Raw genomic sequence first — 72,089 nt, 5'->3', positions numbered from 1 at the left:
CAAATGCCTTAAATGCACCTATTAACAGCATGCGTACGCGCTCTTGCACGCACATAATATATATATTCTCCCTTTTGGCATCTCATTATATTAGCTCAAATTTTCAAGGGTGGAAGGAGAGGAAAATCGTACTTTTGAAAATGCTAGACCTTTTAAACAAGTTTTATTTTTTATTTTTTTGGCTAAAATGCCTAAATTTAACTAAAATTCATTTCAGTAATCTAACTTTATTTTTGTTCAATTTAGTCTTCTAAGTTTCAAATTTATTTAATTATATGTCCAATTTTGTTTAAAAAATTTCCCTTGAAAATATTATTTTCACATTAAAAAAATCTATAAAATTAATAAAAATATTTTATAGATATTTTATGTTAGATTTTTTTAAAACATAAATATTTTTTCATTAGTTAATTGCATACTTAACAATAATTATTTTAACAAAATTGAACAAAACTTCTAAAAATTGAATAACTTTGAATAAATTTTAGCCATTATTTTTTAATCATATAAGGACCTTTTAAAGAAGTTTAAAATACAAGTAGGACCTCCTATAATACCAATATGGGCATTGAAAAGTGTTTCCACCTACCCCGTTTAAGATAAAATTGTCTCCTCACTTAACCACAAACTGGTAAAGTGAGTCTTGCCCGGATCCCAACAATCTTTTGCATCTCCTTATCTCCCCATTGATGTGAAAAGTGAGTCATTAGGGTGCGTTTGGGAGGAGCTAAATTTTTCAACTTATTTTAATTTTAAGTTTATTTTTACTATTATTTATGAATTTATTGGTACTTTTTGATATTATTTATAAATCTTAATGTACTATTTAGCTTATTTTTTAAAAAAGTGCTACGTCCACAATATTTTCACAATAAATCATAGATGGTTAGTTGTTATTCACTCGAATTTAAACATAATACTAAGATTACTTTTTTGTCTCAATAATAACAACCAGTATCAATCTGTCACTTAAGATTTTTTGTAAAAAAATTGTGAAAATATCATTTCTTTATTTTTTAACATTTTTTTTACACTTAAAAAAAAAAAATAGTTTCAGCTAAATATTCTCTTCCAACACTTAATGGGATCGCAATTTGCTATAGTATTTGATTGACTGCCTCTATTTCCTATACTTTTAGTTGGCCTTTGTTTGATATGGCAAAGACAAAAGAGTATGTCAAAAGTGTGGCGGGCCAGGCCCATGTGAAACCATGAATGTGATGGATCCAGTACTATTGTCTTCATTGGAATAATGTAACTATCTTTATAGGCAATGGTATTGCTCCAGAACCTACAAAATTATTTTTCAAGCTACGACCCCAAAAAAATAAATATTTAATTAAAAGGAATAGTAACAAGATTACGAGTCCTTAAACGGGACAAGCGGACAGATTCATGGGGAAACTCCACAGGACAAAAAGGCTTGACAGATTACAAAAGAAACAAAGTCCATTTAGCGAAAGTATAGACATTCTCATTGCAGATTCTATTCACCCAATTAAACAAGAAGTCACCCCCACCCCCCCCCCCCCCCCAACAAAAAAAAAAAAAAAAACACTAGAACTTCAAAAGCTTAATAAAGTCTTCAACATTTTAGTTTTTTTTTTTTTTTAATGGAAATATTAACGTTGTCATGTTCACATAAATTTTTACTTATTTAATTATTTTCGTATGTTTTCTAAAAAATTAAAAATTAAAACTTTGACGAGGTGATTGGTGGTCGTCATGTTCTCCACATGAAAATTTTGATTATTCTTTTTTTTTAATAAAGATAATGGGTGAAGAGAATATGAGATTAAAACCACGAACACAATGCACTACCAAAAAAAAAAACTATTATTAAGATATGTTTGGTTGACTGTAATAGGAACTGTAATGTAATAGCTATTTTTTAGTTTGATTATGTTTTTTTTTTTTTTTGTGGTGTATAATCATTTCTTATGAATAGTTATTCCTTAAAATGAAGAATAATCATTCATTTCTAAAGAATTGTAATAGATATTTCTTAGTAGGTGTAATAATTTCTAAAATTAATATATTTCCAAATAAACATACTTTTTATATACACATAAAAATTATAAAAAAAAAATCTTAAAAAATAATTCATTTATCTCTCAAATTAAAAAATTATTTTTAAGGAAATATAAGGGCATGTTTGGTAATTGTTTTTTCCCCTTATTTTCTATTTCTAAAAACAATTTTCTATTTTTGAGACTAAAAAACTTGTTTGGCAACCCAAAATAGACAAAAAATAAAAACTATTCTCAAAACTCAATTTGTGAAGGAAACTGAAAACATGCAAAAGATTGTTTTCAATTTCTAATATTCAAAAGTCAATGAAAATATTGTAGGGACACGATTCTCAAACGGCCCAACAATGACGTTGGGCTCGCACGTGGAGGATCCCTCACAATAAGATTTGTAGAGAGTGGGCTTGAAAGGCTAGCGTTTGGTCACAGGGCATTGGTCCAAACCGGACTTTAGGGAACTCAGATAAGAAAAGGCTTCAGCCTGGATATCCAAGCCCCACAGCTTTTTAACTTGAGGGATTGGACTCCTCGGATCATGTCCGAGGAGAACTAATGTCTTTCTCCGGTTACCCGGTGGTGGGTTTTTCGTGGTGGTTTACATATATTATCCGGGCATTCTCATCCCTGGAGTATTTCCCCGGAAGTGAGATGGGGGATCCTATATGTAAACCACCACGAAAAACCCATCGCCGGGTAACCAGAGAAAGACATTAGTTCTCCTCGGACATGATCCGAGGAGTCCAATCCCTCAAGTTAAAAAGCTGTGGGGCTTGGATATCCAGGCTAAAACTTTTTCTTATCTGAGTTCCCTAAAGTCCGGTTTGGACCAATGCCCTGTGACCAAACGCTAGCCTTTCAAGCCCACTCTCTACAAATCTTATTGTGAGGGATCCTCCACGTGCGAGCCCAACGTCATTGTTGGGCCGTTTGAGAATCGTGTCCCTACAATTGGCGCCGTCTGTGGGAAGGCTTGCGCGTTGGCACGGGTGGCGCATGAGTCAACTCTCTAGCAAGCAGAGATTCGCGAGTTTTTCCCATCTCCGGTGACCTGCAGTTGTCGCTCCGATATAAACTGGTGCCAAGGCTTATATCCTGTAGTGCCAACGGCACGGGCAGCTCTAGGGGCTTCTGACCTCAAGTCAGCTCTCCCAATCATGGCCAAGGGGCTGACCTGCGAAAAAAGCAAATAAGTACCCAAAAAGTTTTGGACAGAACCAAGACCTTGCATGGTCCTCGGACTCAAGCCTATGGGGAAACCAAGTACACAAAAGAAAAACCATAAGTTTTGGACAGAATCAAGGCCTTGCATGGTCCTCGGACTCAAGCCTATGGGGAAACCAAGTACACAAAAGAAAAACCATAAGTTTTTGACAGAACCAAGGCCTTGCATGGTCCTCGGACTCAAGCCTATGGGGAAACCAAGTACACAAAAGAAAAAAAAAAAAAAAAACATAAGTTTTGGACAGAACCTAGGCCTTGCATGGTCCCCGGACTCAAACCTATGGGGGAAACCAAGTACACAAAAGCACAGTCGGAGTTCCCCTACGCCCCGTGACCAAACGCTAGCCTTTCAAGCCCACTCTCTACAAATCTTATTGTGAGGGATCCTTCACGTGCGAGCCCAACATCATTGTTGGGCCGTGTGAGAATCGTGTCCCTACATAAGTATTTAATTTAATAAATCTGTGTCATTTAATGAGTTAGCATTGGAGTTCAAATTCTAGTAATAACATATTTTAGTATTTTCTACTTTTTTTAAATTTCAACTGACCAAACATTTTTTTTGATTTCAAAAATACAAGAAAATTATTTTTATTTATATTCCCAAAAACAAGTTTTTGAAAATAGAAAACAATAACTGTTACCAAATATAACCTAATTGTATATGGGTAAGATTTTCTTAAAATAAATCTTAAATTTTATTCTAATGTTACGACTCACAACCAAATTTATGAATAATTTTAATTATTCCATTATAATACATCTATTACCAGTAATAAAAAATATCATTCATGTTATAATCCTCATTCAATATATCAAATGTGCTCTAAGAGCATTAGCATCCAAATATGTAAAACCCCCCAAAAATGTTATTTTAGAACTCCCAAATGCCAAAAACCATCAACATCCGAATGTTTATAGCTAAAGTTTTTACAACTTTACTAAAGTAAATTCTTACTTACTATTGCAAGCAGTTCTAGTGCTTTTTTTTTTTTTTTTTGGTTTTTATTCTCTCTCTCTCTCTCTCAATTTGTCAAATTTGTAGCCTCCGACGGATCTGTTGGGATTTGTCTCTCTCAATTTGTCAAATTTGTAGCCTCTGACGGATCTGTTGGGATTTGTGGGTTTTGTTTGCAATGATGGGTTTCGTCCATAGTGGTGGTGGGTTTTGATCGCATTGGTGCTGGGTTGCAATTTGTGATGGTTAGGGGTTGCGGTTTATGGAATTAGGTGATGTGGATTTATTGAGTAGTGATAGGTGTGAGTGATGTGGGTTTGTTGAGTAGTGGGTGTAGGTGGTGTAGATTTTTTAGATAGCATTAGGTGTGACTAATATGGGTTTGGTGGTGTTGCAATAGTGGGTTTGGTGGTGTTAGCGGTGGTGAAAGAGGTTGCTAGATTGCTTCAGAGAGAGAGAGAGAGAGAGATTTATGAATAAATAAATGAATAGTGTTTGACTAGATGTGATCAATAAGATATGGGATATAGGGTGAATTGTATAATAAGAAATGAGATATAGGATGAGTTGTAAAATTGTGTGTTAAAAATTAAAATAGATAAAATAGTTTTTTAGAGTGTAAAGTGATAAATTTGTTAGAAACCTGAACGCTAATGTTCTAAGGTATTATTTGAATCTCAAATTTGTTTATTGATAAGAAAATAACATGTGTGTGGGTTTCAATTAATTCAACTAGTAAAAACTCTTATTTCTCGAATAAGAGATACGAGATTCAAACTATGTCTATACCAAAATCCAATTGGTATATTGGTCTACTAATAAAGAGCAATTATCATAGAGTGAACATATTATATATATATATATATATATATATATATATGAACACCCTAAATGTCTCACATAACCCCCACTCCCCTCCCAAAAAAAGAAAAAAGAAAACCTCTACACTATAAAGTATAAAATATATGAAAAATGGTTTTCTAGCTTTTATATACGGACTTGTGTGCTGTAAATATGTATCCAATGCCTACTTATGTAAAACTTACAAGTGTCTATTTGACAAGAGTTTTTTCCTTTTTAATTTTGAATTATTTATTTAATTATAAAATTTTAAAAGTTCATATTTTTTAATGTACAATTATACTATAGTACAGTTGTTAGGAAAAATAAAAACCTACAAGTCTACAACAAGCACTCTAAATCATATCATATAAACTCATGAAACCTATAAATGTTTGAAAGCCAACGTGTGTACCTATAGGCAAAAGCATTGTGGTTTTACTTGGTTAGCACCTTTTGGTGTGTCTATCGCATTCATGGTTTAAATCCCTACTCCTCAATATAATTAACAATCAAATTATCAAAAAAAAAAAACTATGTGAAGCTCATTATATTAAAATTTTGGTCATTTTCTCTTTCTTTCATCATCTATAAAGGTTTGAAAGCCAACGTGTGTACCTATAGGCAAGAGCATTGTGGTTTTAATTGGTTAGCACCTTTTGGTGTGTCTATCGCATTCGTGGTTTAAATCCCTACTCCTCAATATAACAATCAAATTATCAAAAAAAAAAAAAAAAACTATGTGAAGCTTGTTATATTAAAATTTTGGTCATTTTCTCTTTCTTTCATCATCAATCATGACATAATGTTATATTCTTTCCTTAGAGTCATCATAATGTTATATTCAATTGAATGATTATAGAATTTTGGGATAACATTGTTAGTTGAAAGGTGAAACCCACCGTAAATTCTTCTCTCTCTCTCTCTCTCTTTCATCATCAATCATGACATAATGTAATATTCTTTTTTTTAGAGTCATCATAATGTTATATTCAATTGAATAGTTGTAGTTTCACAAAAAAATAAAAAAATAAATAAAAATTGAATAGTTGTAGAATTTTGGGATAACATTAGTAGTTGAAAGATGAAACCCACCGTAAATTCTAGCAGAATCATGATTTTTTTGCCATAATTTTTGTCATAACTCTTACTTTCACGTTTTAAATTGTGACTAACTACTTATCACTTTCACTTAAATTGATCATGCATTTTTTTCTCTATTACTCACAATCAACCACATGATTGTGACCAAAATCATGTCACAAAAGCTGTGTTTCTAGTTTTTAATCTACAATATTGTCCCCAAAAAAAAAAAAATACAATAATGAACAAAGTCCGAATTTTGTCATGATGGGATGTAAAACTCATGTTTTACAATATCCAATAAAAGATTGTCACATTAACCTTATACTTAAAAGTCAATACATCCTATCACACTTAATAACATCTCAATAAATTCTCAATTAGGTTGGATTTTCACATGGGTATTAGAATTTGAGATTAAATTCTATAAGGATGTGGTGAAAACTCAAGTCTTTCACCCTCCAATCCCAACATGTCACATCATCTTATCATATATTAAAGAATATGCATAACTACTCTCAATCAATTATAATACTCATTTGAAAATCTGACCCAATTGGGAGTTTATTGAGATGTTATTAGGTGTGGGAGAATGTATTGAGTTTTATTTAAAAAACTAATGTGATGATCTTTTATTGGATTGTGTAAAATATGAATTTTATACCTCATCCTTACCAAATTCGGACTCTCAAAATTAATTGTGTGTGGTTGTATCAATTTTTTTAATATAAATTAAATTTTATAAGGATGTGGTGTGAAACCTAAGTTTTACACAATGAATTTTAACATGCCACATCATCATATTACATATTAAAAAATAGGCACAACCACACTCAATGAATTTTAATACCCATCTAAAATTAAACTTAACTAGGGCTGAAATAAAGGTCATCAAATAGCCCATGGCCCACGGCCCGACCTAGAAACCCGGCAGCCCATCGAGCTAATAGGCGGCCTGGCCCGTTGTTATTAAGGCCCATGGGTAGCCCACTAGCCTAGTGGGTTAGGTTGTGGGCTAGTTTTTATGCCCATGGACACCCGGTGGGCTAGCCCAGTAGCCCAGCCCGTTGCCCAGTCCAATAACTTAGAATTTATAACAAAAATATGGAGGAGGTGTATGAAGGATTGATCTTGAGATATTGTAGAGGAATTTATTTAGAGAACTCTCCCAACCACTAAGATACTTAAAGTAATTGTACTAAACTTAGTTTATTAAATATATATTTTTCTAGTAGTCTAGCAAATTTGAATTAACCATTTGTCTATTCTCAAAAAAAAAAAAAAAAAAAAAAAATTAACCATTTGATTTTTTTTAATTAAAGATAAAAATAAAAAACTATTTGAAGCCTTAATAGAAAAAAAAATTAAATAAGTTTCCATCAATAAAACAAAAAATTAAATTGATTTGACTGTAAAAAAAAAATAAAAAATTGTAATTAAGTATCAAATTCTTTGGTTCTTTCCTTTAAAAAAAAATAGATTGATTATTACCTTATAAAAAATGATTATTTCTTTATAAAAATAATAAAATAATATGCTAACACAATCCCATTGGTAGCCTATTAGACCCAACCTAGTAGCCTAGCCCGTATTAGACAAAATGGGCATTGCCCATGGACAGGGTCGTGGGCTGGGGTTTTCTCTTTCGGCCTAGCCCGACCCAACCCGTTAACTAGTTAATAGTCCATTATGCCCAGTCCATTGTGCTCCTGGGCCAAGTAAAAATGGTATGGGCCAGCCCATTGATGACCCTTGGGCTGAAAGTTTATTAAGATGTTATTATGTGAGTTATAAAAAAAAAATTCAATTTGTGATAAAATGATATGGAACCATATCCTTCTAAAATTTAATCTCTAATAAAAAACCCTACCTACGAATGCAAATACAATACAAATTGCAAGCAGCACAAAACAAAAGATTTCATATCCCATGCCAAAAGAAATTCTACACACAAGGCATGCAAAAAATAATAGAAGGAGGTTGGTCTTGTGGGTAGGGTAAGGAAACCAAGGGTAGAAAATCATTTGAATTAAATATTAGTTTTGATACACCATGTTGCGGAAGTGAAAGCATAAATTATAAAACACAATAACGTACATGAAGATTACGTGGTTCAGCCTAACGGCCTACATCGACAAAGGAAACCCTAAAAGACTACGTCAATAATATATTAGAGTGTAATATAAATCTTGTGTTACAATGAACCATAACTATGTATATATAGTAGACTAAACCCTAGACTAATAAACTTCTAGTACAAGTAGGAGACTTGGCTTGCACACAAAGTAGAATTAGGCTTTGACCTATGTTAATGGGGTAATATATCTCTAACAAATTATTGGAGAAGAAAACCAAGGGTGGCCTCCCTACTTTGAGCCATTTAAAATAAAATTAAAAAAGCTAGATGAAGATAAACCTTTTGTGAGAGAGAAACCCAACCACAAAATGAAAGAGAAATGGGTTTGATGGAGAGAGAAATAGGCAAAGCATTGAAGAGCATGTAAACTTGAGCATCTTCAAGAATGAACTGTTAAATTAGTTCAAGTGAGGAAGGATTCAAAGTTTCTAACGTGGAAAACAATCTAAGCATATGAAACAATAAAGACAATTTAAATGGTTTATCTGAAAGTGGAAACCGGTAGGCATCTGAAACAGTTTATTTATTTTTCCATGTTTTAAGAGTTTCCACTGTTAAGTTGTCATTTTTCTATGTTGTTTGTTGGCTTTATTTCGTGTCAATTTCTTTGTAATTACATGCAAAATTTTCTTGTATTTTGTGTGTTTTTATTGTAATTGGGTTGGATTAGAAATTCATGAATAGTAACTGGAGAGTGCAACTTGCGAGATGACTCGCAAGACCAAGCAACCTATGAGTGGACATGTGGATTGCACATGTTGATTCAAATTTCAGTTAAAGTAGAGCAACTTGTGAGATGCTCACAAGATCAAGCAACCTGCAAGTGACTTGCGAGTGGCTTGGTACGGGAGAGAAATTTGTTATTTTAGATCACTTGTTGTACCTTTCTAACTTTACTATATATACCCTAATTTCCCTCATCTAGTTTAAGAGAACAGAGTGTGAGAATTATGTCTTTCATTGTGAGAGCTAAACACCTTAGTTTTTCTACAGTTTTTCCTACAATTAAAATATGGGGGGTCTAAATCTACACCAACTAATTATGTTTGCACTTTAAAATGTGATTGGTTACCTATGTCTAATTCATTTTATCTCTAATTAACTAAAGGATTCCCTAAAGGTTCTCATGCTCAAAGGAATGAAAATATCTTGAACCAATGAAATGAACTCAAAAGTTTAATTGGTTATGTGTAAGGAAGGTGTTGGACATCTCACAACATCTATCCTAAGATCGTATTTCATTTGAAAACATCCCTGATTTTTTTCACTATTTAAGTGGTTGCAGTTGGGTTTTGAAAACATTTTGAGAGTAAAGTATACATGCATATTTACTAGGAAAGATAAATTGCATTCTTGAATTAAATATTGCTTAACTAACTCCTTCTCCTTTAAAAGTATTTACATTTAGCAATTTAATCTTCATGCAACTCTCACACAAAAAAAGTCACCAAAGCAAATGGTTAACCTTCAGAGGAGTAGAAATTTATTAGATACTCCAGAAGTATATTTCCTCCCTCTCACATTGGGAAGGGGGACTTTGTTCGCTTGGTTTTGGTGTCCATGAGCCCAATTAATTTAAGCCATGGATAAAATGTATCTTTTATTTTTGAAATCATTTTGAAAAAGGGGTTTTGATGGAAAAACAAGTTTTTGAAGAAGGAAATTTCATGTCTTTTTTAAGTTTTTGGAAAATGAGTTTTTAAGGTAAATTGAAGTTTTTATGGATTATTCTAGAGAATTGGAGATTTCACAGAGGTTTGAGAAAACATTTTTTTAAAAGGAAAAATTTCACGTGTTTTAGAAAATCATTTTTCAAGGGTAGAGTTTCAAATCCTTTGGAAAATCATTTTCAAATAAAATTTTCTTGTTGGAAAATCTCATGGTTTTTGGAAAACGTTTTTTTTTTTCAAAGAGAGAACCTCATTGATTATTGGAAAACAATTTTCAAAGGAAATGAAACCGCATGGATTTTGGAAAACACTTTTTCAAAGAGATGTTCCAACAAATTTCAAAGGAAATGGAATCTCATGAATTTTGGAAAGCACTTTTTCAAAAAGAAGATTTCATGAATATCTTGGATATCATTTTTCAAGGGGGAATTTTATGGGCTTGTTGAAAAACTTTTTCAATGATGTGAAATCCCATGATTTTTTAAAAAACATTTTCATGGAGTGTAAAATTTCATGTTCTTGGGAGGCTAATTTGAAAAATAGTTTTAGTTTTTTAAAACAGGTTTATAAAGCATTTTCAAAACAAACCATTTTGATGTTGGAGCAATGGAATTTACAATACTAGCTAGCAAGCTAGTATGTAAAGTTGTAAACCCATGAACAAAACTAAAAATCAATCCTGCCACGAAGGACTACATGCATAGCACTCCCTTGTAAGTTGTACCTACTACCTACCAATTAAAAACATATTCATCTAGAAAAATGCAAAATTATATACTTAATTAAGTGAATGTCATGTTTATAATAATTAAAAGTGGATCTCATGTTTATCTAATTCTGCAAAAAGAAAAAGAAAAAGAAAAAGAAAAAAGAATGTCATGTTTATCTAGAGATACGCAAAGTTATTTAGTTAACTCCAGAATCAAGATATATGATATAAATATTGCTTAATTAAAAGTCAATCAATTATCAAAGGCTAGAAAGATGGTCAGTGCTTGGGTTCTTTTATTATACACATTTCTAAACCCCAAATATAAGATACCCCCCAAAAAAAAAAAATCATTTTTCTTTTGGGATAATATAAACATTAGTAGTTAAGGAAGAGGGTAGAGCTTAGTCAACATTTTATATGCATTTGCATAGGATTCTCGAGCAATCTATTTAAAAGTTTAATCTAAGCTCATCAAGATTAACAACTGCTTCACAAAAATTTGTAGTTAGAATAATATTTATTTATTTGGCATTTATATTCGTATAAATTATTGTTTAGTAAGTAACCTGATGCTCACAGTTGCTTAACCTTATATTAAATAATAATTAATGGGAGAATCGTCTAAATTAGCCATTAAAATAGGAGTGGTTTTGATCTTGAAGATGGTTTAAAAGGGTAAAACAAAAAGTTGCAGTGGGGATTGAATAAATATTTAATCTTATAAGATATTGTGGACTTGTAATTTTTTTTTTATAAGATCGTAGACTTGTAATTGTATTGTGTATATGGCTTTGGCTGCCCCTCCGTTTAGTATCTTTGGTGAATGAGTTAATACTGAGTTTACATTGGATCCATATTAAATTTGATTTTTCAATCATTTATCAAAATTTTATATTCAATCTGGAAAGATATTTTATAAGGTGCACTGCTTTACTGGGGACATGTCACTAAGAACAAGCCAAAAATGGTCAGAAAATTTGTGTTTCCAAAGTTACGCAGTACACAATAGCCTGCTCACATTGATATTGTGTTCAATAACGACAATTATTTCCATTTTCCATAGCTTTCAAAAAAAAATTATTTCCATTTCCCACACAAAAAAAAAAAAAAAAAAAAAACCACCAACAGCAATTATTGCCTCTTGGCAGTTAATTCTGTAATAATATCAAAAGTATGATTATTTATTATTACTGATGTGGGGTCCTTTGAATAATAGAGCTAATTTATAGGTGTGTGGTAGGAACCAGGCAGAGCTCATTCACAGCTCGTTTCTTAGGTAATAATAGGCTGTATTACCTTTTTTTTTTTTTTTTAATACCAAAAAAAAAAAAAAATGTATTAGCATGTAATTGACATTTTGTGCTACTTTTTTTTGGATAAATTTTGTGCTGCATTTAAAAAAAAAAAAAATTTCTTGTGTATTTTTAATTTTATGGCTTTTTATGAATCATGTGACTTATTTAAAATAATTCATATGGATAATTTAAAGAAAAACTTTATCATTTGCAATTGATGGTTTTGCTTCATAATTATTAGTCCTTGTCATTAAATCAAAACGTTAATGATTTTCTTTTTGGTGTAAATAAGATTCGAACTAAGATTCCTTATGCAATAATAAGATGTTTTACTAATTGATTTAATTAGAACTCGCAAAATTGTAGCATAACATTTTAAGAGTTAATACAATTAATTTTAAAGCGTACTTGTGAAAAAATAAAATACATTGTTGACTAATTTTTTTGTTAATCCATTGTAAATCTACTCTTATAAATTAACCTTTTTTTTTTTTTTTTTTTTTAGGCATTATAAGTTAACGCTTTTAATGGTTAAATCCGTAATTTAGTGATTTGTGATCAATGAAAGATGAAATTTGACTTGGCCATGATTAACGATTTAGGTGGCCAGAAATGAATCATACGGTTGGTATAATGTGATGTTTGGTGTATCATTATGTGGTTAGGCGGAGCAATTGGAATGTATTGAGTATTGACAATGATGAAAGCCATTTAATTGATAGTAAAAGAGTTTGGGTATTCCGTATTTCATAATCATTGCAGTGGGTGGAGTTTCGAGAGTAATGCAGATTTATTTATTTTTGGGTCTTTGTTTTTACTTCAAGATTCATGAATATGCGAGTTTCGCTTAGTTCCATTAGTAAAATATATTTTCTTTCAAACAATGGATATGGTTGGAATTCCACTCATACATAAAAAAAAAAAAAAAAAAAGAACTAATTAGTATATATCTTAATTTTTGAAAAAAAAAGTGTATATTTTAATTTGATAATAATTAATAAGCGAAGCATATGAAAATCCTATCGTACCTAAAAAAAAAACGTTGCTATGAATTATTGTTTAGATCATATATTAAATAATTAATTGCCAAGTATAAAATATACTAGTAACTTCAAATTTTATACATTTATATAAGTTGTTTTGATTTAAAAAAAAAATTTGTAATTGTACGTCGATAACATGATAAAATAAATGAAGATATGTGAAAATGTCCATTATGTTCTATACAATCTCGCAACAACTTGAGAACCTAAAGGGAAATTTTAAATTTGAGAATGGAACATTCAATTGTATATATGTCATTGAATAAGTTAGATAATAATAGAAAAAAGAAAGAAGATTGTTTGCAATGGAATGGTCTAACCTTAACAGGTTGCTAAATTTTGGATATGAAATGTTTAAGATCGTACGATTTATATCACATTAGGATATTTAATTAATAGGACTGTGGTAGGATGGATTGGCAGGGAGCCAAGGACGATCCCTTCATAAAATTTGACATATTTATAATTTTGTAAGACCTTTTGCAATAGATCCATACTCTCTAAAATAAAAGTCCCTGTCTCTAATTTACATCTTAGTGTAAATAGTAAATACAAAAACATACAAGATAAAAAAAAAAAAATGTAAATGAAGATCTTGATACAGTTGGACTGAGGCACAACTCTCGCTCTTTTTAAGGACTGCAAGTCCTCCTAATTGGCAAAGCCCAAGAGCAGTGCAACAACCCTCCTCCCTTTATTTTCCATTAATACATTTAAGCCTAATAAATCACCACATTTATAAATAAATAACTCTTACTCTCTTTAAGAAGATGCAAGCCATCTTAGTTGGCAAAGCCCAAGACTAGTGCAGCAGACCTTCTCCCTTCACCTTCCCCTGACGTGCGTATTTGACCCAATTTTTCCTCCAATACATTTAAGCCTAATAAATCACCACACTTATATAAAAAGAATGAGTCTCTCTTCTTAATAATGTGGGATTCCAAATTTGATAATACTTACTCCTTGTTTACCACATTAAATCTCATATCTTTATATTAGATATACTTACTTATTATTCTTTAAAATACTAAAATTAACCATTTAATATTAAAATGCTACAATGCATATTATAATTTATAATAATTCTAATGGTCATCATACTTTGAATTATTCACTAAGACAACCAAAAACTCTATCATTCATAACTTCCCTTTAAAGAAGATTTATTATATATATGGTGATGATTCTTGACACATTGCTTTATTACAATGATTTTTCTTTTATTTAATTTTTTTTATTATGAAAAATATAACTTTACAATTCTCAATTAGATCTAGAATATCCTCCCATCAATTTTTTTTAATGACAAGTATCCTCTCATTGATTTCACTTAGGATCTCGATTTTAACAACCATTATCCTAAACATTTTTATATGATTTCTTAAGGGAGGGACTAGGGAGAGTTTAAGGAAAGCAATTAAATTTTACAATAATTATGTAATCCACAAATCCAGTGATATCTAAAGAAAAAATAGATATTACTAGATCTACAATAAGTTTATCCTATGCGTATGTTTTTATTTTTTTAATGATATCTTGTGTGTATGTTTTATATGTTCGTTTCAATTTTATTTATTTTTTACTTTATTTGGTTTGTTTTAACATTTTAAATTTTCTAAATACAATTCACTTTATAACCCATTGAAAAAAAATTATTATATAATTTTATAAACGGATGCATAAATATTTAAATAAAAAAATATTTTTAATATCTTACTAATTATAGTATATTCTTTGCCTTTCTATTTTCATAAATTTTTTTTTTATTTTTTATTATGGATTCAAAAATAAGGATAGATACATGTGTACAATGTACATACATGTACCTATTTGCTTTCCTGTTTGGTTTTTTCAGTTCTATAAATTTTTTCGTATTTCCCTCTTCCTCGATTCTCCCCCGACAGCATAAACGTGGGTCCCTTTAATCTTCAAAATAATCAGAGCCAGTATGGGAAAGAAAAGAAAAACACACTGTGCCAAATCGTACTAGCTCTCTCTCTCCTCTCTCTCTCTCTCTCTCTCTCCTGCCGCTTCTTCAAGCCCCACCAGTACCACACCCACCACCACCTCTAGGGTTTTCCATAGCCTAAACTTCGATTCATTCCTCAGCTTTTATGACAGTATCTCACTCAATGTGTAAAAAAAGAACACCACCCCACCTCTTGTTTCAGGTACTTTTCCCTCTCTCTACGGTCCTCATTTCACTTTTTAGACACATATATTATAAATATATGTTTATGTTTCAGATTTTGGTTCCTTCAAACTTTACTCATCTGGGTTTTTCTTTATTTCCATTTATGTTTAGTTTAGTGTTTTTTTTTTTTGTTTTTTTGTATTTTGTTTTCATGATTTGGTTGAAGTAATATTGATGATTTGTTTTTTGGGTTCATTTTGATTTGCTTTAGTTTGTTAAATCAGTGATGTGTTTAAGCTTGACTGCCAGAAATTGAAAATTACAACTGGGTTATGCCTCACTTTGTTTCTGATCCATTAATTTGAACAAGTAAATCAATATCTAAGTATATGAAAATGTAAAGCTGTTTTTGCTACAAATGGGTCTACAACTGGGCTTTTTTAGCTGGGCGCATTCAAAATTACAACTAGGTTTTGTTTCTGATCCATTTATTTGGACAAATAATTGAATATCTGAGTATATAAAAATGTAAAACAGTTCTTAGTATAAATGGGTCTACAACTGGGTTTTTTACTTGGCAAATTGTATTTAGATTTGTGATTTTTTTGGGAGCTAGCTCTACGACGTATTGACATTTAAATTGTGAACAGGACAGACTAAACATTGTAATTAGTATATTCTTGATCTGTAACACCAAAGTTGAATTTTTGTCTAACATTTTTGGTAAAAGACAAAGTTTTGGATGCCGTCCCCTTAGATTAAAGTGCCTAAAATAATTTATTATGTTAAGGTTACTGTAATTTTTATGAGGTGAGGTGACTTTCATGTGTCATCAGATAATTGATTGGATATTGTAGTGCTGCAGTGTTGTGCTTCCAAATCTAGAACCAACTACTTAAAAAGATCTCATTAAAGGCATTTTGTTGTTGATTAGTGGTTTATGCCACCAGTGATTGCAATTTCTGTCGTAGATATGAACAAAATGTACCTTTGCCTTTTATTTCAATTTATCTGATTGACTTTTGGTCAGCTGATGTTATCCAAACTTTGGTTGTCATTTCAGGGTTTAGATGTCATAATATGGAGCCAGTGAAAGAAGTGTAAAAACTATACAAATTGTGAACTTCTCTGATCTACAAACAGTCTAAAAATTACCTGTTCTGTTCTTTTTTCCATGAATTTCCTGTGTCTGAAGTGCTTCTTTAGAGACCTTTAAGGATAAATGTTGCAGGACTGAATTCCATCTTACTGTTTTTGGCATTACATTCAAGTAGCTTTAGTAGAGTAACCCTGTAATGGGTTCGTTTTCTGGTACTTGTGAAATTGTTGAAGCAAGTGAGGAGCTGAATCTAGGTGGTCAACATTCTAGGTCATATAATGACAAAGATCGGAAATTTCCTATGCTCAGACTTGGACGTAAGGATTCCATAGAAGGTGATATTAATCAACTTTTTGAGGCAATTAGTCTTAAACCTTTGTCCAAGGACTTGCGTCTTTCACAAGATGGAACAAGCCCTTTAAACAAAAGTGCCTTGAAAAGGCCAATTACAGTCGGTATGTCTAATTCACCAAGATTTGGGAATTCAGAACCTGTATCGCTGAAACAGGCATTAAGGGAGCTATGCATTTCCAAGGCATCAGAAATGGCTGCTATGAAACGGTTATCAAAGTCAACTGGTTCTCCAGGAGTCTCAGAAGCTGGAAGGATAAAGACATTGTACAATGCAGTTGTGGTTGAAGCTAGTGAATCTGGCCTATCCTTAGCTGAAGGTAAACGGAGTCTGGTCAAAATATCACTGGTGCCAGAAGAAAGCAAATCAAATTCTTTTGGGAAGATGCCTGAGCATTGTCAAATGCCCAACATGAAGTCACCAAGTCAAAGTTCTCATTCCTCTCCTCGATTTACTGCTGCAAAAACACAAAATAATGCTGGTAATATACAAAATGAGATTGTTTCTACATCAAGGATAGTTGGGGATCATACACCAAAGGTAGAGCTTGCACAGAAAGAGAAGCATGCATCTGCACCTTCTCCATCTTCTTCTAGTACTGCTGGCAACATATCAGAGCTGGTTGAAAAAGTTCCTGCCTCAATGAAGTTAGCAAATAAAGCAGCGGCACCTAAGCCTGGGCGGAAAGGCAGGATGCAAGCCGTACCTTCTTCTAGTTCAGTTGTTGGTGGTAGGGCGAGCAAGTTATCCAGGAATACCCCCCGCTCTGTCAAATCAGTTGTTAGGAACAAGACTTCTGTCAAGAAGAAACTAAAGCAGAATTCAAGCTCTGCTGCCTGCACTTCTACTGCATATGACAAAGTTAATAATGACTTGGATTCTAGTAAAGGTCAACTGGTTTGTGAGAGATGCCACTGTACTTTGAAGAATGAAAGTAATGAGTTCAAACAAGATCCTCTAATGTCCCACTCAGCCGGTCCAACCATTGAAGTAAGCCCAAATAATGTCCACTCTGGAGCAAGCAAGCCAGGCATCGCCTCAAACAGCATTAGTAAAAGCAGAGCTGTCGTTATCAAAGCAAAAAAGAACACAAAATCAAAAGAGAAGGGGGAATTTTCCCAAAGTTCAAAAAGTAGTCAAGGTGAGTATAGTAGTAGCACAAGTATCAGTGATGAGAGCAATGTGAGTGGGTCTAGTTGTGGTAACAGGCCTCACATGTCAAAGGATGTGAGGTGGGAAGCCATCCGTCATGCACGAATGCAGCAGGGAGTCCTGGGTTTGAGTCACTTCAATCTTTTAAAGAAGCTTGGTTGTGGTGACATTGGAACTGTATATCTTGCTGAGCTGATTGGTACAAATTGCCTATTTGCTATAAAGGTCATGGACAATGAATTTTTGGCTAGAAGGAATAAGATGCCAAGGGCTCAAACTGAAAGAGAAATATTGAGAATGCTGGATCATCCATTTCTCCCAACGCTATATACCCAATTCACAGCAGATAATTTATCATGCTTAGTTATGGAGTATTGTCCAGGTGGAGATCTTCATGTCCTACGGCAGAAGCAGTTTGGCAGGAGTTTTCCTGAAGCAGCAGCTAGGTAAAATACTTAAATGATGGCCCATTTATATCAATTTTTGCCCCTTTTTACCTAACATTATGCACAATCAAGCACAAAATACAAAACCAGAGATAAAACCTAGAAACAATATTGAACCTAACATATTTGAATTAAGTATGCATAAGACTCTAATTGATGTGTGAATTTCTTGGATTTTTTTTACCATGTTTGTGTTGGATCATGCCTTTTGGAAGTTGAATTTAGTACGTAGGCTTTTATATTTCTTGTTCTTTGTTCGTGTGAAGGTTTTAGTGCTATTTTACATCACTTTAGCTATATATGAGATGTGAACTAGTTTGGTACATAAATTGCACCAGTGTGGATTTTCTAACATTAGAAAGTCCTCGTATATTTAATTTTGAGGTTATCTGAAGTTAATAAGCAAACAGTCGTGCTAGTCATCTAGTTAACTCTAATTGATCTATATAATAATTCATTTTCAATTATCATGTGGTTGTTTCATGCATATTTGTTGATTCAATATGATCAAGTATTTACAAAGAGATACTCTTTGAATGGCTTCTTGTTTTTGTTTTTGTTTGTTTGCTTGTTTTCCAGTGGAGTGCCATTAGGCCTGTGGGCTACACAACAGGAGATAACCTTCTTTCTCAGTTGGGTTTAATCTTATATTTGTTTGACAACAAAAACTTTACTAGTTGGGCTGACTGACACCTACTGAATGACTTGTACTTGCTGCTCCTTGTGCACTTCTCTATATATACATTTATAAAGTCAACCCAGCATGGATACATTTGTGTACTACATCGTAATCCATTATGAAATAATTTAGTTTGAATTGAAACTAAGCTAAGCTAATTTAGATAAAAATTAAAAAGGCAAATATTTCATACCTCCACCTTCATCTGGCAGCCTGTCGCCCTTGTTGCATCTTGCTGACTTGTTTCTGCTTCCATCTTCAGCAAGCAACACCACTGCTGCTGCTCTCAGCTACCAACAGCACCTGCTTGTGTATTGACTTGGTACCTTCTGGTCCATCTATGAAACCACTCCATTTTGCCTTTTCCATCTTAATCATGTAAAAAAAAACTGATCGTACCAATTTTGCCACTACTGTCACCACAAACTGCAGTAAGCATCTTTATCTTATCAATGTCAGCTGTTCGCTGAATTGCCATCATTATCAAAGATATTCACAAATTGTCTCAACGATACCTTGACTTTAAAAAGCTCTAAATCTTATTAACTCTTTTGTATTTTTGAACAAATTAAGTGGGGTATGTTGGAAACAGCAGGAAGTGGTGCAGATGACCTAAGGGTCATTAACTACTAAGTAACTCTTTAGTTTGTGTTAGATCCAAACTTCTGTTCCTTATCCTTAACATCAGTTTGTGTTGTGAACGGGAGCTTTGAAGAGCTCCAGCATTTGGATGTAAATCAAATTGGGCACCTGAACGTGTGTTTTATGTCCTCTGAGCCTACAATCTCAAGTCTTTCTGTACTCTTTTTTATGAACATTGAGATTGGTGCTGGAACTTATCTGATCTTAGCAAAATTAGGCCACTAGTACGTTAAAACTAATTTAAAGTTTTTGTGTGTGTGCAGGTTTTATGTTGCTGAAGTCCTCCTTGCTTTGGAGTACTTGCACATGCTTGGAGTTGTGTACCGGGATTTAAAACCAGAGAACATTCTTGTTAGGGAAGATGGTCACATTATGCTCACAGACTTTGACCTCTCACTCAGATGTACTGTGAGTCCAACTCTCTTGAAATCATCTTCATCTTCATCTACTGCAGATCCTGTAAGGATATCCGGCCCATGTACAGATTCCAGATGTGCTGAACCTTTCTGCATTGAACCATCCTGTCAAGTCCCCTGCTTCAGCCCTAGGTTTCTACCTGCTGCTGCAAAAACAAGGAAGTTAAAAGTTGACCCTGCAGTCAAGGTCAGATCGTTGCCACAGCTTGTGGCTGAGCCCACTGATGCACGATCCAATTCCTTTGTTGGTACCCATGAATATCTGGCTCCTGAGATAATTAAAGGAGAGGGTCACGGAGCTGCAGTTGATTGGTGGACGTTTGGTGTCTTTCTTTATGAGCTTCTATATGGTAGAACACCATTTAAAAGTGGTAATAATAATAATGACGAAACTTTAGCTAATGTAGTGTTGCAGAGTCTCAAATTCCCTGACAGCCCACTCGTCAGTTTCCAGGCAAGAGATCTCATCAGAGGGTTGTTGGTAAAGGAGCCAGAGAATCGGTTAGGATCCATGAAAGGGGCGGCTGAGATTAAGCAGCACCCCTTCTTTGAAGGCCTGAATTGGGCATTGATACGTTGCACCATTCCACCAGAGCTACCTGACCTTTGTGATTTTGGATTTGCAACCCCGGCTTCCCAGGAAACATCAAATAAGTATTTGGAATGTAAAGCTACAGGAGAGCACCTGGAGTTTGAATTGTTTTAGAGAAAGCACTACTTTTGGGAAGAGATGCTCTCTAATTAGGTTAGTTCTTAATTTAGACCTCTCCTCCCCTGTTGTATCTAATATGTAGCCTAAAATGTAAATTTAGTTGAGAATGGTAAAAGCCTGTCATTTATGGTATAGAAAGTTGTAGCTGAGGATTTGATACATGGCTTCATGACTCATGAGATAGCCTGAGTTGCCTTGAGAAATACCACATTTTCAATCCAAGATTACCTCTAAAGATCCTATATGTTGCAATCTTTTTAGTTTATACTTTTGGGGATCAGTGTATATATCAATCCCCCAAAAAAAAAAAAAAAAAAAAAAAAAAAAAAACCCGGGCCATATGGAACTTGCTTTTTTATTTTTTTATTTTTTATTTTTGGGTAAGTGGGGTAAACAGAAACTTGCATGCTTTCAACATTTTATTTTTCCCTATTTTTTTCTTCATAAAGCTCATCATTTTAAACATACTTTTGGATTATTATATCATCTTTTGATTGAACATCCTGTCAGTTTATCTATGGAATGCATCGCCTGTGAATCTGTGATTGAGTAAGCCTAGAGACCAAAAACACACATTAAAAAAATTTGGATCCATTTGCGGAATATATTTGATTTCTAGTTGGCCTATGTATTGAAATCAATTCCTGTGAAAGAATTCAGAAATGTATTTGGTTGTAAATATTTACATATAATACAGCATCTAATTTGATTTTCTTGAGCAGTTCATTTTTTTTGACAAAAAGAAAAACCGATTATTGGATCTCTCTCTCTCTCTCTCTCCCATCTTGGGGTTATTTGTCCAAATCCCTAAAGAGAAGAAGCTGATGGCGAAGTTATTGCCAATAAAAATCAGTCTGTGAATGACCTTTGAATGGATATATACATGAGATAATTACTACTTCGGATTAATACCCCTGTCCTATCCCCACCGCTCTCTTCTACTTCCCGAGCCTATTCACAGACTGGCTTGGTGTTATCAGAGGTAACCTTAGTTACTCATTTCTCTTGTTTGCATGTTTTAAAAACTAAGGAGAGAGAAGGGGTGATCATGAATTGTATATGATCGTCACCTGGGCTATATGGTTTTGTTGGAACAAAACATAGTACTTGCCGACTGGCTTGATGGTGTCAGAGGTAACCTTAGTTACTCATTTCTCTTGTTTGCACGTTTTAAAAATTAAGTTGGGAGATGGGGTGACCTTGAATTGTTTTTGTTCGTCACCTAGGCGATGGTTTTGTTGGAACAAAACATGGGCTAACGAGCCTGGTAATACTCGCGGACTGGCTTGGTGGTGTCAGAGGTAACCTAAGTTACTCATTTATCTTGTTTGCATGTTTTAAAAATTAAGTAAGGAGAAGGGGTGATTGTGAATTGTTTATGATTGTCACCTGGGCTATATGGTTTTGTTGGAACAGAACATGGGCTAATGAGCCTGATAAAATTCCACTGGATAGCATAGTGGGCATCCAACTACCAGGCTGAATATCAACTTGCAAGAGACACAAACAACGTCAGGGCATATAGATAGACAAATCTACTGGAGTGCACCTCCCACGAGCTGGTACAAAGCAAATATTGATGCAGCTCTATTCAAGGAATCAGGGTGGGATGGGTGTGGATTTTAGGGACACCAACGGTTTGGTTTTGGCTGCTCTGTCTGAGGTTGTCAATGATGTTCATGATGGCGGAGACAATTGAAGCTTTGACATTCATAAGAGGTATAAAACTTGCAGCTGAAACGAGTTTCAATGCGATTATAGAAGGTGATTAGCTCCAAATTGTCAAAGCACTCCAAGACCCATCAGGAATTTTTTATCTACTGGGCACTATTATTGAAGATGCAAAAATGTCCGCTAGGGAGTTGAGTAGCTGGTCTTTGGGGCATGTTCATCGGGAAGGGAATAAAGCAGCTCACAATTTGGCATGAAGAGCTCAACCTTTGGGTCCTGAATTTGTATGTGCGGAAGAGACACCTAGTTGTATTGCCGATATCATTCAAAACTGAATATTTGTAATGGCTGTTTTCTGCTATTGCTGATTAATGAAATTATATGATCCATTTCTCAAATAATATATTAAAAAAAAAGTAGGGAGAAGGGGGAATAGTTATCATTCCTTAAAGGTAAAAGTTAAAACTCTTTTGGTAATTTTAAATAAACAAATATAAATTGATACCATAGTGACAAAATTGACAATTTAAACGTTTTTAATATAAGTGGAAGCCCTCCTTCCCCTTTCTCTTTTTATTTTTATACAAACAAGATTATTTGGATCTGACTCCAAAATGGGGACAAAAAGTTTTGAACTCAGATCTCATGGATATTATGAGGTCTTAGAAACCATTAAGCAGGTTCATGCCTTCCTTCTTAATACAAATTTTTATTTATTAGTTTTTGTTTATTTATTTCACATTTTAAAGGTATAATTATATATTTTATTTTAAAAATAAAAAAAATAATAAGACTAATGTAAACGACGCTAAATTTGATGCCGTTGGGCCGAGATATAAGTAACGAGTTAACGGTAGATATATGATGTCGTTGGATAGAGATAAAAGCAACGTTGGGTTTCAAGAAGAAGAAAAATGGAAAGTGGAAAGTACCACACCACACTACACCCACAACGACTCTCTAAATTTTCCTTAACCAAGAAAACCAAACCAACCTCACTGCGCAAATCTCTGAACCTGTAAATTCCAATTCCAATTCCAGTTTTATGTTATGGAATTGTAATCCTTGTTCTCCTCCATGGAATCAAGCTCCGACGATGACTTCGTTATCCTCAAATGCACAAACCCCAACCCGATCGAAGCAGAAGCAGAAGCAGAAGCAGAAGCAGAGGCAGAGTCCAAACACAAAAAAGAGATTCTCATTTCAACCACAGATATCCTAAGCTGGGACTTGCACGCGATCCTCTGTTCCCAAACACTCCAAATTCACGCTAATCGGAAAAGGCCAGTCTCTTCTCCTCTCTACTGTTTGGTTCTCGGGAAAGTGAGAGAAAATTTATAAAAAAAAAAAAAACGAAATAGTCTATTTTCCTTTTCAAGAATTAAATTATAGTTGCTGATTACAGTGTGTTTGATTCCTTCCATGTGTAATCACAGGCTCATTGAACAATCTTCGTATTTTCGAGGCCTCCTCCGTGGCAGCTTTAGGTAATAGCTTTAAATTTTTTTTTTTTTTTTTTTACCGGTTATTACTATTAATAGGCTTGGTAATTTGGTTTAGTCTGATAATTTATTCTATTAATGTATTACTGGCTAAGCCTTTGTTTGTTTGCCGAGAAAATTGAGTATAGAATGGAAAACACAGTTTTCAAACAACTCGTTGTAGTTAATCCTGTTGAGTGCAGAGTTTGGTTCATCATCGTGAACATGAAAGTAATATTTAAGATTTTTTGTGTTCATCATTGTGAACATAAATTAAATAATTATTAAATGAGATGGGTTCAAGTTAGAGTTACACCTTTTTGTAGCCTTTGATTCTTATAAGATCTAATGGTGAGAAAGACACTAATTTTCACATCATTAATATATTAAAATTTAATTACATAACTGCCCCCGAAATTAATGTACATCACTTTATTATTCATTTTTTTACAAAAACTATGCACCTTCTCTCTAATTCATCTCTCCCATGGCTCCACCTTATTACGTTGGCCACAAAACCAGCAAAGGAACAAAACATACTTAACCAAGTTTGTGGAGGTTGTTTTTCTCAAAAACAAAATTTTTTTGGAGGTGGTTTTTAATTCTTAAACGAGTTGGGTTTTTCAAAAAGGGTGGCTCTCAGTAAAACTTGACGGTGGCAGGAAAGGCTTGGTCCTTGGTTAAAAATGATGGTTTTGGTCTAAACCCATTATCACTTTGTAATACATATGTAGCTATCAATTAGAATCATAAAGAACCTTAAAATGTGCGGGGACTGTCACTGTGTGGCAAAATTGATGTCCAAAGTTTACAACAAAGAAGTAATTGTTAGAGATAAAACTTGATGATTTCACCATTTCAGGCATGGTTTGTGTTCATTCATATACATAAAGATATTGGTGAGAAGTTAATAAAGGAGACTCTGTAAATTATTGATCCAGTTTTCTGTGTGTGTACCATCTGCTTCTAAAGGGCAAACAAAATCAATACTTCCTTTTTCAATCTTTAACCATGAAGTCTGAACAGACAATCAATACTTATAACTAGTATTTGTGAGGGTGGGTCTCCATCTGCAACCCAACTGGTTTTACGGTGAAGAGGATGGAGCTGTGGTAGAGGTGATGCCAAAAAGAGAAGGGAAATTGAGAAAATAAAGAATAAAATAATATACATTTATTGTGGAGACAGCTAAGTTATTAATTTCTAGAATATTAATGATAGCAGAAATTACTCTCTTTATCACCATTAGATCTTATAAAAATCAATGGCTACAAAAAGGTGTAACTCTTTTAAAGTTACACCAGGTGTAACTTGAACCTATCTCTTATTAAATATATTTATATTTTCTATATAGTGTTAAGCATTTATTTTTCATATAATATTAAATATATATATCAATTTAAAAGTAATAATGGATAATAAAATGAATTCATGACTATTAAAGGATGATTAGAAATTAGAATACAAACCAAGAATAAGAGTATTTATTAATTTTCAAATGCATTTTACTATTAGAGCATGAATGCTTTATTTGTTTTGTGAAAGGGTATTCGATTCCTCTTGTTTCCGTGTCTAAAAGGATATGGCTTGGACACGCATGTGTTTCCTACGCGTGTCTAGTGTCTGACACGGTTATGGAACCCCAAATGAAGTGTCCATGCTTCATAAGAATAATCTTCTCTTTGAATAAAATTTATTACTTGTCAAAAAGCAAAAATTAAAATTCAAGAAATTATGATTTCGTCTATCTATATGTTTTTTTTGGACAACTGAATGGAGCATAAGATGCAATAAGAGATGTGTCACAGTAATGGAAAGGGAGATTGGTTCTGTTTTTTGGTTTTACTGGGCTTGGTCGAGATAAATGTTATTTGTTGTCCTCTTGTGATCAACGTGTATCTTTAATCTGGAAACTCTTGAACTGAATGTATTTATTCTTTCTCATCACCTAAATCTTCTCCAGTGAATCACGCCTGGATTGCATATCAATTCAGTGGAGCCTGGAAACATTTGTGGATATTCTGAAGTGCATATATGGCTGCCCATTGCATATTACACCGAATAATTTCATTCCTCTTTTTGAGGTAATCATTTACATGGTTTTGATATTTCTACTATTTCACCCTTACAGGTACTACTATTGTTGCTAGTACCCTAATGATGATCTGCAATATGGATCAAGCAATATGTAATATATAGGATTAATATGGAAAGTAAACCTTTTTTGCTTTTGTTCTTTATTAAATTTGATTCTCAAAAGAAGGAATTTTGCTTTTAAAGATATTGTTCAATGTATCTTCCATTATATTGGATTACTCCTACACTCTACTTTTAGTTGAGCAACACATATAAGCCTGTCTATATTGTACCACTTTCCAATGATAAGCAGCATGTCACCTTCATGTTTCTAATGTTCATACCATAGTGATCCTGTTCCAAATAACATTTCACTTAGCCAATTCTCATCCTTGAAAATCTGCTCTGATTGCGTGACCAATACTAAGTGGTAGCATTAACATTTACACGTAGCACGCCTCATTTCTCATTGATTGGAGATTAGTTATTGTAACCCTAACTGAAAATGCTCAAGGTGATGTATGGGATCATTTTCCTTTGCCATGTATTAGCTAAAAACTACAAGCTGTGTTCTTAAAGTTTGAAACCAAGACAGCTATGTATGACTTTCTCAAATCAAACTTAATTATATATTCCTCTTTTAAAACTCTTGTGCTAATCTTCCAGGGTGCACTTTATTTTGGGGTGGAGATGCTTCTCTTGAAGTGTAAAACTTGGTTTTCTGAGGTATCTTCTTCTGAGGGGTCTGCGTCACTGCAATTACAATTGGATGATTTGATTCATATTTGGAAATTTGGTTTAGAGTGTGGTGAGGATCTCTCTGGTTTTTATACTATTAAAAATGATAAAACATGTAAAATCATGCCTCTCATCATTTAATTTTTGAAGTTAACATCATGGTTTTCACTCTAATAGATGGATTTGGAATTCATTGCAGCAAATGATTTTCTTCCGGAATTATGTGCGAGCTTTCTTGCAAGGAACTTTGTAAGTGCAAACCATTCTCTAGCTTTAACCTTTAAGCATCCACCATATATACTCAGATTGTTTCTTTGTTAGAAGTTTTTGCATGATTAGATGGTTTGTTCAGTAATTATTCATGGTAGATTATACTATATGCTCAAATTGTATTTGACTTTCTATGTTTCTTTTTGGTCTAATGCACACGTTGTATAGCATTTCATTTACTTCTTGTATTTGATTTGGTTATGTTTGTGTTTGATATTTTTTTATAAATCTTTTAAGCACTCATTTCCTCATAATCTTTTATATAAAAGAATCCTACTTAAACATTTAGTTTGCACAAGTTTGGTACTGAGTAACAGACACTCCGAAACCCACTGTCCTCTATCTAGCTAGTGCTTTCTGGTATTTGTATAATGCCTTTCAGCAAGCAATATCTTGTGTGGATTTTCATGCTATGATATTGATGATCTTGTTTGTTTGATTTAATTCTCCTTTTTTCTTAACTTTAATTTACACAGAATATAAATATGAAAGTGTAGGTGAAAGAGTAAGTTGACTCAGTTCTTACTGGGTTATTTCTGGGCTGATTGTGCAGCATGCTGCATAATTGAAGCTATACACCCACAGAGGAAACTGATTAACCTAAATATAACACCATGTACAGCTGTCCTGTGTTTAGTTCTAATCATTCATGCAAAGCCCAAAAAAGGAGGGTTTCATTGACGATGGTGAGGAATGAGACAAGGAAGGCTAGAAGGACTGGAGGAAAGCCTAAAAGTATATGGGTCGGGTCAAAGAGAAAGGAAGTTGTTATCAAGGATTTTACAGTGAAGATGGTTTTAGACAGATATAGCTGAATGATGAAGGAAAGAAAAATATCATGAACCAAGGCAGATGTAATCAAAATTCTGATGGAGTTTGCTTCAGTTTGAGAAGAGATATAGTCTCTTGTTAGAGTGCCAAAGAAAATCCACATTAGTCAAATCTGCCAGTCTGCGAAGCTCCCTTGTTGGCTATGTATACCAAATAAGCAGTCAGGGTCAAGTAAATATTTATAAGTGATTATTATTTATTTTTTTGATAAATACATATAAGTGATTATTCACTTGAGCACTCTTCCTTCTGTTGTATGTTTGGCTTAAGCATTGCTTGGTTTCTGGATGGCAATTCAAAAAGTTGTGATAATTTGATTTTACTTTGTGTAAGTAATTTGTTTTTACATTGTTGGAACCTCTTTCTGTTTAATGGAAGCTGATGATGGTGTGTTGTTTTGGGCAGATGTGGGCCATGTCTAGCAAACTTTTTGGAGATGTTCCATACCATTTGTTATTATCTTGCATAGAGCACCCCCATTTGACGGTTGACAGGTGGATCAGTTATTCTCTCAAATAGCTTAATTCAATGTTATATAATCTATTTGGGAATTCTGAAATCTCTCTGATCGTTTACAGTGAAATGCATCTTTCAGATGCACTTTTAGTTTGGGTTGATGCTAATGCCAAACAGTTGGAAAACTTCATCTTAACTAGCAAGGATTGTCACGGCATCTTTAGACAAGTAAGCTTTGATGCTTTAATGTTTAACTTGAGGACAATTAGACTTTTCTAGTGAAAGTTCCCTCTCTTTTAGGAGAGAAGTACAAGATTAGAGTGAAAGAGAATTTTTTTATTTAACTAAACTCAGGTCAAATCCTTCTATTCCATTTCATAATTTATAGGTTAAATTCAATAAATGATGGAGCTATATCTGAGATTGGAAAAGATTCTCCACATGCAAAGTGTGACAAATTTGACATACTGTCTAGTTTGTTACCTTAGTTTTTGGTAGATGGTGGAATGAAAGTGGTCTAATCATAATAGCAAATGATGACCTATTTTATCATTATAAAATAGGACCCTTCGAATGGTGCTCTGAAATTTCCACTTTGATGGTAGCTTAACGTTAGAACTTGGACAATTCTTTGTTTGATCTGCCCTGCATAATAGTGCCCGGAAATAAGATAATCTCTATCGAACCTGCTCCTAGGTTCCGGTAGTTAACAATACAGATTGATATCAGTTGATATGATGGGGTGATCATACATATATTAAAGATTTAAAAAGGGAAGATAAATTAGTTAAAAACCACATATTAAAACCATGAAATGGGAATTTTTTTTTTTATTGACATACAACTTATAGAAAATTATTACATATGCTACTGTTTTGATCTATCACAATCTTTTATGATAGATCGATGTGACCTTTTATGTCTGCCCTGTATTGTCTATATTTTAATTGAAATTAAAATTAAAAAGCCTGTCATCTCACATCTGCCTCTTCACTATAAGAGCTTTTTTGTCAGCTCTCTTATAAATTTTCTTGGCTAGTCTTATACACGTGATTTCATTATGACTCTAATTTTCTTAATCATCCATCTCTTCACTATAAGAGCTTTTTTATCAACTCTCTTATAAATTTTCTTGGCTAGTCTTATACATGTGATTTCAGAATGGTTTTAATTTTCTTAAATCATCTTTTGGAATTATACTTTTTATTTTTATTTTTTTATTTATGAAATCAGAATGGCCAGAATTAAGTTAGGATGAATCTGTCTATTTCTTGTCTGGAAATTAGCATTTTTATAATATTTTAGTAATTGTGATATTCTTGCTTTATACTTATTCATTGTTCTTGTTGAAAAGATCCGCGTTAGCCTTTTGCCATTGTGGTTTGCTGCAGGTATGCTCAATTTTCTGGATGTTTTTCTTAAAGCACTGGAAGATATTTACTCATATTCTTCATCAAATTCATTAATGATACAAGTTGATTGGTTTCATAATTCAGGGAAAAGAAGGTCTTGCCATTTCTCTGAGCTTTCTAAGGAGAGTGTTGATTCAATTTTTAAACTAATGAGTGTTCCACCCATAAATTCCATGAATGGCTTAGGAGACAGTGACTTGCACAATCTCAGGGTTCGGCTGACAGAATATTCTAAGGTATTCTCTATACTAACTCTATAAGTGCTCTTTGAGCTTATGCAATGAGCTTTATGGGATTTGGTTGGCTTCTTATGTCAGTTGGGTTGAAAAATATAAGCTAGTAGGACAAAATAGAAATAAATCTTTGATTGATTTTCTGATAAATAAGGCCAGTTACACATGGATAAGCTTTATCTTCTGAACTCAACTTCTTGAGAAAAGGTAGTGGTGGAAGTGAGGTCATTTTAATTTACCCTTTTCACTTCTGGTTATCATTCTTTAATTTGGGTACAACAGATTATCAAGGGGTGTTTGGATAAAAGTATTAAAGGGGTATTTTAGATATTTTATTTACACAGGAAAGTGAGACTTTATTCTTTTGATACATGATATTCTTAAAGTCAGATCCTTTTTTTTTTCTTGACAAATTGAGATTATTTTAAAAAAATCGCCTTCTGTACAAGATGCTACTAAAATTTGGATTAGAATTGGATTGTTATCATATGCAGTTTGTTTGGTGGGGAGTTAAAATTTAACATGGTGTTTGACTAAGAAATTGAAGATTTATATGTAGATGGAAGTCAAAGTGGTTGTGATAGCTTTTCCCTTTTTTTTAGGTTGGTGGGGAGTTACAATTTAACATGGTGGGTGTTATCATATGCAGTTTCTTTTTTTTTTTTGGGTAAATTTTGCTGAAAAAATTATATTTTTTTAGTTACTGGAGATGTATAGTATAGAAACTGAACTATATTGAATTTTATCATTTGTCCTTTAATGATTTTAATAATTCTTTAACGTATACCATAATCGCTAATATATATATCTTAACCAAAAAATATATATATATATATATTTGCTTTTTTTAAAATTATTATTATTACTTATTTTTTTATGGAAAGTTGGATCTTATGATCCTTGATCTGATCTATGAATCCCCTCCATCGATCATACGTAGGATTCTGATTTTAACAACCTTGGGTGTCTTTCCCCCACAATACATCCCCATGTACTCGGGTTGGCTACATTTTTAATAATATTTTACATTACCTATCAAAAAAAAACCTTGGGTGTCTCTAGAATGGAGGAATTCTTTATTTATGTGTATCAAATTTATGAAGGAAGTCATGTGGTTGAGTTTGCATAGATAGCCAATCTTGCCTACCGTTGGCTCCAATTGTTAAACTTGTCTCTGTCATGTAGTTCATTATTGTATCACTTAATTTTTCCTCGCAGAAACTGAACCTTTCAGGTTCTTTCTGTTATTTATCTTTCCAATATCTGTAGTTTTATGTCACTAAGTTGATGTGCAGCCAATTCCACCTGCCTTAATTACGGTTGAGATGCACAATTTTCATTTCACCTGCACATTCTTCATTATTGTACCTATCAAAATTTTTTTTTTTTTCCTTCATTATTGTATGACTTAAATCTTTCCTCTTTTTGCAGAAGGTGAACCTTTCAGGTTGTCCACAGATAACCTTAGCGATTTTTCTCTTGTCTCTGCTTCCTTCTTCATATAGCATAGACCCCACCTTAAGAAAGAGTGTTAAAAATTTTACAATGAACTTTGGGCGTCTTGAGAGAGAACAATGTCCAATTTCACAGGGTTTGCCGATGCTATCATTTGAATCGGTACAGGAGGTAGATATTTCCAAGTGTCCAAGGCTGCATCTTGAAGCGGCTATTACATGCTTCAGCAAGTCATTTCCTTCTATAAGAACATTAAAAGCAGCTTATCTTTTGAACTTCAAGACAACAACTTTGCATCAATTGGTGCAGAAATGCCCTCTGCTCTGTGAAGTTGACTTAACTATTGATATTAGTCCTCTTATACCAGCACAAGTTTCAGTTGCATCCTCAAGTGCAGCTATTGCTCCGCTACTATCAAACAAGTCTGTCAGTGTTAGACAACATCCTGAGGATGATTTATCAATAAAGAAGTCTGGACTATTATTGTCAAATATTACAAAACTCACGCTGGAGGGCCGAACTGATCTCTGTGGTGAGATTATGTCATTTTGCAAAATTCCACCAAAGAAATTTTTTCATATCTGGTTTGTGTGATTAGAAGTTGCACACCGATTCATTAAAAATCTTTATGGGTTATAATGGGGTAGAGTTCATCATTTTATGAAATCTTGTTTTGTGATTTCTCTTATGGAACAAGGGATCAATGGGATAGACTAGACCACAATATGTGCACAATGCAATTGATATGAGCACAAATTTTGTCATAGCAATTTTTTTTATTTTTTTATTTAAACCTGTAAACATCAACTAGAGAATGAATTGTACAATCTTGATCTTGGATGTGTTTGGAGGGAAGTTCTAGCTAGTGTATGCAAGCACGTATTGCACCTTAGTGATTATATATATATATATATATATATATATGCTCGTCCCTCAAATTTAATGAGTTGCAATGTCGTCCTCGAAATATTTAAAAGGTATCAATTTTATCCTTATATCTATCTTTCATAAAACTTATTCTAGGTCATGTACACTTGTTAGCTTTTTAACATGCCCATCTGCACTTTGGTTGTCATGTATGCCCCCTCTTTAACAATAGATGGATGGAAGGATGAAATTGATACCATTTAATTTTTTCAGTGACTAATTGCAACTTTTTGAATTGGAGGGATGGAAATTGAACTTTGACCAAATTAATGGGACGAAAAGAATATTTTTGCCTTATTTTAATTTTTTTTTTATGAGTTTTGCTCCAAAGGGGGGGGGGGGGTGTTGAAATAATGATCTCCACTTCATGAAATGTGGTCCCTAGCTAATAGTGATACCCCTTTGGGTTGGAGTTTTTTTAATTTTTATTTTTAATTATAATTTTTTTGAGAAGAGGGGGGTGGGGGGAATACACTACCCTACTGACCATTTCTTTCAATGTTTATGCCAGACTTGGATCTCCAGTATATTTCAAAATTTTGTCCTTCCTTGCATGATCTGAACCTGAAAGGGTGTATATCGGTGACAGATGTTGGCATTTCAAATCTTATATGCAATTGTATGAAACTACATTCAATTGTAGTATGCGATACTTCTTTTGGGGAAAATTCAGTTCTAGCTCTTTGCTCTGGTATTTCTTCTAATTATGGTAACTCTTCGGCTGATGATTTGGGATGGAATTGTAATTCTTTGATATCTAATCTCCAAAAGCTGCATATTGGTGGCTGCAAGAGTGAGTGTTATTTCCTACATGTTATTCTCTCAGTTAAAAGTTCAGTCAGGATGGAACTATAATTGTTTTTATTTTCCTTTTTATTGGCTTTTTTATTTATTTAATATGTCTTTCTAAGGTGGTGGATCCTGAGTGGACAGGAAGTTTACCAAGGAAAACTCATGAAAAAAGATAACGATTTAGGAAACAAAGGAGAGAGAGAGAGAGAGGAGAAAATTGCATCAATTCTAAAAATTTAAATTATCTATAAAACTCAAAAAAGAACCAAAAGCTCTGAATGAAATCAATGAATAATTCACTGAAACTCAGGAATGCAGTGTCTTGAGAATGTGCTTGCTCCTTGCCCCAAACATCCTTTTAATCCTCTCAACCAAATTCTCCAAATTAAATAGGGTTCTTTTCAAACTATAATATTCCTTCCCCTACCGAAATTCCTGTGATTCACAAATTCTTTCTGTAGAGAAAAATTAAGAGGAGGCCATAGCCTGTGCTCATCAAATACTCCATGGGAACAGCTGTTCACCAACATAATACCTGATGAATTTAACTCAAACGAGTTAAGGACCATGGCCATAATCTGGCTATGTTTTCATTGAAGTAAATCCTTTACTGTCTAATTACTTAATTGTGGGAGGGAAAGGAATAAAATTGCAAAAAGAGCTTTAAATTTTTATGGTATGGCTTCTTTTCATATATTTATTTATTTATTAACATTGGTGAAATTATGGAGTTCCATTCCAGGATTGATTGATAATGTAGTAAGGTATTAATGTAATTTTCTGCCTTTAAATAAAAGCCTGAGTAGAAGTAACAATTAAGAGTGAGGGAAATCTGGTGCACTTGCTTGATGAAAGCCTGTACTTCAATTAACTCAACAAAGCTTTCTGTTAACAGCTCTGGGCTAGCTAATTTCTCCCTTTCTTGCCTTTTGCTTTCTTTGGGCTTCCAGCTTTTGTTATTTCATGAATTTTGATGTCTTTTTTTGCCACCTTGACCCTCAATCTATGTGGTCTTTTCAAAATCTTGAGGTGCCATTACTTGAAAGAACTCACATCAGGAAAAATGCGATTGATTATGATTCAACAGAAGAAATGACCTTAGAAACTATAAAATGTTCAGATGGCATGTGTAATAACTATATCTTTGAAGATAATGAGAGATTTTTAGATCTTTTAAAACATCTTCTTTTCGGTACTTTATTTCAGTGGGCTCGTATTTGGGGTCTTACACAATGTATTTCAATTTCTGCTCTCTACAATTTGTTAGCTGTTAGCTTTAGCTCTTGAGCTTTATGTATTTTTTTCATGTCCATAGTGTTCATCATGATGAACACGATATTCTTTTTTTCGATAAAAGTTCTATTATCTATATAAAAAAAAAAAAAATCCAAATCCAATCAATTGGGATTAGGGTTTTCATGTTCAGTTATTGTCATAGTTGGTTTAGAGAAAGTAGTTTAGGAGTTATGATGCTTAAAGATGTACTTGAGACATATGTATAATATTTTTTTGTAGGTGTTGACGAAACATCTCTTTTAGAGCTTCTGTCTCAAACAAAAATGCTGAAGAGTCTTTGCTTGAGGGATACTCAGCTTGTTGACCAAGCTCTGCATTGTTTCTCAGGTTCTTCATTGGAGATGCTTGATATTTCTAATACCATGGTTAGTCATGATTTATGGAACCTGGTTTTTTCCCCATTTTCCCCTGGAGAGTATATGAATGTATTATATATTTTTGACTCTGCATTGTATATGTATTGTATTGTATGACCATAAAATTTATGAATATTAGCTAGTCTGAATCTGAAAATAGAATTAGTAGATACAGCATGTCAAATACATCTGACCTAGGCATCCATAATCCCAAACTACGGAAAAATTGACCTACCAGATTATTCTAATTATTTTATTTTGGACTAGGAAACAAAATGGTTTAATTGTCAACCTAATTGTTCCCTACTGTAAAATACATCTTGTATTCGTGCGAAGAAGAATCATGTCTAATGGTTTGTTGGGTCAGCTGGTCCTATAGAGCTACTATCTATCAGCCCCTCCAATCCAATCCATTAAATAGAGCATGCTGTCCTTGTGAAAGATGCATATCAAAAAAGAAGTGTGTTTGTTTTCTTGGCTTTAAGTTTGATTCTTCTTGAGGCACTAATGTGTTCTCTTTGTATTTCCGGTCTATGTAGACAATCAAGGTAAGGCTTTAGATGCGACAAACCCCTAAAAATTTCTAATGAATTTGAGTGAAGGAAGAGAGATATTAAGCTTCAGCATCTGAAACCGCTGACCAAATAGAAAGATCATGTGTTTTTAAGTCTCCTTGTTCTTGCTGCTGCAACCATGGTGATGATGTACTAATTATTAAACATACTGTTTTTTTTAACCCAGGGTTATTGTGCTTGTAAAATTTCAGGTTTCTGCAGCTGCATTAGCTCACCTAGTCCATGGAAATCCTGGTTTAAAGTGCTTGAATGCGAGGGGCTGCAGTAATATATTTCAACATGAAAGTAACACCTCAGGGGGAGAAAATTATTACTTGTATAAAGATTTGTATCTTGAGTTAGGCAATTGCAAATTGGAAGAAATTTCTTTAGGATGGGGATTTTCTTATCTCTCTCTGGAAGCTCTCCAACCTGCGATTATGTCACTAAGGTCAATAACTGTGGGTTTAGGTGGATCATTAAGTGAAGATGCACTGAAACGACTACCTGCCGCTTGTCCTATGCTAGAGTCAGTAATTCTTCATTTTCAGGTATTAATTTTCTTTGAAATTCGAGATTCTTCTTTATAACAAAAATGGGGATTCTTCTACGTGATACTTGTTATTGAATAAGGGGATTGACACATGCAGTAGGTTCTGTTCACTACAAGGGCATGCTTCCCTGTCTGGGATAACTACTTCACAGTAATTATGCTCACTGTGTGTTCTGATTCTCTGGAGAAAAATTGATCAGACAATATTTCTGATATGATTGAAAGGCCAGTATGATCAATATTTCTTTTGTTCTTTTTCCTTTTCTTTCTCTGTAATCTTTCTCTGCCTTATGTTTTTCTGCGTAAGGTAGTGTTCTTGAATATACATCCTTATTACTTATCAAAAAAAAAAAAAAAGGCCATTTCTTGCACTTTTTTTATTTTTCCAGAAAGAGACAAACTTACTTTCTCTTGCGTAATAGATTGTCTCATAACCTCTCATATGACTGAAATCAGTATAACTTATTAAGTAGCTTATTTACAATCTTTTTTTTTTTTTTTTTTTTTTTTTTTTTTTTTGCGAATTGAAATACACTTATTTATTCTGGCTGTGACTTTATTTCGTGGTCTGGGATCTTTACAGGTCATCTCGGATACTGTCATAATGAACATCTTGGCATATTTGAGAAATTTGCGAGTGTTGGCATTGTGCTATTGCCTTGGTGATATATCTATGTTAAGCTTCAGCCTCTCTATGCAAAATCTGAGGAAGTTGAGGCTTGAAAGAGTAACCCCTTGGATGACCAATAATGATTTAGTTATTCTGACTCAGAATTGTGCAAACTTGGTTGAGCTTTCCTTGCTGGGATGTAAGCTTCTCAATTCAGGTCAGGAGTCATTGTTTGTAAAGTATAATTTGCATTATTCTGCATAAATTTCATGTTCTTGAATCCTCTTATTGTTGTTTCATGATTTGAGTTCAAATATCAACAAGAAGCAAATGAGAGAGTATGAGACCCATCATTAATTGGTTCTTTTTATTGCTGCATGGTAGACATATCTCTTTTTCTCTATATTGTATCCATGCTTAGCGTATCTTTATAGCAGATTTGGAATAATGGTCATATTCATTTCTAGTTGTTGGATGGTAATTGATATGTCTACCTTATCTTTTGGCCTTTATCACAGATTCTCAAAAGATTATCTCACATGGATGCCCAGGCTTGATTTCTATCCATCTAGAGGTTTTTCATTCTCTCTTTTCTTTTAATTGTATACTGAAATCCTATTTTTTTATTATGCTAAAATTTGATACAGATCCTTCCTACTAAAATGTTCTTAAGTGCTTCTGATGTAGATGAGTGGTGGTTAAAGCACCTGCTGTCTTCTTCATCTTCTTGCTCTTCTTGAGTTGCCGGACAAAAAAAACATGAAAAATAAAAATAAGGGAAAACAAAAAAGAAACGTTGGTCTATATAGCCTTAGAAAACCTTGAATAAAGCTCTAACATTCGTTGTCAGATGCTTTTAGCTAAAATGCTTACTCTGTTTCGATAACAATTGATCTAAGCCACCCCATCCACCTCTTTTCTTTTTTCTCATATGTATGATTTTGTCGTTGCATTATTATTTTCTGCTCTTTTAGTGCTCATGTATGTTTCCAAATGTGATGACATTTAGGAATGTGGAGAAGTCACAGCTAACGGGGTTTCTTCTCTACTCGATTGTGCAGCTATTGAAGATCTGTTGCTGCGTCATAATGTGAGCCTTCTTTTACCGCTCTCTTCTTGCATCTTGGATACAGGTCTAGTTAATGTTCAGATGAATGGATCTAATTAATGTACTGTTACATTGGAACATGGTACACAAATATAGCCATTGTTGATTGCTTGTTTTGGAGCTCCTCATCTATTGTTTATAGCTTTAGTTATATTATCCTTTTGTATCTATGGTTTAGTTTGAATTGTAAAGAGCCCTGTTTAATATGGTGAAGATTGTGCAATGTGGTTGCTATAGGCTTTGTGATTGCATTGGCAGACCAGGAAATGAGCTAAATTTGTTAACTTTGTTCAGTTTATGCATTATAAGAATTAAATTATTATAGCATTATAATTATGAATTGTCTGCCGTTGTGTGGGTCTTCTATAAGGACCAGATCATTGCTTTTGAAGTTTGAAAATAGCTAGTCATCATCCTACTAGATTTTCATCATAATTCTTTCAGGTGAATAGATACAGTTATGACTAGATAATGTACAGAATTGAGGCTGTAATTTGCCAAATCATAGATTCATTGGGGTACAATTTGTATACATATTTTGTACCGTGACAATATTTTATGTTGAAGTTGGAACTTTATGATGTCAACTGTTGTCGATGTATATTTTTTTTCACCTCAAGTAGGATAAAGATAAATTTACTCTGTTTGGATAATTTGGATTCTAATTCCTGTTTATGAACCTTTGAGATTTATAACTGACTGACTGCTTATTTGCCGGGCTCGAATCTAATCAACATTATTCAGGGTCCTGGGATACAGAAAACCTTCATTTTTGATGCTGCTTCAAAGGTACTCTCATACTCTCATTACAGTGTCACTGTTCTCTACTGTTGTTTCTTTCTTGTCAGAGAAATCAAGTTTAACAACTAATGTCATATTTTCTTCCTTTAATCATGATTACAGTTACCAATGCTTCGGAAGATATCTCTAGATGTGTGTGATGCAAGTGAAGGTGACTTTGACATTCCAGATGTAAGTTACAAAATGACTACCCTCTAGTGTGTACATTAATTAATCAATCTAAGTAAAGAACTTCAGATATTGTGCATATTTAGTTTTTTTTTTTTTACCCACAGCCAAGGATACTTTTTCAAATGTATATATAATTAGCAACATTAATCCTACCCTCTGGTTACCTTCCTTCCCTTTGGAGGTTCAGAACATCGTCAAGAAATAGAGCAGAAGGAATGAGACTCCCTCTCTCTCTCTCTCTCTCTCTCTTCTTGGCAAATTTAAACCTTGTATTGAACGCAAACCCACTCCATCATTCTACCATGTTATCCAATCCACGTGACCATAGGCTTACCTTTTGCCCAGTTGAATCAAGTGGACCATCTATCAAAACCTCAAAGCAAAGCAAGACCAAGACCATTTAGAGCAACAAAATTAGTGAGACTACATTTTAGGATAATTCTAATACTTACATACTCCTTTTTTTCCTCTTAGCATTTATAGTCTTTAATTTGTGGTGATTAAGCTCTATTCTGTCATCCTGTTTTATCTGCCGCAGTTTGCTGAAAGGTGCTTCTTGAGTATTGTGAAGATAGCAAGATGCAAGTCCCAGAGATGTAATTTTACGCTTTCAGCTCATAGAACGCCTGTGCACGAGGAGACACTAGTGCTGGTTTGGAACAGCAAGAATCTCTCGAGAACAGTGGTGAAGGAAAGACTCTAACTATTGACACTGATATGGAGCCTCCATTAAATAATTTGGTAAGGTCATACGACTTCTCTTCAAGGCATAGAAAATGGGTATCACCAATGATCCACTTTTTGACACTGTTCTACAATTGTACATTGTTACAAGAAGTTTGTTTCAGATGTTATATGTTAGGATTTTTTGTATACTGTATACTTGATGTTCTTCATACTTAAGCTGATTGCAGTTGTCCTTTGCATGAGCCATGAGGTGATGGTCCAAGAAAGCAATATGAATTTTTTAGTTTGTTCATTGTAGATTCCCTAACATTTTGCTTGTAGATATATTTTTTACATGCGCCAATCTTTAACAATTTCGTGGGACTAAGTTTCCAAGCTGATGTAGAATGCAACATTTCTCAGACGTGCATTTGGAGAAGGTGATATGTTATTGAAATGTTATTTAAAAAGAAATGAAGACATAACTCAGTCTTATATTAGATTGGGCATTATTAAAACTAGATGCAAATTCACTCGATACTTGGGAAAATGTAATATAATTATTTTATAAGAATATAATGTAAAATTTGTATTTAAAAGTATGTTCTATTTTTCAGTTTTAAATGGAACATATAAGATATTTTGCATACAAAGAAAATCAATAGGGATATATATATGAATTTTAAGGTAATCTTGTGAATATTTATCACTTTATTGTTTTTTTAGGGCTCATATCTCTAATTTCCAATTTCTATTTTATTTGTATTTTTAACTAAAAAGTTTGGCCCAAATAAAATAAAATTTCATACTTTTCATTCAAAAAAATAAACTGAAAATTTAACATACAAAAAGAATCAATTTAATGTCACTTAGTCCAAAATGGACCAAAGTAGACCAAATAGGCCAAAGTGCACCAAATTGGATCTAAGTGGACAGAAATGGACCATAATGGATAGAATGAGATGGAACGGTCCGTAGTGGAACGAATAGACCCAAGTGGAACTAATGGAGCCAAGTGGATTGAAATTGACCAAATCGACCATAATGAACAGAATGGACTGAAGTAGACAAAATAAAACCAAGACAAAATAAAACCAAGTGGATCGGAATTGAACGTAATAGACTGAAGTGGTCCGAAATGGACCGATGTGGACCTAATAGACCAAAGTGGACTGAATAGAGCCAAGTGGATTGAAATTGACCAAATGGACCGATGTTGACCGTAATGGACCATAATGGACAGAATTGGATGGAATGGACTGAAGTAGACCGAATAGAGCCAAGTGGATTGAAATTGAACGTAATAGACCGAAGTGGTCCGAAATGGACCTAATAGACCAAAATGGACAGAATGGAGCCAAGTGGATCGAAATTGACCAAATGGACCGAAGTTGACCGTAATGGACTGTAATGCACAGAATTGGATGGAATGGATCAAAGTTGACCAAATAGAGCCAAGTGGATCGAAATTGAACGTAATAGACCAAAGTGGTCCAAAAAAGACCGAATTAGATCGAAACACTAGGCTAATATATCTTAATAGAAGCATAGCAAACAATAAATACTATAGATTAAATGGACGGAATTTCAAACACTTATTGTTTAAAAGCAAACTAATAAATTTGCAGGAGCCTTCAACCAGGGCAGGTAGCTATTCTCATTCTTTTTACATTTGGAAAGGTAAACAAACTCACAATAAGAGCTCCAGAAGCAGCCACCAAAGCAAGAGGAATAGCAACTGAAGTGATCATATCGTATGGTCCCTTACAATACGTATGCTTGTGATCACTCTACTTCTAAATGAGCTCCTCCCTGGCTGGATAAACATTCTTTACTTGCCATCCTCCATTTCAACTTTTAAGTTTTAACACGTGAGGTGCATTGTTGAAGTTAAGGTTAGGAAAATTGTCTTATGGACTAGTTGCTCCATGAACCTCCTCTTACAACATGTGGAATATACATATAACTAGGTTTCAAGCAATACTACATACACAAAATTTCACAATATTTTTCACAACAGTTGAGTTGACAAACTTTTACAGGTTCTATTCTAGGCCTATCACTAACATCACTTTTCTACCCACCATTAACAATTTGTCACATCTACATATGTGAATTTTTTTTTGTATATATAGTTTTTTTGGTAGGTTTCACATACTATGAGAGAGGATGGCTTCATCATGAACTATTCAATGAGATGCCTCCTCCAACAAACGGGCTTGGTAATGCATTTTCAAGTCCCAACTAACATGGTGACTATGTCAGTTACGGTTGGATTGAGCTTCGGCAAATTGCACTGTGCAAAAAAGAACACAAGTTCTACAACTCAATGCAATTTAGCACCACGCAAACAATTCCAAACTATTTTTCTCTTTTAGTTTAATTTAATTTACTCTTTCAGTTCTACAACTAAACATTTTATTAAAAGAAAAATAAAATCACCAAATTGTGGAAGATGATTTTGAACCAAGGACCCAAAATATTTTGGGCATGGACTAACAAACATATAAAAATATGTAATTCATTACCCAAAATTTGAGCTGAGCTTATAAAGTATGATTAGTAACAATTCAAGACAACAAAAAAATTCATCTTTCATCTGTCAAGAGCCATAAATTTTATGTATAAAATGAACTACAACAGGCCAAACATATTATCCTACTAGAATAATACATTGCTGCATAGTGCATGGTCAATCCAAATTTAGGAAAATAACATGCACTTAAGAAAAATTAGGACAAGAGAAAAAATTTTCATGAGGATTTTTAGAATAGCTCATGACCAGGAAATATAATTACTAATTTATGTCAAAGAAAAAATAAAACTCCTAAAATTGCTCAAGAGGTAACAACAACAATAAAAACAAGAAGCAAGGCAATAACAAAAATCAAAGCAAAGAGGAAAAAAGAAGAAGAAGATTACTACACTCCCCACTGCAATTTTTTTACACTATTACATGAAAAGCCCGTCCAACCACCATTCAGTGGTTTCAAATCCAAACAAAAGCTATAAATCGTAATACATATTTACACCAAGGACACTCAAAGGCTCACCATCAAACAGAAATTGAATCACAGCAATACCCAAAGCACTAAATGAGCTGTTATGGTTTTCAGTTGAGTTGCGAAAGTAATGCAAATTATTAAAAAAAAATGTAACCGAAGTGAATACAAATTAAATCCAAAAAGATCCAATTTCATTAAAGAAATTATAAATAACAAACTGAATGGGTGAGGTGTCAAAATAATTAGCCATTGGATTAAATGGAAGGCTGGGATTTGTGCTATTGCACGGGATGTTAAATCCATAAATATGGTTGGCGCCTTGTGTATTCGCAATTCATGGCCACCGTTATTCAATCCACTCCCTCTCTCACTGCCACAACCACCAGCACCACCGCAACCGCCACTTCTTTTTACTCTTTCCCACACTCTCTTCTCTCTTCCTCTCCGCCCCATAGCCCAATTTTCCTCTTTCCCAAAACTCCACCACCACCACCACCATTCTCTTCACTCTCCAACTTCAAGCTTCGCAAAACTCACCACCACCGACCCCGATTCTCCACTTCCCCAACCCAACCACTTTCTTCAACACCAACCCTTTTGCCCTCTGAGTCTTCCCATGGCTCTTCTTCATCACCAAACGACGCACAAAACTCTCTCGTTGATACCTTATTTGATTTGCTTCGCCTCTCAGCTCGCTACAGCGATGCCCAGCTCGTGAACGCTGTCCACGCATGCACTCTCAAGCTCCAAGAGCACACCCATCTCGGCAATGCTCTCATTTCCGCATATCTCAAGCTGGGTCTTCTCTCTGAAGCTTACAATGTTTTCCTCGGCCTTTCGTGCCCCAATGTGGTGTCTTATACGGCGTTGATATCTGGGTTTTCGAAGTCGAATCGAGAACACGAGGCGGTGGAGCTTTTCTTTCGAATGAGGGATTCAGGTATTGAGCCTAACGAGTATACCTTTGTTGCAATTTTGACTGCCTGCATTCGGATTTTGGATTTACAACTGGGTTTACAAGTTCATGCTATGATAATTAAACCTGGGGTTTTGGAAGATTCTGTTTTTGTTTCGAATGCGCTTATGGGGTTGTATGGTAAATGTGGGTGTTTCTTATTTGTGCTCAAATTGTTCGATGAAATGCTGCACAGAGACATTGCGTCGTGGAATACTGTTATATCGTGTATGGTAAGTGAGTATATGTATGATAAGGCATTTGAATTGTTTCGTGATATGCAGAGAAATGATGGGCTTAGAGTTGACCATTTTACAGTTTCTACCCTTTTGACTGCCTGTACTGGCAGTGCTTCTATAATGAAAGGCCAAGAAGTGCATGCCCATGCAATAAAGGTAGGACTGGAGGCAAATCTGAGTGTCAACAATGCGCTTATTGGGTTCTACACAAACTGTGGTGGGGGTGTGAAAGATGTGACAGCTTTGTTTGAGAGGATGCCCATAAGAGATATGATCACTTGGACGGAAGTGATTACAGCATATATGGACTTTGGTTTGGTGAAGTTGGCTGTGGAGGTATTTGATAAGATGCCAGAAAGGAATTCTTTTTCTTATAATGCTCTTTTGACAGGATTATGTCGAAATGGCCAAGGGTCAAGGACACTGGAATTATTTATAAAAATGGTGGAGGAAGGTGTAGACTTGACAGAATTCACTTTGACAAGTGTTCTTAGTGCTTGTGGATTGCTCATGGATCGCAAAATTAGTGAGCAGATTCATGGGTTCATTCTCAAGATTGGTTTTGGATCAAATGCTTGTATTGAAGCAGCGCTGCTTGATATGTGTACAAAGTGTGGAAAGATGGCAGATGCTGAAAAGATATTCAGACGGTGGTCATTTGACCAGGATACCTCTGTGATTTGGACATCAATGATATGTGGTTATGCTCGAAATGGGCAGCCAGATGAGGCAATTTCTCTATTCAACATTAGTCAATCCGAAGGAACAATGGTTGTGGATGAAGTTGCATCAACTTCAGTACTTGGTCTCTGTGGAAATATAGGATTCCATAACATGGGAAAGCAAATACATTGCCACGCTCTCAAATCTGGTTTTTTATCTGATTTAATGGTTGGAAATGCCTTGCTTACCATGTACTCTAAGTGTTGGAACATGGATGATGCAATTAAGATATTCAATAATATGCCTACACACAACACAGTTTCATGGAATGGTTTGCTTGCTGGCCATCTTTTCCACAGACAGGGTGATGAGGCCTTGGCCCTCTGGTCAAAAATGAAGAAGATAGGCACAAAACCAGACAATGTTACCTTTGTTTTGACCATTTCAGCTTACAGGCACACTAGCTCCAATTTAGTTGATGATTGCCGTAGCCTGTTTTCATCATTGAAAAGCGTTTATGACATTGAGCCCTCTTCAGACCATTATGCATCCTTGGTTGGAGTTTTGGGTTACTGGGGTCTACTGGAAGAAGCAGAGGAGATGATCAGTACAATGCCTTTTGAGCCCCATGTCTCTGTTTGGCGAGCCTTGCTTGATAGTTGTAGAATCCATTTAAATACAACCGTTGGACAACGGGTTGCAAAGCGCATTCTTGCTCTCGAGCCGAAAGATCCATCCACCTACATACTTGTATCAAATCTGTATTCTGCATCTGGGAGATGGCATTGCTCTGAAATGGTTAGGGAGAATATGAGAGATATGGGCTTCCGGAAACACCCAGGTCGAAGTTGGATCATTTTTCAGAACAAGATACATTTTTTCTACGCAAGAGATAAATCCCATCCCCAGACAAAAGACATCTATAGTGGATTAGAAATTCTGATCTTAGAATGTCTAAAAGCTGGGTATGTGCCAGACACAAGCTTTGTTCTTCATGATGTAGAGGAGCATCAAAAGAAGGATTTCTTGTTCAATCACAGTGCAAAACTAGCAGCAACTTATGGGCTTCTGATGAGCAGGCCAGGAAAACCTATTCGGATTGTGAAGAACATCCTTCTTTGTGGGGACTGCCACACATTCTTGAAGCATGTTTCTGTTGTTACCAAGAGAGAAATATTTCTAAGAGATTCTTCAGGGTTTCATTGCTTTTCCAATGGCCAGTGCTCATGCAAAGATTACTGGTGATCCCCCTCATCTTGTTTCTTACAACCTTTTAACTTCCATTCTTATTGTTGAGAAATACCAAGCCATTGTCAAAAAATTGTATATATATGTGTAATTTTCCATAGAAGAAATTCGGTAGAAATATTTGAGTAAATAGATCTTCAATTACTGACAATGGTCTTGTGTATAACTTCATGCTTGGGGGGGGGGGGGGGGGGGGGAATTGGAGTGATGTATTCTCTACCCGGCACATTTCCGTATCTGCCCAAAATGGACAGAAAAGAAGGAAACTATGAAACTTGAAAATATGATGATGATGGTGGTCTGGTTTGTAAATAATGTGGATAAAAGTACTAACATACACTTATCAAAATCATGTCTGCCTCACCTTAGAGCCAATTCAACCCTCACTTTCATCGATCGGGTATCTCCACTTCATGAAATGTGGTCCCTAGCTGATAGTGATACCCCTTTGGGCTGGAGTTTTTTTTTTTTTTTTTTTTTTTAATTTATTTATTTATTTTTAATTATAATTTTTTTGAGAAGAGGGGGGTTGGGGGGATACACTACCCTACTGACCATTTCTTTCAAAGTTTATGCTAGACTTGGATCTCCAGTATATTTCAAAATTTTGTGCTTCCTTGCATGATCTGAACCTGAAAGGGTGTATATCGGTGACAGATGTTGGCATTTCAAATCTTATATGCAATTGTATGAAACTAAATTCAATTGTAGTATGCGATACTTCTTTTGGGAAAAATTCAGTTCTAGCTCTTTGCTCTGGTATTTCTTCTAATTATGGTAACTCTTCGGCTGATGATTTGGGATGGAATCATAATTCTTTGATATCTAATCTCCAAAAGCTGCATATTGGTGGCTCCAAGAGTGAGTGTTATTTCCTACATGTTATTCTCTCTGTTAAAAATTCTGTCAGATTTGGAAATATAATTGTTTTTATTTTCCTTTTATTGGCTTTTTTTTTTAATATGTCTTTCTAAGGTGGTGGATCCTGAGTGGACAGGAAGTTTACCAAGGAAAACTCATGAAAAAAGATAAGGATTTAGGAAACAAAGGAGAGAGAGAGAGAGAGAGGAGAAAATTGCATCAATTCTAAAATTTTAAATTATCTATAAAACTCAAAAAAGAACCAAAAGCTCTGAATGAAATCAATGAATAATTCACTGAAACTCAGGAATGTAGTGTCTTGAGAATGTGCTTGCTCCTTGCCTCAAACATCCTTTTAATCCTCTCAACCAAATTCTCCACATTAAATAGGGTTCTTCAAACTATAATATTCCTTCCCCTACCAAAATTCCTGTGATTCACCAATTCTTTCTGTAGAGAACAATTAAGAGTAGGCCATAGGCTCTGCTCATCAAATACTCCATGGGAACAGCTGGTCACCCACATAATACCCGATGAATTTAACTCAAACGAGTTAAGGACCATGGCCATAATCTGGCTATATTTTCATTGAAGTAAACTTCCTTCATAGTCAAGATTTTTAATCCTTTACTGTCTAATTACATAATAGTGGGAGGGCAAGGAATAAAATTGCAAAAAGAGCTTTAAATTGTTATGGTATGGCCTCTTTTTATATATTTATTTATTTATTCATTAACATTGGTGAAGTTATGGAGTTCCATTCCAGGATTGATTGATAATGTAGTAAGGTACTGATGTAATTTTCTGCCTTTAAATAAAAGCCTGAATAGAACTATAGAAGTAACAATTAAGAGTGAGGGAAATCAGGCGCACTTGCTTGATGAAAGCCTGTACTTCAATTAACTCAAAAAAGCTTTCTCTTAACAGCTCTGGGTTAGTTAAATTCTCCCTTTCTTGCCTTTTGCTTTCTTTGGGCTTCCATATTTTGTAATTTCATGAATTTTGATGTCTTTTTTTGCCGCCTTGAGGTGCCTATTACTTGAAAGAACTCACATCAGGAAAAATGTGATTGATTATCATTCAACAGAAGAAATGACCTTAGAAACTATAAAATGTTCAGATGGCATGTGTAATAAATGTATCTTTGAAGATAATGAGAGATTTTTAGATCTTTTAAAACATCTTCTTTTCGGTACTTTATTTCAATGGGGTTGTACACAATGTATTTCAATTTCTGCTTTCTACAATTTGTTAGCTGTTAGCTTTAGCTCTTGAGCTTTTTGTATCTTTTTCATGTCCATAGTGTTCATCATCATGAACAATGTTCTTTTTTTCAATAAAAGTTCTATTCTCTATCAAAAAAAAAAAAAAACCAAATCCAATCAATTGGGATTAGGGTTTTCATGTTCAGTTATTTTCATAGTTGGTTTAGAGAAAGTAGTTTAGGAGTTATGATGCTTACAGATGTACTTGAGACATATTTATAATTTTTTTTGTAGGTGTTGACGAAACATCTCTTTTAGAGCTTCTGTCTCAATAAAAAATGCTGAAGAGTCTTTGCTTGAGGGATACTCAGCTTGTTGACCAAGCTCTGCATTGTTTCTCAGGTTCTTCATTGGAGATGCTTGATATTTCTAATACCATGGTTAGTCATGATTTATGGAACCTGGTTTTTTCCCCATTTTCCCCTGGAGAGTATATGAATGCATTATATATTTTTGACTCTGTATTGTATATGTATTGTATTGTATATTCATCCTCATGTAAACAATTACTCAGTCAATGACCATAAAATTTACGAATATTAGCTAGTTTGAATCTGAAAATAGAATTAGTAGATACAGCATGTCAAATACATCTGACCTAGGCATCCTTAATCTCAAACTACGGAAAAATTGACCTACCAGATTATTCTAATTATTTTATTTTGGACTAGGAAACAAAATGGTTTTAATTTTCAACCTAATTGTTCCCTACTGTAAAATACATCTTGTATTCGTGCGAAGAAGAATCATGTCTAATGGTTTGTTGGGTCAGCTGGTCCTATAGAGCTACTATCTATCAGCCCCTCCAATGCAATCCATTAAATAGAGCATGCTGTCTTTGTGAAAGATGCATATAAAAAAAGAAGTGAGTTTGTTTTCTTGGCTTTAAGTTTGATTCTTCTTTAGGCACTAATGTGTTCTCCTTGTATTTCCGGTCTATGCAGACAATCAAGGTAAGGCTTTAGATGCGACAAACCCCTAAAAATTTCTAATGAATTTGAGTGAAGGAAGAGAGATATTAAGCTTCAACATCTGACACCGCTGACCAAATAGAAAGATCATGTGTTTTTAAGTCTCCTTGTTCTTGCTGCTGCAACCATGGTGATGATGTACTAATTATTAAACATCCTGTTTTTTTAACCCAGGGTTATTGTGCTTGTAAAATTTCAGGTTTCTGCAGCTGCATTTGCTCACGTAGTCCATTGAAATCCGGGTTTAAAGTGCTTGAATGCGAGGGGCTGCAGAAATATATTTCGACAGGAAAGTAACACCTCAGGGGGAGAAAATTATTACTTGTATAAAGATTTGTATCTTCAGTTAGGGAATTGCAAATTGGAAGAAATTACTTTAGGATGGGGATTTTCTTATCTCTCTCTGGAAGCTCTCCAACCTGTGATTATGTCACTAAGTTCAATAACTGTGGGTTTAGGTGGATCATTAGGTGAAGATGCACTGAAACAACTACCTGCCGCTTGCCCTATGCTAGAGTCAGTAATTCTTCATTTTCAGGTATTAATTTTCTTTGAAATTCGAGATTCTTCTTTATAACAAAAATGGGGATTCTTCTACGTGATACTTGTTATTGAATAAGGGGATTGACACATGCAGTAGGTTCTGTTCACTACAAGGGCATGCTTCCCTGTCTGGGATAACTACTTCACAGTAATTATGCTCACTGTGTGTTCTGATTCTCTGGAGAAAAATTGATCAGACAATATTTCTGATATGGTTGAAACAGTGCGACACATGGAGATATTCTTTTGTTTAGGACGATTGAAAGGCCCTTTCTTGCACTTTTTTTCTTTTTTCAGAACAAGACAAACTTACTTTCTCTTGCGTAATAGATTGTCTCATAACCTCTCATATGACTGAGATCAGTATAACTTATCAAGTAGCATATTTACAATCTTCTTCTTTTTTTCCTTGCAAATTGAAATACACTTATTTATTCTGGCTGTGACTTTATTTCGTGATCTGGGTTCTTTACAGGTCATCTCGGATACTTTCATAATGAACATCTTGGCATATTTGAGAAATTTGGGAGTGTTGGCATTGTGCTATTGCCTTGGTGATATATCTATGTTAAGCTTCAGCCTCTCTATGCAAAATCTGAGGAAATTGAGGCTTGAAAGAGAAACCCCTTGGATGACCAATAATGATTTAGTTATTCTGACTCAGAATTGTGCAAACTTGGTTGAGCTTTCCTTGCTGGGATGTAAGCTTCTCAATTCAGGTCAGGAGTCATTGTTTGTAAAGTATAATTTGCATTATTCTGCATAAATTTCATGTTCTTGAATCCTCTTATTGTTGTTTCATGATTTGAGTTCAAATATCAACAAGAAGCAAATGAGAGAGTATGAGACCCATCATTAATTGGTTCTTTTTATTGCTGCATGGTAGACATATCTCTTTTTCTCTATATTTTATCCATGCTTATCATATCTTTATAGCAGATTTGAAATAATGGTCATATTCATTTCTAGTTGTTGGATGATAATTGATATGTTTTACTACCTTATCTTTTGGCCTTTATCACAGATTCTCAAAAGATTATCTCACATGGATGCCCAGGCTTGATTTCTATCCATCTAGAGGTTTTTCACTCTCTTTTCTTTTAAATGTATACTGAAATCCTTTTTTTTTTTTATTATGCTAAAATTTGATACAGATCCTTCCAACTAAAACGTTCTTAAGTTCTTCTGATGTAGATGAGTGGTGGTTAAAGCACCTGCTGTCTTCTTCATCTTCTTGCTCATCTTGAGTTGCCGGACAAAAAAAACATGAAAAATAAAAATAAGGGAAAACAAGAAAGAAATGTTGGTCAATATAGCCTTAGAAAACCTTGAATAAAGCTCTAACATTGGTTGTCAGATGCTTTAAGCTAAAATGCTTAGTCTGTTTTGATAACAATTGATCTAAAGCCACCCCATCCACCTCTTTTTTTTTTTTTTTTTTTCTCTCTCATACGTATGATTTTGTCGTTGCATTATTATTTTCTGCTCTTTTAGTGCTCATGTATGTTTCCAAATGTGATGACATAATGTGCTGCGTCATAATGTGAGCCTTCTTTTACTGCTTTTTTTCTTGCATCTTGGATACAGGTCTAGTTAATGTTCAGATGAATGGATCTAATTAATGTACTGTTGCACATGCTCCCATTGGAACATGGTTCACAAACATATTCATTGTTGATTGCTTGTTTTGGAACTTCCTCGTCTATTGTTTATAGCTTTAGTTATATTATCCTTTTGTGTCTATGGTTTAGTTTGAATTATAAAGAGCCCTGTTTAATATGGTGAAGATTGCGCAATGTGGTTGCTATAGGCTTTGTGATTGCATTGGCAGACCAGGAAATGAGCTAAATTTGCTAACTTTGTTCAGTTTATGCATTATAAGAATTAAATTATTATAGCATTATAATTATGAATTATCTGCAGTTGTGTGGGTCTTCTATAAGGACCAGATCATTGCTTTTGAAGTTTGAAAATAGCTAGTCATCAGCCTACTTAATTTTCATCATAATTCTTTCAGGTGAATAGATACAATTATGACTAGATAATGTACAGAATTGAGGATGTGATTAGCCAAATCATAGATTCATTGGGGTACAATTTGTATACATAATTTGTACCGTGACGATATTTTATGTTGAATTTGGAACTTTATGATGTCAACTGTTGTCGATGTATATTTTTTTTCACCTCAAGTAGGATAAAGATAAATTTACTCTGTTTGGATAATTTGGATTCTAATTCCTGTTTATGAACCTTTGAGATTTATAACTGACTGACTGCTTATTTGCCGGGATCGAATCTAATCAACGTTATTCAGGGTCCTGGGATACAGAAAACCTTCATTTTTGATGCTGCTTCAAAGGTACTCTCATACTCTCATTACAGTGTCACTGTTTTCTACTGTTGTTTCTTTCTTGTCAGAGAAATCAAGTTTAACAACTAATGTCATATTTTCTTCCTTTAATCATGATTACAGTTACCAATGCTTCGGAAGATATCTCTAGATGTGTGTGATGCAAGTGAAGGGTCTTTACATTCCAGATGTAAGTTACAAAATGACTACCCTCTAGTGTGTACATTTATAAATCAATCTAAGTAAAGAACTTCAGATATTGTGCATATTTAGTTTTTTTTTTTTTACCCACTGCCAAGGATACTTTTTCAAATGTATATATAATTAGCAGCATTAATCCTACCCTCTGGTTACCTTCCTTCCCTTTGAAGGTTCAGAACATTGTCAAGAAATAGAGCAGAAGGAATGAGACTCCCTCTCTCTCTCTCTCTCTTCTTGGCAAATTTAAACCTTGTATTGAACGCAAACTCACTCCATCATTCTACCATGTTATCCAATCCACGTGACCATAGGCTTACCTTTTGCCCAGTTGAATCAAGTGGACTCAGCTATCAAAACCTCAAAGCAAGGCAAGACCAAGACCATTTAGAGCAACAAAATTAGTGAGGCTACAGTTTAGGATAATTCTAATACATATCCTTCCTTCTTTCTTCCTCTGAGCATTTAAAGTCTTTAATTTGTGGTGATTAAGCTCTATTCTGTTATCCTGTTTTATCTGCCTCAGAATGCTGAAAGGTGCTTCTTGAGTACTGTGAAGATAGCAAGATGCAAGTCCCAGAGATGTAATTTTAACCTTTCCGCTCATAGAACGCCCGTGCACGAGGAGACACTAGGTGCTGGTGGAAAAACTCTAAAGATTGACACTGATATGGAGCCTCCATTAAATAATTTGGTAAGGTCACATTAATAATGGGTTTAAGTTTGTGACACATACAAGACGACTTCTATTCAAGGCATAGAAAATGGGTTATCACCAATGATTCACTTTGTGACACTATCTTGTGCTCTACAATTGTACATTGTTACAAGAAGTTTGTTTCAGATGTTATATGTTAGGAATTTTTGTATATTTTATACTTGATGTACTTGATACTAAAGCTGATTGCAGTTATCCTTTTCATGAGCCATGAGGTAATGGTCCAAGAAAACGATATGAATTTTTTAGTTTGTTCGTTGTAGATTCCCTAATATTTTGCTTGTAGATATATTTTTAACATGCGCCAATCTTAAACAATTTCGTGGGACTAAATTCCCAAGCTGATGGAGAATGCAACATTTCTCAAACATGCATTTGGAGAAGGTGACATGTTATTGAAATGTTATCCAAAAGGAAATGAAGATGTTACTCAGTCATATTCTAGATCAGGCATTATTAAAACTAGTTGCAAATTCACGCGATATTTGGGAAAATGTAATATAATTATTTTATAAGAATATAATGTAAAATTTGTATTTAAAAGTATGTTCTATTTTTTAGTTTTAAATGGAACATATAAAATATTTTGCATACAACAAAAATCAATAGGAATATGTGTGTTTATATATATATAAGATATAATTTAATACAAATATTTAAATTATATAATTATAATATTTTTTTATATAAATGAAGAAGATATATGATTATTTTTTTTAATAATACCATAATTGATTGACTAATTTGAACATATTTAAAAAAAAAAAAAAAAAAAACAAAAACGTACACCCCTCATTCCATGTAACATGTTATATTAAGTTTAAAATATTATATAAGCTTAGAATTGTAGTTTTTTTTTTTTTTTCCCCAAATATAACTAAAGGGCCTATATTATTGAAATTTGAATTTTAAGGTAATCTTGTGCATATTTAACACTTTATTATTTTTTTTAGGGCACGTATCTCTAATTTCCAATTTCAATTTTATTTGTATTTTTAACCCAAAACTAAAAAACTTGGCCCAAATAGAATAAAATTTCATACTTTTCATCCAAAAAAAAAAAAAAAAAAAAAAAAAAAAAAAAAAAAACTGAAAATGCAACATACAAAAAGAATTAATTTAATGTTAATTAGTCCAAAATGGACCAAACAGACCAAAGTGGACCGAATGGATCGAAATTGACCAAATGGACCAAAGACCGAAATAGACTATAGTGGACAGAATTGGACGAAATGGACCGAAGTAGACGGAATAGAGCCAAGTGGATCGAAATTGAACATAATAGACCAAAGTGGTGTAAAATAGACCGAATGGAGCCAAGTGGAATGAAATTGACCAAATGGACCGAATTTGATCGTAACTGAACGTAATAGACCGAAGTGGTCCGAAATAGACCAGTATGGATCGAATGGAGTCAAGTGGATCGAAATTGATCGAAATGGACAATAATGAATAGAATTGGACGGAATGGACTGAAGTTGACCGAATAGATGCAAGTGGATCGAAATTGAACATAATAGACCAAAGTGGTTCGAAATGGACCGAATTGGACCGAAACACTAGGCTAATGTGACTTGATAGGACCCGCCAGTGCAGGTAGCTATTCTCATTCTTTCTTTCAATACCATGAGACTTGTTATAGATCCCTCGTACCTGAATAAAAGATTACATTTGGAAGGGTAAACAAACTCAATAAGGAAGAGGAATAGCAACTGAAGTGATCATATCGTATGGTCCCTTGCAATCCTTATACTTGCGAATACTCTGCTTCTTAATGAGTTCCTCGCTGGATAAACATTCTGCACTTATCATCCTACATTTCAACTTTTAAGTTTTAACACGTGAGGTGCATCTTGAAGTTAAGGTTAGGAAAATTGTCCTATGGACTTGTTGCTCCATGATGAACCCCCACTTAGAGCATGTGGAATACACACACACACACACACATATATATATATATATATATAGGTAGGTTTCAAACAATGTTACATACACAAAATTTCATATTTTTCACAACAGTTGAGTTGACAAGCTTTTATAGTTCTTATCTAGACCTACTACTAACATCACTATAATACTCACCATTAACAATTTGTCACATTTAGGTATGTTAATTTTTTTTTTTTTTTTTTGGTATGTAGACTTTTTGGTAGGTTTCACATAGTATGAGAGAGGATGGCTTCATGAACTACTCAACGAAATGTCTCCTCCAACTAGCCGGTTTGGTAATGCATTTCCAAGTCCCAATATATGGTGCCTATGTCAGAAAAGGTTAGATTGAGCTCCGGCAAATTGCATTGTGCAATTAACCCCCCCTCCTTCTCACAACAATTTTTTACTACTTTTACTTTTTTTTTATTATTTAATGGTTGAGATTTAAAATTGTTTTTTTGTAATTTTAAATTTTAGTCACTCATAACAATTGTATTAGGTACAATACTGTGCTATAGCACCTGATCCCAATCTTGCAACTTACAACACACTGAAAATTATAGTATAGAGATTCATTTTAAAATAAAAAATAAAAACCTAAAGAGAATCCTTATCAACCAAATTGACAAACACATGTTAATACTTGCAATAATACAATCGTACAATATTATTATTATAAAAAAGAAAAAAAAAAAGAAAAAAAAAAAAGGAAGCTAAATCGTTATGTGTCAAACAAATATTTAATGGCTGGATATCTAAAATAATTTTTTTTTTTTTTTTTTTTTTAAATCTTTAACGTTTTATAGAGAGTGGTGTAAAATATAAACGAAGTGAGAGAAACGATTCCCGATGGGCCTAGATAGTCTCGGGCTCATTATTTATTATTGAGTGGGCCCATATCCAACCCGGTCCAGCACATCCCAGCCCAGCCCACACTTTTACTGTCACTATTATAAAACGATGTCGGTTCAAAAAAGCTTATCAGAGTTTTCTTTTAAACAAGAATTCGGACCCATCATCATCACAACTCGACCGTGTGGACTCGTTGATCCTCTTCTTTACTCTCTCCCTAAATTGCTTCAAACCCTAACCCTAGCTTATTCAATTTGCAGGTACGTTCAATTTTTGAGTTTCTTTCGACAATTTTACTTCAGTAACTTTGAATTTCTAGCTTATCAATAGCTCTTAGCCTGTAATTTCTTTGAAAAAGTGTGATTTTTTATAGATTATGTATGAGGAAACTAAAGTTTTGATCTTTAGTGAGTACCAATTCTGGGTTGTAAAAATTTGTGGGGGGCAATTTATGTGGGTAATGTGTTTGTGATATTGTTCATCAAAGTGGGGTTTTGTGGAGGCATAGATGGCTTGGGATTGATATTTGAAGTAATGGGTGTGAGAAATTAGGTCTAGTTTTAAGAGGCCCTGCAATTTTTTTGAAGTAATTGTTTATAGTTTTTGGTTGAAGATTCTATATCCTTAAAAGGAATACCTTAGCGAGATAAATTTTGGGTTTTTGAGTATTTTAGTTTTGCAGGGAAGTGTAGTAGGAATATTCATACTTGCTCTGTAGGTCATTGGTTTGGAGACAGAACTAGTTCATTAGCTAATGAAAAAATAAATGTAAAAAATTGGTTAGATTTGTCGGTTCAACCGCCAAATTTGTTCACATTCATGCAGCATGTGTTGGTTTAGACCAGTTTAGAATTAGATCCTATAAAGGTTACCATTTTTCAAACTCGATTGACATTAAATTGTTCTTTGAAACTTTAGTTTTAGCCACCAAATAATCATGGCTTAAAGATTCACTTGGACAAATCACTTTAATGTCACTCTTTGACGTAGATGATGTAATATTATTACTAGTTTTATTTTATATGAAGCAGTTTCACTACGCACCATGTGGTCTCACTTCACATTACTACCCAAGTAGGTTCATATAAGTAGGAAGCAGATTTATTGCTTCCCTAAAAAAAAAAAATCTTGTCAGTCTGGAAATTTGTTTTGCCATGTCTATTAGTAGATAGATTCACTCATTAGCATCACTTTGACCTGTCCTGAGAATGTCTGGTTGGTGTTTTGTTTCTCTTTCTTTTTAGTAACTACTGAGTGATATACACTACGAGTGCACCTTATGACCATCTGTCCTCCTACTGTCCCCATTTCCCTTCGTAAGTATGAGAAGCTTATTATGTAGAATTTGATGGTGGTCTGATTTGTTTGGAAAATGCGTCATGAGCTGAGAGTATTTACATACTGTTAAAATACTATTTTACATGGAATGCCTTTTATTAAAAATGTTTCAGGGGATAGAAAGTAGTTTTTGGTGGGCACTAGACAAGCTTTCTCTGCTTAAGATCAAAATTTTCCACCTAATTATCATTCTTGGACACCCTCTTCAAATAACTTGTTACCATTAGAATTTGATCACTTGAAACATCTTAGTATCTTTTTATTTATTGTAGGATGCATCAAATAACATTTCATTAGAGAGACTGGCAAAAGCCATCAGTTCTAAACTTGTTATTTAGTTCCCTGTTTGATGTGCTTTCTTATAACATTGTGCTTTGGGATGTAAGCTATACCATGGTAGTTGAAATATGTGATTGTCTGAAAATGTCAACCATGTTTAAACACCTGATTTAGATGCACTTATATGTCTCACTTGTGTAAAATTCTTTATAATTTCAGCTTGTATTTCTAAGTTAAATTGGGTATTTGATTATTTTCTTTTTCAAACGACATTGTTTTATAGTTGCAACCTTCCGAACATTCAGTTGATTATGTAGTTTGAAAATTTCTTCTTTTAGAGAATTTTAGATTGATTGTTGCACACTCCACTTGGTCTTTTTATCCCATGGGAATTTTGTCTGACAAGATTTGTAGATTCAACTGTTAGTCTCTGTTGTATACCAAAGGAAGTGAGCTTCTTGTGCTCGCCACATTTAGATGTATCAATGCCGCTAAGATATATTTTTCCTTGAATATATGGGAAACATTGTTTTATGTTAAAGTATCCTAGTAATTCTTCATGATCCACCCTGTAGATGAGGATATGAGAACATTGGTGAAGCATTAAATCTCCAAAATTGATTTTGAGTTTGAGTTGGATATTCAAAGATGTGCTGATTGTTTTGTGTATATATAATTTTTTATTATTGCATACTTGTTAGAATTATGTGACTTATCTGATCAAGTTCATTTTTCCTTTTGGGAGATGTTATTTAGGAATTCCTAGAGCAAAGGTTTGGAAATTTGTATCAATTTAACTATTAATCATATTTTGCTACTTTGACAGGTAGAACAATGCCAAAGGTGAAAACAAACCGTGTTAAATACCCAGAGGGATGGGAACTAATTGAGCCTACTCTTCGTGATTTGCAAGGAAAGATGAGAGAAGGTTAATATCTTCCCATATGGTAACATGGTAATTTTTTTTTCCCACAAAGTTCACTGAACTTTATGAAACTAACAATGTTATGTCCTTTATTTTTTGAGCAGCTGAGAATGATCCCCATGATGGTAAGAGAAAATGCGAGGCATTATGGCCTATTTTCAAATTAGCACATCAGAAGAGTCGGTACATTTTTGACCTTTACCACCGGAGGAAGGAAATATCCAAGGAATTGTACGAGTTCTGTTTGGATCAAGGATATGCTGACCGCAATCTAATTGCAAAATGGAAAAAGGTTTGTCTGAAAATTGCTCGTATATGGATTGAGGACTGATGAGTGTGTTTAGCTTCTTTTCTGGGTGTGTTTGGAACAGACATGGTGACGCATCCAATACTTGGGAGCTAGTCCTATTTGCTGAAGCAAAAGTTTATACACACTCAATTATTAGAGTTAAAACAATATAACTAAGAATCTGAGTAGGGAAAACATGCAAGATGGTTAGAATCATACTATAATTCTTATGTTATTGTGAATATCTGGTGAATTGTGTGAATACCATGTGATTTTTTAAATTATTTGTTATAATTTGTGCAGTGGTTGATACAAAATGTTGTAGTGTAGGACTTCTTTGAAAGATCAAGGAAATGTTTCCAGGAAATCGTATTTTTTTTCCTGTTTCATCTAGGAAACTTGTTCTAAAATGTTTCATCTGTTCTTCATTATTTAATTACTTCACACTATGTTAACTTTGTTCTTCTGTTTAAATTGCAGCCGGGTTATGAACGTCTCTGCTGCTTAAGATGCATCCAACCAAGGGATCACAATTTTGCCACCACGTGTGTGTGCCGAGTGCCGAAGCACCTGAGAGAGGAGAAGGTTATAGAGTGTGTACATTGCGGTTGCAGGGGCTGTGCAAGTGGGGATTAATTCTTCTCTTTCTCACAGATCTTGGTGCCTTGTAATCTTTCAACTGTGTAAACCATCTATTGGTTTCAATTATCCTGAACTGGGCCTTTGCTGTGACAAATTATTGTTATAATTAAGTATGGTTTGGAAATCTGACGCAAAATTTCAAGTTTGCCGTTGTGTACTCCGTATGCTCCTTCCCACCATCAAGTGTTTGATTCTGCTAATCAAATTAACTTTTACTGTACGTTTAAAAGATGTTACCTTTTAAAGTGAAAGACTGCTAAATTGAGTTAAAAATAATAACAAAATAAAACTTTTTAAAGAATTTTTTAGATGTAATTTTAGGAACTCTACTATGGATTTTTTTTTTTAATTGAAAAAAGGTTGTTATATATACATATGTTTCAATTTAAAAAAAAAAAAAAATTAATTGGTAATGTCATAGGTTAAAATTATATTTCAAAAAATAGAAAAAGGTCCATCCCTCAGCAAATAAAAGTGAAGCAAATCTCGATCAAGATTGAGCAATTGGGCCCTATAGAAGCAAACATTTCATCCATGGATGATAGAACTGCTCTAACCTCTATGCCCAGCAAGGAATTCTCTTTGAGAGTAGCTTTAAAGTGTAATTATCTACCAGTGGTGGTATCGAAGTATGTCAATAACATACCATGTTGATCAGGTAACCAACAAGAAAAGTGTGAGTGCAAAATCGAGTGTCTACCCATTGTTTTTTTGTTGCTTTTTTCTATGTGCTTGGTTCGTGGAAAATGAAAGTCCAACAGAAATGAGAAAACATGTTATGTTGTCTACAAAACAAGTCAAAAGAAGAAAGACAATATTTTCTTTCATTTGTGTTACCACCATCATTTCATTACTTTGGAAGAAGGATTCTTTCTATTTCAAATCTCCATCATGATTCATGAGTTTAGAAGGATTCTTTCCATTTTAAATCTTGTTCATTTCATGGTCTAGATTAAAACTTACAAATCTAAAAATGTACAATCTGTCACTTAAATCCTTAAAAAATAAATTATGAACTATGAATTTTTTTTTTTTTTTGAGAAATTATGAACTATGAAATTGATAAAATTGATTGTTCATAAAATCTAGAGATCTTGTTTTGTTCATTTCATAAAAGTGATTGTTCATAAAATTGATTCTTTTAAGTTTTTTTATTTTTTTTTATTTTTTATTTTTACGTTTAATATTTTAACTAAACAGTCCCTAACCAAATTAAATGATTATGCCAGATTTGCAAGCTAAGTTTGATGTAGTGTCCAAATTTGTCATTTTAAGCCAACGTGCAAAATATACATGCCAACTAAAATCCAAGTATTTTATGTGAAAATGAAAAGGAAAAGAAAATAAAGATCACTAAAAAGGGGAGCAGAAAATAAATACCGATGACACTGTAAATTTTGGAGAAATAAAAATCTCTCAAGGACAAGGAACCAGATTCCACAAATTTCTTCTCTTTGTTTTCCTTTCATTGTCTCCATGTAACGATGAAATCAAACAAAAAATTTAAAAAAAAAAAATGAAAAATCAAATGAAGTACCTTAGATACAATACATTAGGTTTCTCAATTAAATTTAAACATCTGTATTATATTTAATTGTCTTTGAAAAAAACGACAACATTTGTTTTTTATTAGTCAATGCAATTAAGTATTTGAATTTAATTAGAGAAATTAAAATACTACATAGTCTACGCCTAAGGTACTATATCTAAGTTTTACCATTATAAAAAAATGTGACTTTTTTTTTAATAGAGATTTTATCCATATAACATTATAACTTCAATGTAATATAATATTTGGATCTTGGATAATTCAAAAGAGGAAATTTAGTACCACAACTTATCTCACAACTCTTTTGTCACAATTGTGATTTATCATAGTGTAAATGATAGAGAAAAAATTGTGGATCCATATATAAGTGATAGGTAATCATTATTCACTTATAGTTTGTCACATTGAAATTGTAGCAAAAAGTTATGAAATAGTTTATGATACTTTACACAATTAAAAAACCTTTTTATTTGGAACCAATCACACTAACACAATTTCTAAAGTTCTGGGAACTCTTCTTATAGAAGTGAATAATTAATTTCTTGGTGGCCACATTTTGATATTAAAAAAAAAAAAAAAAAAAACACTAGGTTTTGCTGTTTTGGCTTAAGTTGGCGATTCTTGGTTTTTTCCTTTTTATTTCATTATTTCGGGAATGCTCACATTCAAATTGGCAACTTTCAAAATCACAGTCACACTATAATAAAATATAACTGAGATTTTTTGTACACAAAATTTTTGCTGCAATAGGATTTTATTTATAGGTTTGTATATTTCCCCATAACTATGTTACATAAGTTGTCAGACAATTGTTTTTTTGGGTAAACCGGAATTTCATTAAACAAACTAAGAAGGATTACAAGAGCGGGGTAAATAACACCCCAAGCGTCCGCTAAAAGCTAATACAAAATACAAGAAAGGGGACTAGAATGTAAATTAAATGTGCTCAGAAATTTAAGGTCCCATTTGGTACGCAAATTTAAACATATGTTTTAAGTTTTTAAATAATATTACTTATATTTTCATACACTTTTTTACTCACACATATTTATAAAAAAACTAAAAACTGTTATTTAAACCCACACTTTCCTTAGCTTTTCTTAGCTAAAATGTCCGCACAATGGCTTGCGGTGTACGTGGGAGATGTGAACTTCTTCAAAAGATTGGAGGAAGAACCCGCACTCAGAAATGAAAGTAATGTGAGGATGATGGGAGGCAGCAGTATCAATATGGGAATTAACAATGTTCAAAACAACTTGTGCGTCAGTTTCAAATTAAATCCGTTACATATTATATGAGATCATTTCCCGTATTTGGGGTCTACTTTGCTGCTTTTTCAACCAAACGATTTGGACTGCTTGATTAGGAATAATATAATTGGTATAAAAATAAAAATAAAATAAAATAAAAAGTCGACACTCAACAGCAACAAAATCTAATACTATAATTTAATAAAAATTATTTTTATTTTTGTGGACATGGATGTCTAGACTGTTTGATGCGATTACACTCAAAATTTGGATAATAATGGATTATTGGCTAGCTATCGTACTCAAGAGTCACGAGAAGGCAGGTTGTGTAGCTAGTTTGCATGTAGTCAAACTCAAATGTCCCTTTCTGTATGACACAGACTATAACTATCCAGGGACCCAAAAAAAAATACTATAACTATCCATTGAATATGACGTATATATGATTTACTATCGGAAAATCTTATAACACATCCAGATGAAAAATAATTATTTAGCCTTTAAGTTTTTAATTATTTAGTCAAATAACTCTCTTTTCAAATAATGTAGCAAAATATTAATATTTCTGTTTTAGAACTTGATAATATTGATGTCGAGTTTTGCAAAATATAGGTATTTTGTTACATAGTTTGATAATAAGGCTCTTTGGCTACATAGTTAAAAAAATAAAGGCTATATAGACACTCCCTTTTGAAATCGTGTTTTAGCAATACCATCTCACAATTATAATTGGAACAATTTCAAATAGTGTGTGTACAGTGTGACTATCGTTTATTACTCACTAGCATGTAACCTATGCAAATACATAGATACATTAAAATTAAACACAATTTTTATTATAAAAAATAAATAATTAGTCAAATTATTAAAAATAAATAAATAAATAATTAGTCAAATTATTAAAAATAAATAAATAAATAATTAGTCAAATTTTTTTTAAAGTAAACGTAATTAATCACATATTAAAGTTCTTATCTAAATTTAATACTACCTATGATCATTTTTTTTTTCTAATTTTTAATAAGAAAGGACGTGTGATGATTTTTATTGAGTATATGTGATTGGTTTTTTTATTTTATTTGAAATTTTATAGTTCATCAATATTAGATTTTTAATATTTTGCACTCATTAACTCACTTGACACAAAAAATAAAAATTTAAGTGGACTTTATCTGATCTTTAGACACATAACGTAAAATTGAATTCTAATTGAACTTTATCTGATCTTTACCTGTTTTATATATAGATGAGCAAATGAGCTTAAAACTATTTTTTTTTCCCCCCTGAGAAGATGAGCTTAAAACTAACATCTTTGAAGCATCCAATAAAAATATATAATGGTCAAAATTGGCGTGCAGTTGTGTTGTGTTGGCTTCTGTCTTTTGATGCACTAACTCTTCTACATATTTTAAAATATGAATAGATAATTTACCTTTTAAAGCAGATAAAGTTGATTTTCAGCTCACCGCATAACCCGTGCCATCACGCATATTGACATTAGTCCATAATAACACATGCGATACGCAACCTTTTTTTTTTTTTTTTTTTTTTAAGAGTAGTTTTAATACTACGTAAAATATTATAAATTTTACCATAATTATCTTACATGTTATATTGTGATTGACTATTTATCACTTTTACATGAATCCACAATTTTTTCTTCATCATTCACAATTTATCACGTGGATAATTATGACATAAATTGTGGCACTTTATATAGTATTAAAATTTTTGTTTTATTTATTGGTAATTTGGATTTGAACTTCTTTATTCTACATCAATATTTTATTAGTATTTTACCTTTTATCAATAATTTGTAAATAATTAATTAATTTTTTCTTAACAAGTAACAACCCCCTAAAACAAACAATATGTACTAATCTCACTTGAAAACGAGTTTTGTATAAATATAATATGTAATTCATACTTCTTAACTTTCTTAACTGAATATTTCATTTTATTTAAAAATAACTTTTACTCAAACTATGGACGAATTAACACTTTCTCATTAAGTTTACGGATAAATGGCACTTTTCTATTGATGTTTGTATAAATGAGTATGAATCTTTTTAAAAATTAGAATATTTGTCTTTTGTAAAAAGTTATGTACTAATTTACTGCATTTATACAAACCTAGAAGTAGATCTCAAGCCAAGAAAACAGCTAAAGCGGAGGAATGTTATTTTGTCATTGTTTGGGAGAGTATCATTTCATAAAGTCTCTATAAAAATCGGTGTAATTTGACCCCAAAAAAATGTTACTATCAAGTTTCCCTTAGTAATAAGTCTTGTTATTTTATTTGTTTGGTATATTTTGAATAAATCAACGAAAGTGAACAAAAAAAATTCTTGGTCCACAAATTTATGTAAATAATTTATAATCGAAAATAACAGCTCAGGAAATAGCTTCAGGGCTAGACCACCAGGTAATTAAGTTGACCTGAAGTTTTAGCAAAGAGCCAAAGAGCTAACTTACAAAGAACAGAGCAAGAAAAAACCCTCAATTTTCAAAGTTTAAACCTTAAAAGGTCAGAGCTATCTTTAATTATTAAAAAAAAAAAAAAAAGAAGGAAAAATTAAAAAGAAGTGAAACCATTTACCATATGCTCCAATTTTGGAATAAACTATATATGTTATGAATTTTTTTTTTTGGTAAAAAGGCAAATTCATTAACAACTAAATAACAACACCACCTATCTTGACCAAGTTGGTTGGGTTCTTGGTCTCAAAGTGTTTGTACTGGGCTCAACTAAGTGTGCTCTCTAGTTCGAGTCCTACTACCTGCACTTTGAAAAGAATTTCCTAGGCCAGTGCTTTACCCCTTCGTGGGTCCACCTGGCACGAACAGTAATTAGTCTCTGATTGAAAGCCTTGAGGAAATACTGTGGGAAACCAAAAAAAAAAAAAAAAAAAAAAAAAACACCACCACCTATCAAAAATAAATAAATAAGTAACAACACCAGAAACATTAACAATCTGATCAAAAGCAACTCCAGCAGGGTCTAGGCTAAGCAACAAGGATATATCAGTTGGGGGTTCTAGAAAAATAACAAAATCTTGAGGTAGTAGGGCTCCCCTCCTAACCAGAGCATTGACACACTTGTTAGCCTCTCTATAAACAATGTTAAATCTTAACCACGGGAATATGTTATGAACTTCGCCTAATAGCATATTCTTATCATTGGAGCAATAAAATAAGAAAAATAAAGTACACAAAATCCCTTCCTTAACAGCCACATTGCTTGGTGCCTTGTTCTGTGGTGGACCAACTTAATTAGATGCAAAATATCACATACACGAAAAGCAAACATATGTGGCAAAAAAAAAAAAAGAAATAAATAAATGAACCATGTGAGCTTCTAATAGGGAATTTTTTTTGTTTTTTTCCTTCTTCTATTTTGTGTTGTATTGCTCTCATTGCACTCCTCTTTGATATTGATTAGAGTTTCCCAAGTGGTAAAGTTTATGTGAGATTGGTTGTGTTTCACTTTGAGGTGTTATTACCAATCTTTATCTACCCAATTGAATCTTATCTTCTTTTGGGCTAAGCAATCTAAATAATATAATCTCACCCTTCTCCACTCCGAAACTACTAGAACCTGGGTCCACGAACCCCTCAAGCCTTTAAGGTTTGGAGAAGTACCAACTCACCTAATGTGGACGGTGGTTATTTATTTTTATACCTTGCTTGAGAGCTTTTAATTGATTTTTTTTCTAAGTACTCCTATCAATTAGCTATTTATTTATTTATTTTTAGAACCCAAAATAGAGTTCTACTTCTCTTTGAAAAATCATTAAATACAATATTAATAACAAGTCAATACCCAATTTTTAAGCTTTCATTTTAGTTTTAATTTAAGGATGATACTTTTTTAAAGTTTATACACTTTATTTAGAAGATAGCACATTAAATAATAATTTACTACTATTTTCTAAATATTCTTTTAAAAATAGAAAAGTGTCATATTCACAACATTTTCAAAACAAATCATAGGTGATAAGTTGTTATTGGTTCTAATTTGAATCCATAACTTATATTACTTTTTTGCCCACCCATAACAACATATAAGTATATAACAACCTCTTACTTATGATTTATTGTAAAAGTGTTATAAAAATATTGTGAATATAGAATTTTTCTTAAAAATAATGTTCTTTTAAAAATTAAATTTTCAAAATTTTCATCAATAAAATGGACAAATTCAGGTGTCAGTTATATAAATTTCATGAACTTAATTATGAAAAGCATTGATGAAAAAGTATCTCAAATTGTCTTCCTCATAATTGAGGCATTGAAATTGAATACTATGACTGGCCATCACTTGAAGAAGGCTTGGTTTGAGGCCAATAAAAGAAGATTTACGTGATTTTATTGTCTTGATGTCTCCTAGTGTGTCACAGGGCAGAATTTGGCCAAGGGGCTAACACCTACCTAGCGATATGAGAATGCAGGTTGCCTTTTTTTTTTTTTAATAATTTAATATGTTAGATGATTAATTTTCAAGTAATCTTGCATATGAGTTCTTTCTAAACTTTACAAGCAACTTAGATTCATTTTCTCATTTCTACAAACTTTACAAATAATCTCGCATTATATTATTATTAATTACAAAATTACATTTTGACACATTTTTTAAACATTATTCAAATATCAATTTAAAAATTAATGTATTTAATTTACAAGAATTTATTTTATCATAGTGTATTATCACGAAACAGTACTAAAGCTACGTTATTAATTTCTGTCCCCCACTCTTTTTTAGCTTGATCCATCTATCACATCTTTAAGTAGTGATGCCCTTGGTATTTAGCTTAGTGTGGGACAATGGGAACTCATGTCAAAATTTCATGCAACCCATTGCAGTACTGCTCGGATCATACCTAATACTTTTTTTAGTTTTTGCTTAGAGGTGTGAGTTGGGTCTAAAATTCTTCGTTTCAATCCAATTCTAACTTTCTTTTAAGTTGATAAATTTCCAATCCAACTCAATCTATGGTACTATCCTAAAAACAATAAGGTCTCACTTTATTATCAATGTCTAAGGATCTCTATTTTAATTTGAGTTCAACTGATCCATTGTTATCATCATTGTTTATGATAAATTTGATAGAATTTTAATCTATAACAATTTTATACTCAAAATAAATGTGTTACATCCTTTTCAATTACTATACATTAAAGTAGTTCCTTATATAAATTGTTTATGTAACATTACTCTTACATATATTTAAGGTTCATGTTGATGTGGCTTAAATTGAATGCCTATTAAGTCGATTAGTCTATTTATTATCAACTTTAGGTTTATGCACTTTGCAAGCCCCACCAACAATAAATGCCAACTTTGTTTAGAAGCTTTCAATTTTAGGTTTATGCGCTTTGCAAGCCGCCAACATTAAATGCCAACTTTAGTTAGAAGCTTTCAATTTTAGGTTTATGCGCTTTGCAAGCCGCCAACATTAAATGCCAACTTTAGTTAGAAGCTTTCAATTTTAGGTTTATGCGCTTTGCAAGCCGCCAACATTAAATGCCAACTTTAGTTGGAAGTTTTCAAGTATATTGTATATGTACTATTCTCTATTATTTGTGTTGGGAAACTGGAGAGAGAGTTCATTTAGGCTTATTTGAAGTTTGAGTTGTGTGAGAGTATCATTATTCTGACTTGATAATATTCATATTTGTTAGTGAAATATTCTCCTCATCGTCACCTATGAACATAAACTTGAGACCTAGCTACATAAATAATTTTCGTTCTTTTGTGAGTAACTGTATATATTTAAGTATTTTTAGTTACTTTGTTCCTATTATTTGTTTGTGAGCTCTTTCACAAACTCGTAATAATTTTCATAATCAATCTTACGGCCCATTTCACACAATAGTTCATTATATTACATATATTATTAGTTGCATAGAATACTTTATAATACCCTTATAAGAAACCCCTAATTCATTACTTTCTTCCTAAGTTCTAACTTGAATCTAATTGTTCTTCACCTAATTTGATTCCCGGGACAAATAAAATATTCAAGTGAATTTGAATTTTATAAACAAGCCGTTGGACTCATTTGGCCTTTCAATAGAGTATGTATCACAATTTATTTATTTATTGTAATTTACTCTCTATTTTTCTTTTTGGGAAATTGAGCAACGCCATTTAAACTTGCCTTTATATATATATATATATATATATATATATATATCTTCACATCCTGCAAAATAATTTGATTTTCATTTCTGCGCCTGCCTAGCTTAGAGTTGAAGGCAATCTACTTTTTTAGTCTTATGGCAAATAGCAAATAGGGATTAAGATATACCAGCTGATGATGTTGAAAATATCACCAATAGGTCACACAGCACTCGCGACTCAAAGTGAACCTGCACAACAAAATAACCGAAGACCTTAGAGAGCACCGGTGTGGTGCCGGCCAAATACTCTTCGAAGGTCAAGTTAGAATTATTCTCACAACTCTAGAGTGATAGAGAGGGTAAATTATGCGTTCCTCCTTTTGCGAGGGTATTGGGGATTTTATAGTAGTAGATGATCGGCTATTCCTCCTCGGTGTGGAAGTCTTTTCCTTATAGAACTCTACTTGAATCTTTCCGCGCGTGGTGAGCAAGGTTTTTCCTTGTAGAGGAGATCTACTTTCAGTGTGCGTGTCTTCTAGAATTACCCTTGTGCTCGGATTTCCATATTGGGATTCTAGGGCGTTTTAGGCAATGAGCGATAGAGACCTTAGATCAAGGGCCCTTACTGTGTCCTTCAGCGATGGGCCTTCAATGAGCGTTGGATCATCTCTACATCGGCCCAACAATTCCAATCTGGCAGGCCCATTACCACAGGCCCGTCAGGCTTATATTTTATCCTCTTCACCAGCTAATGTTCTACAACAACCGGTTGTATGCCAAAGTAATGTACAAATTTTCCGCAATGTTTTTTTTGGCTATATTGTTGAATTGTTGGTGATCATAAGCACTCTAGTAATAGTTTGACTTCCTAGTTCCTATTATTGTCATGACTGTTTGCTGCTAAGCAACATTTATGGAGGAAAAAAGTATTGGGCACACACATCCGCACAATTTGAGCATTGTCAAAGCTAAGTGATATATGAGGGGTTCACATGCGCGCACGTGTACACACATACATATAGAGTTGTTGAAAATTTAAATACAACATTTGACATCCAAGACATAGAAATAAAAGAAATTACTATCCGGTGAAAATTATTATGTACTCTTTTAAGTGCAATGACTCTTTCCTAATCAAAAAGAGAGAAAGTTGACCTATTTCTGCAATTTAGGTTAGTTTTGTGACCTTTTTACTCGCACCCTTGCTTTGCTCTATTAGTATCATACGATTACCATGGTTTTCCTGTTTCCTTCCTAATAGTGTGATTTTCTATTTCACTTTAAGATTAATTATACCGTAAACTGAATGACTGAGTTCATAACAGCCCAATTGTGGTTCCCACAACAACAATTGCCAATTTTTGAAACCAAAGTTCTTGAGCCGGGTGTTGGGTGGAACAAAACTTGATCGAACCAGACCCAAGATCACCGCTAGCTTTGATAGTACATTTTGATAAGCTATATCAAATTGATCATATAATAACTGACATTCCTGAATGTGAAGCTAGAGGAAGAGGTATTAGTGTGTTTTCATTGAAGGATTAAAACACAATAACACCTAGGAAGCATGGGTGTAGATTTGGGTTTGGGTTTAGGTGCTGGTGCGGTGACTCGGCAATTTTTGAAAAAATAGGATGTGGGTGCGGCGGGATACATTTATTAATAAATTATTAAATAAACTTTTATTTATATTTTCTATATATTGCTAAGCATATTTTTTCATATAATAGTAAACATAATACCAATTTAAGAGCAATAATAGATAAGGAACCTTTGGGAACAATTTAATATTTATAGCAGATATTTAATGGAGTAAATTTTGCAAAATAATATTATTTTTTAATGATAAGTAATTATTTAAATCGATACAATTACCAAATTATTTGGGAACTTAAAAAAAAAAAAAAAAAAAAAAAAAAACAAATAAGACATGGAAAGGGAAGAAAAAGGGAAAGAAAACACTAGAGTCAAATGGTACGTTTTGCCGTGTTTTTTTACATTTTTAAAATAAAGAAAAAAAATACTTATTTCGGCCTGAATTGGACCAATTCAGGGCTGTTTTGGCCCATTTCGAACAGAATCGGCCAGTATCAGGCCAAATTGGAAATAAAAAAATAAAAAAAAAGATTCGCCATGGCACGGCTGCACGGCGCATCCATGCATGTCAAATGTGGATGCGCCACCCCTAGAGGCACACCCATGCTTTCCAGAATAACACATACTCAAAGAATACTTTCTCAAATTTGCAATTTACAAGTGTGACTTCTCCTCAAGCTAATTGAATAAATTTGACTTGGGGTATGTATCTTATATGCCTATCGGGGGAGCTATATTAATTTCCAGGCACTAGTTTCCACCATGCACGTCAAGCTATCTTTATTTTGATCATTAAATGGTGAATATTATAACTGAACAAGTAAAAAAAAAAAATACCACCGTGTACCTTTGATGCAGTAGTCATTCGACAAGTATAAATGCTTGTGAAGTATGGGGGGTAAAAACCGGGATTCAAGTCTCTGGAAGGGAGTTTCACACACATATACACTTAAATTAAGTTAGAGTAGAAATTCTATCATGTATAAAATATATATATATGACAACTGTAATTATGTTCAAAGTTTATTGTTATTTCACGCAGGTCTATGAGGAAAATTTTTTTTCCTTAATAAATTTTTGTCCCCTTGGGCCTTAAGCAAACTCTATAGTATTCTTTTCTTGTGGAAAACAGTAGAACATGTTCTCGCTTTAGGACAAACATGACAGCAATGAGGAGATCGAATCAAAACACATGCAATAGATAGTATATACTAAACATGTGATGTGAGCTTCAACTAATTATACCATCCTTTTCTCACTTGCTGTTATATTCTTCCCACTTTCATTTTTCTAATATGACCACCTCATTAGCTCTAAAGGAAAGGATGGAGTGTGCAACGTTCTTCCCGTGATTAAACCAATTTCTTTTGAACTTTTACAAAATAACACTCCATTAAATATTGAATGAGAAATATTGCGCACCCTTGGTGCTTGGTGCTTGGTGCGGTGGTTACTCCATAAGTATAAATGCTTGTGGGGTGTGGGGGGTAAGGATCGGGGTTCAAGTCTCTAGAAGGAAGTTTCACACACATTTACACTTAAATTAGGCTAGATTAGAATTTCTATCTTATATAAAATATATGAATGAGATGATATTCTCCTTTATAATTTTGTTTAAATGAGACAAATAAGTCCTACCTAACTTTTATAATGGAATATTCTAATTTTTAAAGAGATCTATTCCCAAACTATGGAACAAGAACTACTCCCACTACCTTGAAGTTTATATAAACACTCCAATCACTTAAGGTTTGAATAAATGCATGTGTATTTTTTATAATTAAAAAAAAAATGAATATTTCATTTGGAAAGTAACATGGTGAGAAGGCATGAACTTATTAGTTGCGTTTATGAAAATTTTATGAAGGTATGTCACTCATTTATACAGATGTTGGGGGAGTGTCATTTACATGAATGTTAAGAAAGATTGATTAAATTTACCCTATAATCTATGTAGCATCAATAACATCCATGTAAAAAATATTTATTGAGACCCCTTTGAGGAGTTGAGGATTGACTTTTTTTTTTTTTTTGTTTTCTAAGTACCATACAGTACAATATAGTCGATTTCAATAGTTGGCACCTTATTTATTAAATCTAAACTAGATATGAACCAAGTCTAGGAGTCGAGTTATTGGGCACAACTTCAACCACTCCATTATTGGTCAAATTGCATAATTAAGTGTGTATATATATATATATATATATATATAAAAGGTTAGGAAATTATAAAATAAATATGTAGAATTGAAAAATAGATAAGCATAAAATTACTAATTAAAAATTAAGTGTGAAAATTAACCACTTAATATAATTTAAACCTAAGGTTTCATAAGTATCAACTCTAGAGAAAATAAAATGAATGGACGTTATAGAATTGTAGCAAAGTTGTTACTAAATAAAATTCTATTACATTGCATGGCTTAAAATTCACGGAATAAAAGTATATCTCAATTTTCAAAGTCACATTAAATGTATATTGCATATCTCAATCTCATGTATTACATTCTAAAGTCCTGATACTATATCTTTATTAAAAAGTCAAGAAAAATGGGTAAATACCCTTGATTTTAAAAGTATGTAGCAAAATACCCCTCTTTCCAAATTATTTAGGAAAATAGGGGAAAATACATTAACAATGTTGAGTTCTATACATATTTTGCTACTTAATTTTTTTTGAAAATTTAAGTGAAACTTGACTTTAGCAAAGTTGAGTTTCACTCAAAAATTTACATATAACTCGATTGTGAGGATATCGAGTTTTATACAAAACTCGACTTTGCTAAAGTTTTTTTTTTTTTTTTTTTTTTTTTTTTTTTTTTTTTTTTAAATAAGGGCCAAAGCCCATTTTCTCAAGCAAAATGCCCATATTTTGGAGCTTGATTTTAATGTGAAACTCGACATCTTTAAAATTGAGGTTTATGTGTATTTTTAAGTAGAACTCAACATTGTTAATGTCGAGTTTCACTTAAAATTTTTTTTTTTAAAAAAAAGTAAGTGGCAAAATATACATAGAACTCAACATTACTAATGTCGAGTTCCAAAAATAGAAGCACTTTACTAAATAGTTTGATAAAAGAGGTATTTTGCTACATAATTTTTAAATTAAAGATATTTACCAATTTTCCCCTTAAAAAGTCTAGTATCAACCTCATTATAATATACTGTATTTTTTTTTTTTTTTTGTTATGTTCCAAATTCAGAAAATGATACTGTA

The 72,089-nt window shown here is 33.2% G+C and overlaps 4 protein-coding genes across 47 annotated transcripts; all 4 read left to right on the top strand.

Annotated features, from left to right (window-relative positions):
- The first annotated feature begins 14,892 nt into the window (after positions 1 to 14,892).
- Positions 14,893 to 20,863, top strand: LOC126692083 (serine/threonine-protein kinase D6PKL1-like). The gene is made up of 3 exons (XM_050387545.1): positions 14,893 to 15,160; positions 16,187 to 18,172; positions 19,757 to 20,863. The coding sequence occupies exons 2-3, from the start codon at positions 16,419 to 16,421 to the stop codon at positions 20,613 to 20,615; spliced, it is 2,613 nt and encodes an 870-aa protein (XP_050243502.1). The 5' UTR covers positions 14,893 to 15,160; positions 16,187 to 16,418; the 3' UTR covers positions 20,616 to 20,863.
- Positions 20,864 to 23,179: 2,316 nt separating this feature from the next.
- LOC126692078 (BTB/POZ domain-containing protein FBL11) lies at positions 23,180 to 52,348 on the top strand. 44 transcript variants are annotated; one of them, XM_050387506.1, is made up of 19 exons: positions 23,186 to 23,575; positions 23,729 to 23,779; positions 25,737 to 25,857; positions 26,516 to 26,657; positions 26,787 to 26,836; positions 28,094 to 28,182; positions 28,267 to 28,372; positions 29,499 to 29,535; positions 29,641 to 29,792; positions 31,221 to 31,776; positions 32,683 to 32,964; positions 34,479 to 34,624; positions 35,382 to 35,720; positions 36,306 to 36,549; positions 36,851 to 36,906; positions 37,342 to 37,422; positions 38,185 to 38,229; positions 38,344 to 38,412; positions 51,906 to 52,348. In XM_050387506.1, exons 1-19 carry the CDS (start codon positions 23,370 to 23,372, stop codon positions 52,086 to 52,088), a joined length of 2,955 nt encoding a protein of 984 aa, XP_050243463.1. In that variant the 5' UTR covers positions 23,186 to 23,369; the 3' UTR covers positions 52,089 to 52,348. The 44 variants fall into 44 exon arrangements, with proteins under 44 accessions (XP_050243474.1, XP_050243475.1, XP_050243476.1 ...); XM_050387509.1 differs by lacking the exon at positions 51,906 to 52,348 and adding an exon at positions 38,951 to 39,391 and having other exon boundaries at positions 23,188 to 23,575; XM_050387537.1 differs by lacking the exons at positions 38,185 to 38,229; positions 38,344 to 38,412 and adding exons at positions 51,146 to 51,190; positions 51,305 to 51,371 and having other exon boundaries at positions 23,182 to 23,575; positions 29,499 to 29,792; positions 36,306 to 36,531; positions 37,394 to 37,422; positions 51,906 to 52,054.
- LOC126692082 (pentatricopeptide repeat-containing protein At5g03800-like) lies at positions 42,405 to 45,318 on the top strand. Its single transcript, XM_050387544.1, has one exon. It carries the CDS (start codon positions 42,420 to 42,422, stop codon positions 45,183 to 45,185), a length of 2,766 nt encoding a protein of 921 aa, XP_050243501.1. The 5' UTR covers positions 42,405 to 42,419; the 3' UTR covers positions 45,186 to 45,318.
- A 2,670-nt stretch (positions 52,349 to 55,018) lies between the features above and the next one.
- LOC126692076 (protein BUD31 homolog 2) lies at positions 55,019 to 58,499 on the top strand. Its single transcript, XM_050387499.1, has 4 exons — positions 55,019 to 55,141; positions 57,325 to 57,426; positions 57,528 to 57,715; positions 58,193 to 58,499. The coding sequence occupies exons 2-4, from the start codon at positions 57,333 to 57,335 to the stop codon at positions 58,346 to 58,348; spliced, it is 438 nt and encodes a 145-aa protein (XP_050243456.1). The 5' UTR covers positions 55,019 to 55,141; positions 57,325 to 57,332; the 3' UTR covers positions 58,349 to 58,499.
- Positions 58,500 to 72,089: the final 13,590 nt, after the last annotated feature.

Source organism: Quercus robur, chromosome 7 (assembly GCF_932294415.1).
Source record: "Quercus robur chromosome 7, dhQueRobu3.1, whole genome shotgun sequence".
Classification (NCBI taxonomy): Eukaryota; Viridiplantae; Streptophyta; class Magnoliopsida; order Fagales; family Fagaceae; genus Quercus; species Quercus robur.
This window is presented reverse-complemented; position numbering and strand designations above follow the sequence as displayed.

Bases quoted from the DNA above. Each gene is read 5' to 3' on its own strand.
- LOC126692083 (XM_050387545.1), top strand. From the start codon at position 16,419: ATGGGTTCGTTTTCTGGTACTTGTGAAATTGTTGAAGCAAGTGAGGAG. The intron at 18,173-19,756 runs GTAAAATACTTA...GTGTGTGTGCAG, and splicing joins TTTCCTGAAGCAGCAGCTAG to GTTTTATGTTGCTGAAGTCC.
- LOC126692078 (XM_050387500.1), top strand. From the start codon at position 23,370: ATGGAATCAAGCTCCGACGATGACTTCGTTATCCTCAAATGCACAAAC. The intron at 25,858-26,515 runs GTAATCATTTAC...CTAATCTTCCAG, and splicing joins ATTTCATTCCTCTTTTTGAG to GGTGCACTTTATTTTGGGGT. The intron at 35,721-36,305 runs GTATTAATTTTC...GGATCTTTACAG, and splicing joins CAGTAATTCTTCATTTTCAG to GTCATCTCGGATACTGTCAT.
- LOC126692082 (XM_050387544.1), top strand. From the start codon at position 42,420: ATGGCCACCGTTATTCAATCCACTCCCTCTCTCACTGCCACAACCACC.
- LOC126692076 (XM_050387499.1), top strand. From the start codon at position 57,333: ATGCCAAAGGTGAAAACAAACCGTGTTAAATACCCAGAGGGATGGGAA. The intron at 57,427-57,527 runs GTTAATATCTTC...TTTTTTGAGCAG, and splicing joins GCAAGGAAAGATGAGAGAAG to CTGAGAATGATCCCCATGAT. The intron at 57,716-58,192 runs GTTTGTCTGAAA...TTTAAATTGCAG, and splicing joins TAATTGCAAAATGGAAAAAG to CCGGGTTATGAACGTCTCTG.